The sequence below is a fragment of the Thermobia domestica genome, chromosome 11, assembly GCF_964235325.1.
Source record: "Thermobia domestica chromosome 11, izTheDome1.hap1.1, whole genome shotgun sequence".
Classification (NCBI taxonomy): Eukaryota; Metazoa; Arthropoda; class Insecta; order Zygentoma; family Lepismatidae; genus Thermobia; species Thermobia domestica.
In genome coordinates this window covers 68,908,551-68,976,057 of record NC_137464.1, presented here as the reverse complement: position 1 = coordinate 68,976,057, position 67,507 = coordinate 68,908,551, and the positions used below count along the sequence as shown (strand labels likewise).

The 67,507-nt window shown below is 34.5% G+C and overlaps 1 protein-coding gene across 1 annotated transcript; it reads left to right on the top strand.

The window, feature by feature from the left end:
* The first annotated feature begins 7,528 nt into the window (after positions 1–7,528).
* LOC145664152 (myrosinase 1-like) lies at positions 7,529–65,086 on the top strand. The gene is made up of 11 exons (XM_081730553.1): positions 7,529–7,747; positions 14,722–14,855; positions 15,500–15,634; positions 18,881–19,006; positions 26,568–26,757; positions 38,636–38,730; positions 43,829–43,976; positions 45,310–45,458; positions 51,040–51,174; positions 55,748–55,854; positions 64,885–65,086. The coding sequence occupies exons 1-11, from the start codon at positions 7,600–7,602 to the stop codon at positions 65,006–65,008; spliced, it is 1,491 nt and encodes a 496-aa protein (XP_081586679.1). The 5' UTR covers positions 7,529–7,599; the 3' UTR covers positions 65,009–65,086.
* The last annotated feature ends 2,421 nt before the right edge of the window (positions 65,087–67,507 follow it).

Here is a 67,507-nt window from a genome sequence, read left to right as displayed (position 1 = left end):
TTCAGACAGAAAACTCACTATCCCCAAAACCATGTCCACTAGAAATTCGCTATTCCCACAAGTTACTTTAAGAGACTAAATTATACTTTATTAAGGAAGGCCAAAAAGACTTCTTTCCATATGTTTTCAGTTTATGCTTTGATATATGGAAGTGGTGAGGCTTTGATCGCTCTTTCTCTCTCTATCTCTCTCTTAACGCTACCGGGATTGTAATTATTAATCTCAGCACCATCGAAAACTATGAATTTGACACTAATCGACATCAGAACTGCCAACAATTAACTTAGTGACACTAAAAAATTATGATCGAGACTAATGTCTGTTGATTTCGATATTTTTACATCACCTTCAGAGGTGCAAGTGGGAGTTAAACGGCATCACGTTTGTCACTATTTATCTAAGCGACACCTAAAACTATGGATTCGACACTAATAACGATAATTTTCGATCATTTTTATATTTATCCCTCCTTCCACTCCCCATAGGTGTGCTATGGGGTCTTACACCAACAGTACTCTTTTCCAGACAGTAAGTAATATATATAGAAAGTTTGGTTAAAATTACTCCTGACGTTTCAGAGTTATGAGTTATACTGGAACACACACACACACTTACTCACACACACACATCCATTTATATATAGAAATTATAATAATAAATGTAAGATGGAAGTGGGACTTGGATAATAAACAGAGCCTAAGTCAACGTCACGCGTGAATCTTTTAACTTTAGAAGTCGCAATATTGTGTAATGTTAGGAAACAGAAGACAACAATTGAATATATACATACATACTCAAGCTACAACCTTAATATTTAATGATTAAAGCCCAAAGTATACCATACACCACATTCAGTCTTACTGATGCAAGCAATTGATTATAATTTATTCCAAATCAGGTTACATTGTCATCATGCCTGTAACAATGCATTATGATTCACGCCTATAGCGGCGGGTTAATCAAATTTTAGTTTCTATTCGAAACTAGTTTTCAGATATTTATCAAACTTCGTTTTCTGTTCAAACGGCAGTAACATATTTTTAGCTTCTGCGAAAAACATAAATCAAAGTTAGAAGTTAGAAGAAAAACAGAACAGAAAAAATACGTTATGGAACATTAGTGCAACTCCTTTAGAGAGCTAAGAGCGGTCCGTCAACATTTTGCCCATGGTGAAATTTCCTAAAGGTCATAAATAGATTCAAAATTTTATCAGTAACTATAAAATCTTTAGACGATCCCTTGTAGGGTAGTAGTGGTTCAATGGTAGAGCTAATCTCTGGTGCTATGAGCCATCGGTTCGATTCCTGCTCCTGTCATGTAGATTTTGTGGTGCAGAAACACTGTATGTGTGGGTTTTCTCAAGGTTTTCTTGTTTCCTCCCCTTTGTTTTCTCTTCTTTTTCATAAGAAGAGAAATAAATTTATTTTGTGCCTCATAAGTAAATAATTACAGAAAAGACTACTCAAAAGTTTGGTGTGAAATATTGTACTGTAGAAGGACGAGTATAAAAATAATGGATAGGTGCTGATTGCCACGGGTGCTGACTGCCACAGCCAATTATTGGTGCTGACTGCCACGACTGTCGCTGATTGCAAATATGAAGGTGCTGACTGCCACGAGCCTGGGAGAAACTGTATTTGGAAAGAGAGGAATTAATCCCTCATACTAAATTTATGATTATTAATTAATTTAGTAGAGATTAATTTAGTAATCATCACAGCAAATCTATGTGGCATCCTATAAGTTACAAAGTTGTTCACTAAGTTGCACGACATACACTTGGATATTTATAAAGGGATTGTCTTTTCTGTTATATGTACAATTTGCACATTTCATTGTTTATATTAACTGTTTTATTGTATTATTTAATGGATATGATGGTCTGAAGCCAGCTGACAAGGGAAGTTTAGGAGAAGCACTCGCCTGCAGAGAAATAAGCATGTCATTTGAAGGACCAATTCATGCTGATTACAACAGGTAATAAAACTCCTGTACGTTGAGAACTGTTCGAGATATTCAGCTTGGAAATTTATGAGAAAATGAGTGGATGCACGTTTCAATGCGTCAAGTATTCTCACCCATGGCGAAGCCTGATGGTTTTAACTTGCTATTGCTTGATCACTGGGATCAATTCACAGACAAATTGTCCATTACAAGTTGCATGGCGGATGGCAAAGACCTAATGGTTGAGAAGATACCAAAGAATTGCACACGATTTGTGCAGCCATTTGATGTGTTTTGATTCCGATCAATCGAAGATTATGGCAGGAGATTTGTACATAGTATGAATCTTCTTCATCTGGACGTTATAATGTACCAACGAAACAATCAAATAAAGTTCGTGTCCATACGAATCACTTCCGATCACCGCGATACATTGGATTGTTTCAGTTTGCGTTCTGCAAGGCAGGTTACAAACAAATTATAGGCCTATAACTTTTGAATCACTTGTCGAATTTGCTTTTTGCTTTGGTTCTGCGAACTGTTCTCTTGACGGATGCAACACAATTGCACATATGAAATGCTCATGGTGCAAGGGAGTATTTTGCCTGCGTCATTTCTTCATAAAACAGAAGAACAACACTGATCAATTTTCATCTCTAACCTATGCTTATTGTGAACAATGTAATGACTAATTGTATCTAACAAACCCGTTAGTTATTGCAAAACACTTTTTTTCTGTTACTTCCGATAGCTTTCAATTCGTATGTCAATATTCGTTACTAATTATGTTGTACTTAACGCGTATAAATGCGTATATCCTCATTTTCTCATATAAACTTCCAAGTTGAATATCTCGAACCGTTCTCAACCGTACAGAAATTTTATTAGCTTGTTATAATAAGCATGAATTGGGACTTCAAATGGCATGCTTAGTTTTTCTGCAGGCGAGTGAACTTTTCTTGTGAGGTACAGCCAGCATTGCTTTTTTGATGGAACTTTCAAGAGCTGCTCGAAACAATTTGCACAGCTGTACACAGTTCATGCTGACATAGAGAGTTCAAGTGAGAATACATAAATCGTACCAATATTGTACGCACCGCTCCCTGACAAAACTGAAAGTACACTCATGTCCAAAATTATTGTCGCATATCTATAACTGTCTTCTTGTAAGAATATAATTTGATAATTTTGCAGAGTACTTTTAATACTTATATTATGTGTATAATCAGGAAATTTATATTTGTGATAAATTTCATAGGAAAAGAATTATAAATACGAAAATCATAATGAGTAAAATAAAATGTAACTAAATGGACAAGAAAATTTTATTTTCGTTTTATTGTTCTTATTTACTGCTCTTTTGACATGAAATTTGCCACATACATGTCTTTGCCGATTATACACATACTAACATTATAAGAAATACCGGGCGAATTCGTTATCAAATTATATTACTAGAACAACATATTTATAATCATGTGACAATAATTTTGGACATGAGTGTACATACAGAGACCTATTTACCTTTGTTAGGTGTTGTCTGAACAACAAGGTCCTAAGGATCATGTAGTTTTTTTCATGCTTCTTAGCATCCGGTAATGTTACGTCTAGCAACTTTCTCTCAGGCTCGTGGCAGTCAGCACCTTGATATTGGCAATCAGCGCCAGTCGTGGCAATCAGCACTAATAATTGGCTGTGGCAGTCAGCACCCGTGGCAGTCAGCACCCCACCAAAATAATTGGATACGTTTGAAATGGATGAAAGTAACAGAAATTATTGCAATATATATATATATATATATATATATATATAAAGGTTGGGAAGTGAAGAGCAATAGTGAGAGTAAAAACAGTAAATAATAGAGTAAAAATATTTTTTAAAACAATGCTTTTATAAAATGCAATGAAAAGGATAACGTATTTACTGAAGTAAAATGTAGAAATGTGACTAACGTAAAACCAAAAGCATTGAACACTTATCCTGAGGTTGAGAGCTGAAGTTTTTATGGATAAAACATTACATTATGTCCAATGATTCTAGACTTAAAATCATTCCTTTATTATATCCCTAAAAATTGTTTTCACAGTATTTTATAAAAGCATCGATTTTTAAGATTTTTATTACAATTGGTGTTTATTTTTCAGTCTTTAGATGAAAGACGATAGTTCCTTACTTTTGCGTTAAAGATGTCATATAAAGGCCTATAACCAGTACCAGAATAAACGAAGTTGACATTTCGACTTCCTTCGAGGTATCTGAAATTGCTTCGGAATCTTGACTAATCGTCTGCTTCAGGGTTCTTCACTGGATATACCATTCTGAATTGGGAAAATAGGTTGTCATTATTCTTACAACTTCCATTTACTCTAACCAGGAACTAAATCCTCGGAATACGGACTCTCTCTCCCCTATGAAATTTTCTGTAAAAATTTAGTTAAGTTTTAGGGTAATTTTACAAATTTTAATATAAGTTATCCTCATATTCAATTTGGACTCCACGGAAAGCTTTAGATCTCCTGAAATGAGTTCATGCATACGTCCCTGACTCTAAACATCACTCTACCATTTATTGAACTCATGATTATTTAATTGAAGTTACCTCTCCATACAAGCAATCTAAAAAAAAAAAAAATGTCATAATTAATATTGCACTAAACATAAGTTAGAGCAAATATTTTATGAAAATATTATACAGTTGTCGAGTTTACGTAACTGTATAGAAATTCAGAGCTCCAGCCGAGTCTAGAAGTTCATGGCATTTAATGTGAAAGATTTGATTCTAACACACAAATAAAAAAGTTACCTAATAAAAGATTCATAAAAAGAGTAAGCTAACTAGACAGTGAAGCTAAGGAAACTGATTACTTAGACAATTACTTAAGAAAAAAATTGCTTTAGTAGAGATGCAGAGACAAGGCAGGAAGTAAAAGACAAGGTAATAGCAATCCATGATTATATTAAAGAAAGCAATTTTTGTTTGGAAACAAAGGGATTACTTCAGGACTGCAAAGGTACATAACATTTTCAAACTTGCGGCAAGAGAACTTCTGAAATACGGAAAAGAAATTATCTTTTTTCTTTTTTTTTTTTTTAATATGAGCCGACTTCAAAAAAGACATTAAAAGGCAGAAACTAGTAAAAAGACTAAAAGGAGACAAGTGCTTAAAAGCAGAAAATAGTTCATTACTATTATCTATAATTTAGACATTCCAAGCAGAACAAATTATTGCCTAATATAAACTAATTTCGGTAGTGATTTTATGAGGCATTTATACAGGGTGTCTCAAAAGTCCTCTGACATACGGTAACTCTGTTCTTATTAGAGCTACAGCAAAATATAAGAGTGGAAAAAGTCTCGAAATATGATGTTTTCAATCTAAAGTGAAGGATTTTTTTTAATCGGACGAGCCGTTTGAGCTGTACACTCTTTGTACGCCCCATGTTAAATGAAAATGAAACGTTGTCATTTACCTGGACCCACAACATAAGTGAATGAAGTTATTGTTTGAAATGGGGATTGTCCTCCACACATTGGCGTAAAAAGCAGTAACTTTATTGATTTATATTGTGGGTCCAGGTAAATGATAACGTTGCATTTTCATTTAGCATTGGGCGCCTAAAGAGTGTACAGCCCAAACGGCTCTTGCGATTAAAAAAAAAATCCTTCATTTTAGATTGAAAACATTACATTTGGAGACGGTTTCCCCTCTTACATTTTATTATAATTCTGATAATAACAGAGTTACTCTATGTCAGGGCACTTTTGAGACACCTTGTATGTTTGGTTTGGTACGTCTTCAGAATTTTTTTAAAGATAAGAGTAATAAACTATTTTCTGCTTCTAAGCACTCTATTAATATTGTTGTTTGCTTTTTCTTTTAGCGCTTTTATTAGTTTCTGCCTTGTAGTGTCTCTTTTGAAGTCGGCTAAAATTTTTAAAAAATATTATTTATCTATTTAGGTATTTTTGTTACCTTTTAGTGCATTTTTGAAGTCGGTTATTTTTTCTTTTAAAGATGTTCATATTTTCTACGTTTTAGTGTGATTTTATTCTTCTTTTAAGTTTTAAACTTTTTCCATCTTTTCCGATATCCCAGCAATTAGTTAGATACCTAAACTAAAGGCTGGACATTATTCCCTATAAAATTGGTCTTCCTACGAAACATATACGAAGAAATGCGTAATAAATAATTTTCAAAATCATTGAAATATTTTTATTTTTATACTTAATTTTTTTCCTTAGAAATAACTCATTAAATTAGTGAAAACTTCACCAAAATATCACGTAGACTAAAAAATAGTTAGCCTTTTGCTAACGACATGGTGTAATATCCCTAATCGCAGAGTATACGAGTCGCAGCAGGTCTGACCTAACGTCATTTGACAGTTGGGGCTAGTCTAGTATATTTACGAAAAGTGTTGGAATTCTTGGAATCAGACGTAAGGTATTGCACCGTAATGATGCAACTGCGTCAAACTTTATAATTTTATTTCAATAAAAGCATAAATGCTTCGCAGGCTTGTGAAAAAATATGTACTGTTTATGGGCAAGATATATTATCAAAAGCAACAGTCAAAATATGATTCATTTGCTATTGTTATGTCATTTCGATGTCCCAAATGCTCCTTACTGTGTGTGATCAATAATAAAAAATAGATTATATTCTGGCAAAACCCGAAAAGACTGGCATGCATTGCCGCCCGAAGGGGAGGGCAGAGGGAGACCCGGGCCCCTCTCTGGCTCACAAAAATGTACTAAATTTCTTAAGATTTTCTTAATACAAATAAAAGAATACGAAACGTAATATAGCAACCAGGAGAATGAGCCCCCTCCAGGAAATTTTCTTCGGGCGTACATGCTGACATGTAAGCAGTCATGATATCGACAATAATCTAAACACCCATCACCGAACAGAGCTAAAACATTTGGAGAAACCTGGCTGAAAAGGGGTTCTTAGCACCTTAGTTATACGCAACTTACCTTACTTTGTTGAATTCCTGGTTGCAGCGTATTTTAGGATAAGCTTTCTTCAAATATTGCAGGAATTATTTGTTTTTTTTTAATTAATTAATTATATATTTTTAAAAATATTTTATAGGTCAAAACCATCCTTGAGGACAGGTTATTCAATTAGTGAAAATCCCATTGAAATATGACCAACGAATCTCGATATAATCCTGTACAACCCTACAAACATACATACATACAAAGAGATCAAATTGAGGACTTTTTTTCTATTTAAAGTCGGTTAAAAATATTCATAATGATTTCATTAATTTGGAGTATTGTTTCGGTTTGAAAGTTATATGAGATGTGAAACTTTACAGCTCATGTGATTCCCATAATAAATTGCAGGTTAATGTTTGACATAACCTCGATGCTTAAAATAGATACTAAACACAAATGAAACAAGCAAACAAAAAAGACTGCAGGAAATATTCGTTATCAGATTTGTAAAATTTCAACGAAAAGTGTTTTTGTTCCTCCAAATCAAATCTATTCTTAGCAACAATAACAAAGCAACATTTAGTGTTATCTCTATAGCGCACGTGTGATAACGCTCTTGACACACGTCTCTTTAGATTATTAAAGAACAGTAACTAACAAAATTACTAGCAACTGATATGTAAGTAAGAAAATCTTCAGTTACAATCATGTGGTTGGTAGGCATCATTAGTTTGCTTATAGTAGGGTTAGGTGTGAGTCAAAATGATGATTTTTACTTCGACACTTTTCCTGAGGACTTTATGTTTGGAGCTGGAACCGCTGCTTACCAAATAGAGGGAGCCACCCATGAAGGCGGTAAGTAATATCAATAACCAACTCTATATCCTCAGAAACCTAAAGTTTATCGTTCCAGAAGCAAAAGATCCCTATTGAATCTTATTCCGTACCAAGTCAAGACAATGAGGGTTGCTTGGTCAGCTCGAATTTAATGTCTCTTTTCGGCACCAAGGTTATATGAGACATGAACTTTCAGTTTAAACTGGAATCCGAACCACCATAATGCGATCAAATTTTAATGAAAATGAAATGAAATCTTTGAGTTTTACGTCCCACGTTTATGCCGGTTAGGCTAAAGGAGACGGTGATTATGAGAAATGAATGAAATGGTGGAATGAATAAAGTGGGAGGAAACGGGAGAAGAACGAGAAAACCCACGCACACGGTGTTTGTTCACCACAAAGTTCACTTGGCAGGGGCTGGGATCGAACCCGGGACCCCAAGCACCAGAGGTGAACGCTCTCAAATTTTAATGTTCTCCCACCAGGATGTAACACGGGACCACATTTATTCCAAAGGCGCACTCGCTAGCAAGTATACGAGCGGGGAACGTAAACCAGATTGTTGTTACTCATCTCTGCAATATCGTTATTAACCATACATTATCCTCCAAGGTTATCCAAAGGTACCCTTCATACTGCTAGAATCATATACACCACACATTTTTAAAGTGAGTGGGGCACACAGTTTGCTCAATGGCAGAGCGCCTACATGTAATGTGAGAGATTTCTGCTCAATCTCTGCTTCGCGAGTTTGAGTGAACAACATTGTATCCGAAGGTTTTCTAGAGGTTCTGCCGTTCCCTCTTACACTATCATTCTACCAATTATTACGTAATCACTCATCTTTATGAATTATCCGTCTCATGTAGCCTAAAGAGCCTAATCATCTTACGTAAATCGAAAAATTTCATTTCATTTTCATTTCAATACGAGCAGTCTGATCTATCCATTTATGTTTTATTATTTGTTATTATAATGTCAAACACATAATTTATTAGCTATATCTACCAGGGATAGAGAGTGAATACATATTTTACAATAACAAATCCATCTTGAAAGACTTACGAAACGCCGATGCTAATTGCTATGATCCTTTTGTAATATAGATTGATGTTCCATGATGGTACTCCAACGTCCAGTGAGTCTCCGAAGAGTCAGAATTTGTTTATAACTGCAAGAAAAACACACTGTTAATATTCTAATTTTAGGTGTGAAGAAAAAATTAACTTGTATTGTGTTGGCCTTGATGGACCCTGTTTACTGCAAGTGTTCGGTCTCTGAACTCAGTTTTATTTATTTTTTCAAAAAAAAGTATGAATATAATAGCTATTAAAACTCCAGCTGACCAAAGCAGTATATATATATATATATATATATATATATATATATATATATATATATATATATATATATATATATATATATATATATATATATATATATGTATATATATATATATATATATATATATATATATATATATTAATAGCATATATCTGTGTTAACTTTCGGCTATGTAACATAGCCTTCCTCAGACACATTATCTTTTATTTTCCACATCTTCTTCTATTGGTTCTAACACGTACTCCCTCTTAATGCTTGGAAACATTGCCTTTACATCAACACTGAACAATATGGTTCTTTCTTTTCTGTCTCCCACTTGTTCTAGGGCACGTTTTACCTCCTCTGTGTTTTTCACTCTGCTACCCTCTGTCCTCTTATCTCTTCTGCAATCTGTTTTATTTCTTCTTCCAATTGTTCTAAAACGTTGTTCCTACAATCCATTACTGCTCTTAATTTAATTTCTTTTTTATGTATTTTTGGAAAATGTGTCTGAGGAAGGCTATGTTACATAGTCGAAACTATAACACAGATATATATATATATATACTATTAAAATATATACGTACATACTGCTCTGGTCAGTTGGAGTTTCATTAGCAATCTTACAATGAATAATTCACAAGATGAATATGATATATTTATTCTGATTTTCTAAATTTAATTTTTACCATATCGATCTTCTTGGTTTCTTGATTATACTTGCAGCCAATTACGAGACTAGGTTGGACGGTTGCATTTGAGTTAACGTTCCTTTCAGAAGCGAGTCTATATGAGATATCGACCTACAAGATCGAGATTTAGGCTGGCAGTATATTGACCATTGGACAGAACAACGCTTCGGTACTGTGAGAAATGCCACAAAGTCTCGTACCGTATGATCACTCAAAAATGTGCTAGAGAAAGAACTCTCCAAAATTTCAGTCTAAATTTATAATAGGTCCAAAGAATTTGAAACAAAAGTATTCAAAACATTTGAAAATTTTAAAATTAAAAATTTCAATGTGATTAGCCAATCAAATTGCACCAAGGAAACTTTTCCACTAATGAGTTAGACTATGAGTTGCGACTAAAGTTAAAAGTGTGAAATTGCTATTGTTACATATTAATCAATTTTAATAATTACATATTTGGTTTCAAGTACCATTTTTTTTTTTTTCATCAATGACCTTAGACTTTGAGTCATAGCTACAAATCTTAGGTTCAAAAATTTTCAAAATAAAATGTTCACAATCGTACAGTTTTAAGCAAAAAATTTGAAACGTTTCTTTTTAAAATCAAATAAAGATTTGCAAATGATCAACTAATCAGATTGCATCAAGAATAGTTTTCCGCAAATGACCTCAAGCAATGAGTCAGAAGTACAATACTAATGTTCAAAATTTTTCAAGTCCAAAAGTTTACACAAAACTTTTCAAAAACTTTAAACCAAGATTTGAAAGCATTCACCTAATAAAATTGCGCCAAGAATAACTGTCCATTAATGAGCTTAGAGTATAAGTTGTATCTAAAATACCAGGGATCAAAAAGTTTGAAAATAAAATTTTAAAAATCAGAGATTGAAGAAAAATTTCAAACTGAAAAATTAAACAGAACTGTTCAGTAATGTTTGAAAAATATTAAGCGAAGATTCAAAATGATTAGCCAATCAGATTACATCAAATAACTTTCCACCAATGACTTTAGACTATGAGTTGCTACTAAAGTAAGTGTGAAATTCTTATTGTTTCATTTTAATCGGTTTTAATAACTATCGGTAAAGGTCCAAGTCCCAAGTTTTTACACCAGTGACCTTTATCTATGAGTTTTCCCTTACTTTCAAAGTGTTAAGATAATATATTAGGTTAACATCCTCAAATTTGAATTTTGGCAATTTTTTAAATCCATGAACGGACACAAGTTACACCAGACAAATTTACCCAAGTCCTAGAGAACGAAATCTTATTTTTTGACAATTCCAAAATTTAAGAGTGGGTCAAATGTACTCCTTCCAAACTTAAGAAGAATGTTTCAAGATACTCATTTTTATATAAAAAGTAATAGGTTCTTGTATTCATCCATTTGATTATATGTTACAAAAAAAAAAAAAAAAAAAAAAACTATCTCCGTGAACATTAAGCGTAACATTCAAAATCCACATCTGATGCTAATTCAATTTTCCAGCCGAAATTTAAAATTCCCGACAAACATCAAGTGTTACTTTTGACTATATATACAATTTTGTACCCATAAAACGAGGTAAGCGGAAGAAACCAAATTTACAGAAATATATATTCAAATCCCAGAGAACATTTACCAAAGTTTATTTTTTCACAATTCCCAAATTTAAGGAGTGGCCCAATGTACATCTTCCAAACTTTAAGAGGAGTACATCAATATACCCAATTTCCTATATCCTATGAAAAGATAATTGATTTCTGTAATTAACCATACAATCATATATTGTAGAAAAGCCTCATCTAAGAAGATAAATTAGCTCAATCACTGATCACGTGATGATATGAATAATTTGATAATTTTGACCTATAGAAGGGGATAAGTAGGACCACTCATTTACAAAGTTATATGTTTGAGCAATTTACAGAGTTGTATATTCGAGTTCTAGGGAACATTCATCAAATTTTGTTTTCTCACAGTTCCCAGTTTAAGGAGTAGATCAATGTACCCCTACCAAAAATTAAGACGAGTACAACAATTTACTCGTGTTTATAAGGAAGGAAGCACTTCTATATTTAACCATATAAACATATAATGTGATTAACCTCATCATGGTGATAAATTAGGTTTATAAATTTCATATTTTGAATTTTAGGGAATTTTATACCCATTAAAAGGAACAAGATGGACCACCCAAATTTACACATTTGGATAGGATATTTGAATCGTAGAAAACATTTGCCTAATTTTGTTTTTGACAATTCCCAAATTTAAAGGGTGGTCCTATATTACCCTTCCCAAAACATTGTTAGAACATGAACATACCAATGTGTTATGAAAGGGAATGAACCCCTATACTCATCCATATATATCATATATAATCATAAAGTCTTATCAAAGAGAATAAAATAGGTCAAAATTCTCCGAAATTTACATTTTGAAATATTTTTACTCATGAAAGGGAACGAGATGGACCACCTGAACTTATAGAAATACATACTGCGATTCTATACTATCATACCAAAATTTCGTTTTTGCAATTTCCACAATTTAAAGGGTTTTATCTTATGTACCTTCCCAAAATTTGGAGGTGGGATAAGGCACCCATTCCTGAAATTTAGAGGGGACGTTCCTAGGTCATTTGCGGGCTATAAAAATATGTTTGATGACACAGTAAAGTATTAACTACACGTATTCCTGCAACCATAGCCTTCCAGTTGAGTGCACGAACATTATATGGAATTCATTGTTGAAGCCAGGTCTATTACGGTGCGGTGTTTCTATTGCACGATTACTCCTGGTAACTACTCCTGGTAACTGTTCATTGTCGAGAGTATCATAGGGAGATGCAGCATAGCCGACCAGATTATTCTATGTCTGTTATTGTACTGTAGTGCACCCAAGCGTCTATGGTATTTACCAATCAGTGTCTTATCGATTTCTGTTCGTGTCCGTAGATGTACAGGTTAGCGGGAAAATGCACTGTGTGTTCGAACTTATACAGAACTCACACCTGGCAGTCTGATCTTAGGAGCAATGAATTATACAAATTCAGCTTTGTCCCTGGTCTTCATTCAGGGGAGTATGACTTGTGCGTCGTAATGCGTGATGTTATCAATCCTATTTTCCGACTTTGTTTTGGACATTTTGTGAGACTCCATCTTCCAGAAACATGATGAGTACGTATACCGCCAGGGCAATCGAGAGTGCTGTACTCGGTATAAGATCTACATTTACTTACTAAGTTTTTGATTGATTGATTGTTATCTATCGAGCACATGTAGGGCATGGTTCGATGCCATCTCAACTCCAATAGAATCTTGGAGCCAGTATTGGAAATCGTGTCCCAAGCAGGCATTTAGCATCAATACGATCTATCTTCCTGAATAGCTAATTGTGTGGTCGCTCCTGCTGTTTAGACGTGGTATCATGTGGTGGATATTTTATGGTCTGTGGTGAGTTGACGAGGGGAAATGTTGAGTTTATCCCTGTTCATGTAAGCATGCCTCAACAGGTCCAGCAGTATGATTTAAATCTTAAAAAAATTGCTTTTGCAGCCAGAAACATCTGAACCATGAGATGTTGTAGGTTGTCACTAAAGTGCCACATAATTACCGACAGAAGGTCGTTCTGTAAGCGTAATCACAGGACCAAACTTGATGCCACGATATTGTGGCCCACAGCACGAGGGAGCTTCCGCCATGTTTCAAGGTGGGGGAAGACAGTTCATAGCATAAGCTTGTTTGTACATATACGATAGATAGACATGCATGTTCCTGTTGGAAATAAGGGGAAAGAGGACTCATTGGACCATATTATGTTATCCCAATCCTCTTTGGTCCATTATGAATGTTCTCGGTGCGTTTCTTTTTACTAAAGTATTATTGGCGATGGATACTAACATTTCATCTGAATAATTGTGGAAATTTATTCTAAGTTACAAAATCTTACAGAGATAAAAGTGAGGAGGAAGGTGGTGGGACGTCGTTCTCCCACTTCCAAAAATATCTATGCCGTCCCTCCACTTTCTAAAAATACAATGGGCGAAAATAGGCACAGGAGAATGTGACGTCATGCGCCCCCTACTTTTCAGATCCATTTTTACCCCTGCTTACAACTAAAAATCACCGGAAAATTGAAACAGTGAAATGAAATGTAGTATGTATTTTACTAAGATTGAATGAACATTATCAAAAGTATTACTGAAGCTTCATTTATTAAAGGTAATAAATCGAAAACCGTAAAACTATTTAGGACATATGACTTCTTGAATGAGCATTTAGACTTTTATGAAGACCTCATTATGAGTAAAATGCAACAATCTTAGCCGAAGAAAATTAACTTTCATTTACTTTTCTCAGGCTGATTTTTATTGTTTACCTATTTTGTGGTCGAGAACTCTGCTAACTATGTTTAGATTATGACACTTGCATCGGGCTGTGATTGTTTCAACAGTCCGTTCCAGGTTATGATTGAGTGCCACAGTTGCTTTTGCCCCATTTGTTCGACGCTTCTTGGCTACAATCTTCTTCTACTCGGTGGCTCCTGTCATGAGACTTTTTTCATTCACTATTACTCTTCGCCAATATCGTTTTGATCGAGATCTGGAGGCAGTCATCACCTTAGGCACTGTTCTTCGCGACTCTTCGAACACAGTGATAACCTTACATACCATTGTTCCAAATAAGACTGGACCCTCAATTTGGACTCTTTGTAACTCAGAGAGGTTTACCGTTTTGTATCACTATCATAGTCCCTCTTAAACACATGCCTTTACGTACTACAGGCTATCAGTTAACACACAGCTAACAACAGCCAGACGTTAAATATGTAACATCACTGTTACCACCTTACCCAGCTTAAGTGCTGCGAACTACACGTGTCATTATTACTGTAATAATGATCTATACATTTAATATGAAACATTAAAGAAGTTCTAAACAAACTGATACGCTAAATGTTATTATACTTTTTTTTAAAATTTTTTTTAAGGAAAAGGCGAAAACATTTGGGATTTTGCCATTAAGACAAGGCCCAATTACACAGCCGACGGTCAAACGGCAGACATTTCTTGCGATTCTTATCACCTTTACAAGGAAGATGTGAAGGCCTTAAAGGAAATTGGGGTAAGATAATAGAAAACGAAGAAATAGGTAGATCTGTAGTGTAGTGCTCTTCTAAAAAAAAAAAAAAAAAAAAAAAAAAAAAAATGGTGTTCGATTTTCCTTTTTGAGCGTGACTGTACGTACTTCTATCTTTAATGAGACATCCTGGGAAATAATGTGAATTAAAATAAGATGGTCTTTTAAAAAAACTAGTATGTAAGTAATGTTATCCTTAATGAATATTATTTACCTTCATCAATTCTTGATTTTCTACTAATTTATCCCGTACATTGTAATTTAAGGAAAGATAATATTTCTTATTTTGCTACCTAAGAAAAGGAGTTTTCGATATGAAATGTTTTAATTATCAGAACTTCATCTGGATAATTACGAAAAATTAACCTGATTTATAAAATCTCATAAAATGTCACCAGAAAAAGAGGCAAATATCAATTACAATATATTAATTTTACTAAAATCGGCTGAATATTATCAAGAAAACTACTGAAAAATTCAGTTATTATATGTAGTTAATAGGAAACCATAGAAAAAAAATTAGGATCTATAACTTATTGAACAAGTTTTTAGGTCTTGTTGATGTTCCCATTAAACTACAACAACAAATCGCTACAGAAACTTAATTTTCGTTTATTTATTTTTTTCAGGCTGATTTTTATCGTTTCTCTATCTCGTGGTCGAGAATCCTGCCAACTGGAGACATTACTGTTATTAATCAAGAAGGAATAGATTATTACAATAATCTTATTGATGAACTCCTAAGCAACGGAATTCAAGCTATGGTAAATGATCTCTTTTAATTGATGACTAAAAAGTCAATCTTCCGGTTTTTCAAAATAAAACCCTTTTGTATTAACACGAACGAATAAAGAAGTCCGTCTTTCATTCATTTTCGTGCAAAACCAATGGCACTATAATGATAATCGTATCGATTCAACCGAACTTATCCGATCTGGATCAAACTTGGCGATATGGTAGGCCATGACCTGCTATGTAAGCTTGTGAAATATTGTGGTATGCAACCTTTTAACTCGTGAGTTATGTATCACCAAATTTTGAGTCACGTTTTTTCGAAAAACAAGGAATATCGACCGTACTTTTACGATCTGCATCAAGCTTGGCATAGTGATACACAATAACATGCTAAATAAGCAAATAAAATATTATCTTGTGCAGACGTTTGGTTCCCGAACTATGGACCATTAATGTGTGACTAGAACTTATTGAAATTTTCACTGGAAAAAACTAATTAAGATTTGTTCCAAAAAAAATCCATGAAGGACGACTTTTCTCCGCAAATCAGAGACTTATATTCGTATATATAATTCTTTAAAGAAAGGTCAATCTATATTAAGTTATCCAATGATGGTTGTTAAATCATTTTTAATTGTTTTATTTTTTTACACACTATTACTATATATATTGGCAGCACAAAACTAATTTTTAAAATCTTTCATCACTGTCTGATTTTGAATAGCAGTTAGTTTTCTTGAGCAATGCCGTCCAGTTAGTGACTTTACAGACGTTAGTGTAAACTTATATAACTTAAGACTGCATTATTTAAAAACATGGAAACAAGTACTAGTTTCTTCATCACTTTCTCTTCTTCAATTTTGTCTTTTAACATAAAAAGCTTTAATTGAACCCTAGTATGTGAAAATTTCTCTCTAAGTTTAGTATCGAAATTTAACAACTTTCACTTTTTAGAGCTAAAGCTTATAATGAATAAATAAAATATCAAAGTTGATCGTTTTTTTAAATTATAATTACATATGATACTATACTCACTGTATCATATGTAATTATAACAAGTGCTTCATTATAATAAGTGTATAATATGCAACATTGATAAGTGCATGCTACAATATTTATGACATTTAAAAATTTCAAATTTTGTAATTTTTACAAAGTTTAAGGTCTGAGATCTCTGCTGGGACGTCGAATAAAAAAAAAAAACTATGCTTTTGCAGAATATATATCTAAATAGGGTGTAACTTAATTGATGTAACAAATTTTGAGAAGTGATTTCTGACACCGAGATAAGCAAAAAAGAAAAGAAAAGCCTTATTAACATATAGCATATTAGGCATACTGACAGAGTTAGCGAGTGCCGAAAGTGTGGGAACGGTAGGTTCGGAGCGGTAGATATCGAAAAAATAATAATAATAATAAGCATAGAGATTGCAGACTGTGAAAGGCCAAAGCTGGCGCTGGTGTTCAATTCGTAGTTGCTCGGTTCACACACCCAGGTAGCGCTTGTCTTCAAGGCGCTACAGTACAAGACAGTGCTCATTGTGATACGAATATTGAATTGGACAAGTGACAGTACTCGACTAAAACATGGATGTTATTCAAACCGCGAACAGGACGACATGCGATATTTGTACGGTCATCCAGATGACAATGGACGTGAAGCAGCACGACTCTATCAACAGCGTTTTCCTATCAAACGCCAACCATCACACAGGAAGTTTGGATCAATTTATAGGCGCGTATATGAAACAAAGACCTTATTACGTGCCCATGTGGACGAACACATATTATGGACGAACGTGTATTAGAAGCGTGGTGAATGAGCCAAGTACGAAAGAGTACGAGGGAACTTAGCCGTGAAATGCATGGTAGTCATGACTGTGTGGCATGCACTGACTGAAAATGATTTATACGCTTACTACTTGCAAAGGGTACAAGAACTGTCAGAAGCTAATTTCCTGAAGCACTACAGTAAAAAGTCAGAACGGCTATTGTGGTTTGTTGACGATAGAAAATAAATTGAACTGTGTTGGTCTCCTTTAGGTGGAGCCAACCTTCATGCAGAGTACACTCCCATTTCCACTTAATCCCTGGCGGAATATGTTTCATAAAGTTTTCTGACGTTTTTTAACTTCTCTTGAATGTAGTGTCCTATGAGGCGATGTCTGCGTTTTCAATGCGAGGTTCTTCCGGATGGTGGAAATTTTGCTTTTTGAGATGCCTTGTCATATGGCAAAGTTTCTCTTGGGGGATTGTTGTCTATGTCATTTCGCTCCTAATGGGGCGCACTGTATTGAGAGTTGCTGGTTTGGGTCGTGTTCCCCTCATAATTTCCGCTCCATTACGTACTACAGGAGCCTGTTGACACATCGTTGGATGATAAGACCCTCGCCAGCTCAAACTTCTTTGCACCGTTTCACCATCACTGAGTGGGTATAATGGGCAGCGGAACGTTCATAAATGAACCTTTCACAGAACGCTGCTACTTTTACTTCCATCGTTCCACAGATCGTTCTCAATTGATACTCCTATCAACTACAGGTCTTAGTGTGGCTAGCAATATATCTGGACATAACATCGGTTAAATGTGTCGTTCGAGAGGGGCAGTGAAAGTTTACCATTTTTATCAGGAGCAACCTTCTGTATATACTTATGTAGTAATAAGTAACAAAATATAATAGAAAATTATTATTATTATTATTATTATTATTATTATTATTATTATTATTATTATTATTATTAAGTTAGATATAACTTACTAATTTATTTGCAGCAGAAGAAGCAAAGAACGCACGTGGTATGATAGTCTTATACAGTACAAAACATTTCTAGAATGTAAAACAACAACTTTCAACTTCAAATGAACGTGCCAAATAGGAAAACATGCATAGAAACTTATTTCTTTTATTGTAGAAAAGCATGTACAAATATGTTAACATGAAGGATAATCCAACTTTCAATAGACTCATAGAAAGAACATATAGCTCTAATACAAATATTTATGCTTACTGCATTACAAAATTTGAAAGTTAAATTGTAAATATACCTATAATGAAATTTGAGCATTGTTATTGTGGACAAGACTGTTGTATTATATTTAAATAATAAATAATAACAAATAAACAAGAAATTCGTATTATAATTGAAATGAACCAATACCTTGCTATCCAAAATTGTATTACCTAATTGCAATAATTTTGAAACTTTCATTTAATTTATGAATCACACACAGAATCAAGCGTAATTTTAATTGGAGTTTAAACTTCTGTTTACAGGTGACACTTTACCACTTTGACCTCCCGCAGCCACTTCAGGAGAACTTCGGAGGATGGCCTAATCCTGTCCTAATAGATTACTTTGTAGATTACTCCAGAGTTGTATTTCAGAATTTTGGAGACAGGGTGAGTTCTGTAATGATTAAAAATAAGAATAGCTACTTTTAAGGAAACCGTTACCAGGGATGTCATTTAGGGACAATTGTAATATTATAGAAGCAAAGTAACTCAAGAATTGTTTTAGAAAATTCTAATAAATACGAAATTTTAAGTAGGCCTATTATATTGAATTAACCATTTTTTACTTTCCCGAATGGTTCGAGATATCGAATTGATGTAAATGGCATTATAATCATTATGTCTATTGGAAACCATCGACGTAATTCGATGTAATACTTCTCTAAACAATTCTTTGAAATAGTCCTTACAGAAAGTTAAATTTTCCATTCTTTTTAACTTTGTTTCTACTTGTTTGAAATACGTCATATAATGGCTGTTGTATTCGACAGTAACGTAGTTCGGATGTCTCACTTGCGTTATTACTATCTTACAATTCTCTAAAAAAAATCGATGTTTGTCATACTGTAGCGTCCTAAGTTTGGCGTGTGTAGCATTGTAAGTTTTTGTTTTACATGTAGATATGAAATATGTAATAACTTGATGTAGTGCCATTTGAAAAAATAGTTTTATGTTTGGTTAGCAGCATTGTTAAGCTGATTGTATTTTAGAATATGTCAAACGTTGTCTTCTATCGATGTTTCTATGGAACAAAATTTCAGCGCTTTGTATCTACTAATTTAAAAGTTACAAGGGCATATAAAGATAAGTGGTTCACCACACACACACACACACACACACACATATATATATATATATATATATATATATATATATATATATATATATATATATGGCAACGTTACAGATAAAATACCATAGAGTAGATCTACCAATCCATCAAAAGTCACGTCGTTTTTTCCAAGATGGTAGTTAACACCGACAGGTGTTGACATTAGCACAACTTATTAGCACAACAATTAATGTAACTGCTTGGTGGATTCGAAAGCAATGCTAATGGCTCCAAGTTAATCTACGACCTTGCCATATGTAAGTTCATAGTGAAATTTTTGATTCCCCAAAGCGGCTGAATGAGGCTCCAGAGGATATACGATTATATAATTTCGTTTTATTTTGACCTGAAGAATATCACTCTGTTGTCAGTGGGAGCCATTTGTAGAACACCCGTTCTATCTATCTATCTCTATCTATCTATGTACCTCTCTCTTTCTCTCTCTCTCTCTCTCTCTCTCTCTCTATATATATATATATATATATATATTACTAATGAAGAATTTGAAACTACGTATATACGTATGAAGTCCTTCCAACCTCTTCCACCTTAAGTAAGATCTGAAATATGAGTAAAATACCCAACAATAGTTACCTAGTGCAATTGCTATTATGTAACAACCCTAGACAAGTGCGATCATTTTCTTTCGAGGATGTGGTACACCCTCCTCCTCCTCACGTAGATGCGTTTCCATGTAAAGTCGAAGCGAGTAACTAATTGATTGTTCTGTTCTGTTCTACTTTTGGGAAAACAAAATTTCTTTAAATTCAGGACTATATCAAGATTGCAATCTCGGCACTACGATGGTGTGGCCCTCGAAAGAAGGTGAATAATCGGATGTAGACTGTAAATCTGATGTATACTCTATAAATAGGTAAGAGGTCCTAAATCCAAATAAAGGAACAACTTAAATCTCCAGGTGTAAATAACAGCTTCATTACCCATTTATCTCAAGTAAGTTGTACATACATAGCAGTCTTAAAATATTCAACGAGACCTGGAAATTAATGCAATTAATGATGCATTACAAATGCATATATTATCTCGACAGTTGCAAACCATATTATTTCAGCTTTGCAATTATTAACATTTACTTCCACATGGGACATTTGACAAAACTTCATAAATGCACGGAGAAACAACTACTTCAATTAATCGTCGCATTAGTAACTCAATGTACTATTAAATAACATCACGTAGAGTTCTCTGATAATCAATATCTTAAAAACATTTATAACAGATATCGTAGAATATACACATGCACCTATATTTGTAACAGTCAAATTTAAGTACCATTTACTAATCAAACTTGCAGACTAGATGTTCTATATGACCAATAAAATGAATGTAATTTATCAATTCATATCAATTAACTATGGTTATTACCTTTGCTCCAATCCAATGTTAAAGAAAGAACATAAGATGATCACACTATATTCAGGACTCATTTTGTGCAACAAATATTATGAACAACTTACTTCTTTAATGGCACCGAAAGAGAAATACATCCGATATGTTTTGGTACAGTTAATGTCACATTTAGGATTCCGAGGTAAATATGTTACATTAATGTATAATGTAACATATTGGTATAATGTATCACGGTCCGAGATCTTTTGGACATACTGTGTATATATTCACATTTTTGTTAGTTTAGTAGAGATTTTGGAAATATGTAGAAATTTATTGTGGTACGGTAGAGTTAATTCACAAAATTTTCATTATTTCGTCAAAGGAGTAATATTTAAGTATAGATTCCATAAAAGGAAAAGTATATGTAATAATACAATTTTTAGAATTTTGCTTATTTATCAATAATATTGCATTATTATAGGAAATGAGAGTGTATTTTGTAGTTTTCAGTGGTTTTTAGTTTATTTTCAATGTTATTGTGATGCAGGGAATCTTCTTAAGAAAACCTCAAAATTTCGTTTCGTAATTTCTTCAAAATTTTTAAGTTTAGAAATTCAGCCATAATGTCTTCTTGGCACATCCCCTTGTTTCGGTGAAAATTTTCTGCTATTGGATCATAAAAATTTCTGCTGCGTTTGAGATTAGCGGCGTCTTTTATGTTAAGTGGATAAAACTCTCGTCTTATCGATAAGTCATCAACAACAGCCAATTAGTGCTCTTCTTATTATTATTCATGGTCTTTTATCGAAAACAGCAGTAGAAACCAGACAGCAGTTTTCTCTCATCAATTTCGGAAAGTGTACAATGTGAAAGTGTTATTTATTTTAAAGTGATAAGTTTGGAAAATAATAACATTCTAAATTGGAGTAATTCAGTGAGAAAACTCTTGAGATGGTCAATGGACGATGGTTCTAGAGGCGCAAGCAATTCTAACTACGTCAGAATAAGAGTGGTTGGGGTGTGCCATATTATGTATTTAAAAGTGCATGGTTGTATAGTTAAGGTCATGGAAAATTGTTTTCAAAACACCATTCTAACCTCTCAGGACTGAGAGGTGATGTAAATTTTAAAACTTTGGAGGCCCCATACAACGACTGGAGCTTTAGAGGTAACGAATTTTGACCTTTTCTCCGAGAAGAATGACCAAATAAGTGGTAATGTTAACACTTTTACAGAGATAAAATTCCAGTTTGATATCTAAACTTCAAAATTTATTTTAGTGACAATGACAAGATTGGTGTTTCCTGCACAAGTAGTTGAAGTTACTATAATGTACTAAGTAGTTTTCGGTTTTCCCCAGAAATTGCATATATACATAACTGCGATGTGAATGTTGTAAAAACTCAATGGAGAGGGGGGGGGGCATGTTAGTCGTATCGGTTGTCATAATAATAAGAAATGTATGTGCTACACGTACATACATTTACCCAAAATTTGAACCTTGTTTTTAGGCCATGTAACTTGTAGAAATTGTTGTTTTGGGAGACACAAGTACTGCTCATTTTCTTTTCTTTTTCTTTGCTTGAATTCTGAAAAATACTCATTTGGTAAATATGTTTTGAAACATCTAGAAAATAAAAATCTAAGTGGATTTCCATTGCATTAGTTTTCTACATCACGGAGCAAGTGAATTTTATGGATGCATTTTAACGTACTTGTAAAGTGAGATTTTGGTTAACAGCTCGTGTCTTGACCACTATATTCTGATAACAGCCGTAGTAATTTATATTATTAGTAAAATAACTTGGAATGTTTAAATTGGAAAATTCGTTTGATACAAGAAAACAGCTGATCTGATCACGATACGTTCTTAAGAAAGTGTGGTGGCTAGAAAGTGATTTTTTAAAATTACAATGTCCATGTATGTGCTGTTCCTTAGGTTAAGTTAGTTTAGTTAGTTAGGTTAGGATAGGTTAGGTATTTTAGGTTAGGAATATTTCATGTGATTTTCTTGTGTTTTGTGGTGTCTGATGTGAAAAAGGTTAGTAAAATAGGAAATCTGGTAATCAAAAAGGAACTGTGCTACATGTGTGAGGTCGCTAAAACGCGTAAATCCTCCAGCCGGTTATAACCATGTTAAGCTCACATTGACACAAAGCAAGAGAGATGAAAAGATAAATAAAAGAAACTAGCTTACCACAAAATAAAGTAAACTTATGTGAACTGTATATTTTCATAATGTTGTGCAATCAGTCTGTTTCATTTTCATTATTTCTTTGTTTAAATTTTACTTTGTTAATCTGAAAGATACTGAAAAAATGTCAAGTGAATTAAGTAGCACTTTTTGTTTAATTTGAGATGATGCAAATAGAATTTACATGTTAATAATGATTGGTAAAACTAAAGGAAATACATATTGTAGAATTTGGCTATATCTGATCCAAAGGAGAATATTGTGTTGCCAGAATTTTCATTTTTTAAATATTTTCTTCAGTAAACTTTTATATCAAATTTTAAGCTATTATGTAAATAAAATGTACAAACCGTGAATTGAATATTTTCTTTCAAAGTAGGAAATGGGAAATCCCGCTCTAGTTTTAAGTAGTCGAGAATATGGTGATGTTTACAAAATGTATGGTATACTGATAATGCATATAGCAGTACATGAAAATGTTCTCATTTTCAAAAATGAAGATTACAGCTGTGAAAGATTCAGAAGTTTTTCTGAGTATAGGACCAGAAACTGAAACAACCGAATTCTGAAGAAGAAAATTAATTCTTTCAGTTTTCTCAAAATTCTCAGTTTGGATTTTTTTAAACTTTCCGTTGCGCTAAAATTCTGTTTGAAAGTTATTGTGATTTTTTTTTTTTTTTTTTTTTTTTTTTTTTTGGTAGGGTCATTTCACAAACTTCAGTTTTCAGAGTCCTCACTGTCAACTCAACTCGGAGGTTGACATCCTGATTCGGTAGTTTGTGATTCGCAACCTTTCCCGCGATGGATGCCTGGATGCCGAGCTGCGAGTTGTGATGGAAGAAGCTCTGGAATTATCTTCTTTGGGCAAATTTGAGCTCCATTTTCCGGGGACAACTGGCTTGGCAAATAGATCAATGATTGTTGGTGGCATACCTGCACGGGGCCCAGTAGGTTCGCGACCACCAGTCAGTGATACATTTACACAGTCCATAGTTCTAAGGAAAATGAATATCATCACACTATACACAGTAATTAATCTCACACTACATTTATTTTATTTAATTTTTGTAACAAATATATTTTACAGATACACCATTTTCACGAAAATTCTTATGCCAAAATATTAAATAAGATTAGTTTCAGAGTAATTTGTTGCTACCTCTTGTACGATACAACGACGACACATTTTTTTACATTTTTTTTTAAATCTTAGTTACAATACTTCAAAGATTATTTATATCTGCTAGAAAGTCAACTTACATTCTAGGCGGATAAAGTATATCATAGCCTATTACTAGAGACATTAATAAACAAACTGGAATATGAACTTCATTGCACATGAACACAAGATAATTGACAAACAATAAATTAAAACAAAAACGTAAAAATTGACATAATGTCGGCTTACAACAAACAATAAAATAAACATAATTCAGTCAACGTTTGAAAGTTGAAATAAAAGTGAACATTAGAAAATTAGTTCATGTGGATTATTAGTAGATTATTTTGTAAACGGATCAGCTGAAACGGTCCGTTACAAAGGTTATTTAAAAAATATAAGTTGTGAGAATTGAGACCATCTTGGTAATCACTTTATAAACCTAGATCAAATTGAAGATTAATATCGATGTCAAAATCTAGTCAAAGACTGTTGAGTGAGAAGGCTATGCCAAACTGATACTTAGCCAAAAGGATTTCAACAGCACAATATTTCTCTTCTCCATTTTGCTAACGAAACGAATTGGTGGGTGCATCTTAAAAAACCCACCATTCAGTGGCCAATAGGATCACCAAACGGTTTGCAATGCATCTTAAAGATGCATAAGCAATTTACACAAGTTTATATTATTAATATTGACTTTGAGAACACAAAGAATGAAAAGAATATTTACCAGAATGAAGATTGGTTATTCATCCAAGGCGAACGTTCTGCTAATGGAAAGTTAAAAGTATTCTTAGATTCTTTTGTACACCAATGGCTGGAAAGTGAAGGCATTCCTGTGGATATATGAACAAGACATGCATCGATGAACGATGGCATCGATGAACAAGACATGCGTTGTCATTTTGAAGTTCTTTCCAACTACAAAAATCTTCATGTTTTCCTCTTCCTCTTCGATAATATTGGATCACGCAACATTTTTTTTCTGTTTTATCCAGGAAGTAATTGAGGTAGACATCCATAACGAAAACATAATTACCTTCACTTTTTAAAATTTGATGAATGATGATTCATTATTGACCAAGTCGCGTTTGATGTGTAAATATTCAGTACATGACTATTAAGTACTTGTGGTCATACGACTTGGGTATTCCATGTCATGATGATTAGCAAGTCATCCGTTGAACGCCCTGCCTGAAACAAATGAGACCTACTGTTATATGTTACGGTGATGTTTATTTCGTTTGTTTGTTCATTTGGGTTCTACCGTCTCATTTTAGCACTGAAAGTAGACATGGACCTTTAGTTTAATATGGCATTATAACAACATATATACTCAAAGGAATCGAATCACGGTCTTCCACAAGATAGATAAAAACCAATTATAACAAAGGCGTTCATATTAAAAAACGAAATTGTTTTTGTTTGATGGTAGCATTAAAATTACTTAGTATAGTACATGTTATAAAGACTCTATAATCAAAGCATTTACAGAAATTACTTTTCTAACTTACTGGCACTCGTGTGTATTGACTTTACAAAAGCGCTCGCATGATAGCATTTTTACTAATTGCAACACAATATCAAGAATCAAACAGAAAACGCATATATTTCAACTACACATGTTTAAAACTTTTAGGTATTAAGAACGTATTTTTCTGAGAAGACGGCGTAAACACGACCCATGCAAGCACCTAAAGTTAATTAGTGTAATAAAGCAAATATTTTAGCACTAATTACCCCGATGAACCACTTCCTATAGAACTAATGGAAATCAATTTTTTTCCCACAATGCAACGAAAGTGATTCTGCAACACTACCGGCTAGAGTTGTAACTAACTGCATCGTCTGCTTCTGGCAGTAGCTAAATGTATCATTGGCTAATTCTATCAGACTCAGACGCTCTGAATGATTTGATTCGTTCTTGTTTTTAGAATTTCGTGGTACCCAACTTCCTTGAGTGGTGGCGCCACGGTCCCCACAGTTTCAGAGGGAAGAGCAGCTGAGACCTCTTATATTATATAATTACTCTATGTATTTTAGGAAGTGTGGAGAGAAGCATCCAAAATTAGAGCTTGTTCTTTTTTTTCTTTATTTCTAATTTCATCTTCTGATCTTTCTAATAAAGGTAAAGCTCTGGGTAACATTCAATGAACCAGGCGCTTGGGGACATTGCACAGGAGGTTATGCCAACTCAGCTGGTGTTCCCGGGGTCGATTCCCATGGTATTGGAGAATATTTGTGCGCGCACACTGTTATCAAAGCCCACGCCAAAGTATATCATATGTACAAGGAAGAGTTCAAATCAACACAAAATGGTAAGGATACGGTACATCATCAATTTTTACTTCTATTTAGATTTATAAAAGATAATGGATTGAACAACATTTCGTATTTTAAGTAGTGTGAATGAAAGTATACGTACGAATTAGTGAAACTGTGTCGACTATCGAACAGCATAAAATTCATTTGACATTTCGTATTTGATTTGTTGTTTATCTGAGGAATATCAATGTAAATGAATAAGGAAGGTCAATCTAAATTTTTTTTTTTTTTTTTCATTTGCGCTACTTCGAATTCTCATATTTCAGAAATGTTTGTTTAATAGTGATAGATATACATAACACCCTTTCACCAAAAAAATCTATTTCTAGATAAAAAAAAAATTCTCATTCTTAGAGATTTGATAACTGAATTCAAATATATGTTTAGTTTTTCTCTAAATTAAGAATAATTTAAGAGCAATCAGATTTTTATATAATATTTCATTGAAATATTTTCATATAATTCTAGACATTGTTCATATAATCCAGTGTTGGGAAGTAACGTAACGCAAGTAACGCGTTACTTGTAACGCGTTACTTTCTAAGTAACGTTTCCTAGTAACGCGTTACATTTTTTCCAAAGTAACTGTAACGGTAACGCGTTACAAATTTTTAAGTAACGTACGTAGTTTGCGTTACTTTTTTCGCGTTACATTTCGGATGAGTAACTACAATATATGTATATTTTTTTTTCGGAAACAAATGTTTGTTTCCTGTAAGTGAATTTCTCAGAATAAAACAATCGAGCATGAACTACGTATGTCAGTGACCGACAGTCACAGATACACAGAGAAACAGATAAGTACGTAGTGCCACTTGCTGTTTTTTGAAGATGAGGACAACCTTAGGGAAATCATGTGTACTGATAGCAAGCACCTGGAAGATTTGGTCGTAGATTTTGACAGCTCCAAATCAATACATTCAGTGAGTGAACTAGGAGTACAATGATACCGGTAGTCTATTTTACTTTGATTGGTGTTGTTTTTATAAAGATGGAGAATGAAAATATTTTACCGTTCGAACATTTGAAAGAATACTTTTTTCTTAAGAGCTGAGGATGATGGTGGATAGAATTTAAAAGTAAAGTGTCCGGCACGAGTCAAGCTAAAACTCGACTCGACTCGAATTCAAGTCGAGTTTCGAGTCAAGTCAAGGATAATATCCTCGAGTCGAGTTCCGAGCCGATTTAGTTTTTCGCGTCGAGTTTCGAGTCCAGTCGAGTTTGATAAATGACTCGTTCGTTTTAAGTCGTCTTGAAACCATGGCCTGATTACACTGGAAAACGAAAGCCATGAGAAATGTAAGCTAAACAGTAATATGGAATACTTTTAGTGTTGCTCACGAGAGGGGACACTGCTCGCATCTCATCTCGTCTCGATAGCGAGACCACAAGAGACTTTTCTATAACAAGCTCATCTCGGCTCGGCTCAACTGAGAAGATGGCTCGAGCAGGCTCACTTGGGGTGAACCATCGGCTCGAGCTGGCTTGGTAGGGATGAGCCATTTGCTCGGTTCGGCTCAACCGAGCCGAGGGCTCTAGCCGAGTCGGTTGGGTGAGCTGTTGGCTCGGCTCACTTCTTGGTTCGGGTCGATAGTGAATGAGCTGTGAGCTGAGCTGCTCGAGTCGTTGACAATTCTAAACCCGAGCCGAGCAGTTTTGAAGATATTTGGCCAGTGCCCTCTATCTTTTAACAGTGTTTGGCTCGACCCGAATACTCAACCTAGACCCTCAACCCAAATTCAGAAGCTCGTGAACAATGTCTTTGACTCCTAGACTTCACGACTACCGAGGTTGGTAATCAACTAGTTTTTTAGTATTCAAATACAAACCGCCTATCTTTCTTTTTATATACATTGTTGTTATAATAATAATAAAAATAAAAATAAAAAAATAATATAAGTTGTAGTAATAGTACTGTCATTGATAATAATTATACTGTTTATGTAATATACTTGAAGAATATACTCGAAACTACACACCGGATTTGGCTCGAGTCGACTAGAAACTCGACCCCAATTCGAGTCGAGTTGCAGGAAATTTTTTCGAATCGAGTTCTCGGGTCGAACTCAAAGATGTCTGTTTCTAGTCGAATCGAGTGTTAAAGAAAACTCGCTCGTGTCCATCCCTACGAGTAACGCAGTATGGCATTTTATCAATGTTACATTATATGAAAATGTTCATATATCAAGTAAAAACTTGTTCTTGCATTTACATAAAGCGATTCAGAACGTGCAATAATAATAATAATAAAAATAAAAATTAATAATAATAATAATAATAATAATAATAATAATAATAATAATAATAATAATAATAATAATAATAATAATAATAATAATAATAATAGCGGTAGTAATAGTAGTACGGAAAATTGAAGTCATAATTTTTTTCACAATTTTAAAGTTTCGGACCTAAAAGTAACGCGTTAGTAACGCGTTACTTTCGAAGTAAAGTAACAGTTACTTTTTGGGAGCAAGTAACGCGTTACTAACGCGTTACATTTTTAGAGAAAGTAAAGTAACTTGTAACGCGTTACATTTTTACAAGTAACTTACCCAACACTGATATAATCATAGATATGCTGACTGAACTTAAAGAAAAAGGATATTCCGTTTAGAAGGTAACAGAGAGAAATATTTGAAACAATGTTCACACAGTTTTTAGCAGATATTCTAAAGGAACATTTTCAAAGAATAGGCAAAATTTGGGGTTAAGTTCCAAAGTTGGTCGTCCGTTTCTAGCAAAATTTTGAAAATTTACCACTAAGAAATGGATAATTTGCTCGTTTGTGTGCTTAATAATATGTAAGGAAAGAGAAAGTTGTGTTTATTTTTCTTTATAAGTGGGTATAGCATGAAACCATTTGGAATATGAGGGAACTACTTCGCACAAGGTTACTGCATGGTTGGATTGTGGGAAAGTAACTAGCATTTGTATTCTGAACATGGCTGTAGGTGTACAGAGACGCGCCAGTTGGCATCCTTAAGCAGAAACGAGAAATTACAATCTATTAATTTTAACAAAATAGGTCTTAACTTACCTAAACCTAAGCTAACCGGACCCTGCCGTACCCTACATACCCTTACTTTACTCTATCCTACCCTATTCTATTGTACTCTTTCAAAGCGGTCCTAAAATTGATGGTTTTTTGAATTTTCGTAGCTGTTATTATGCTTTCTGTCGAAAACCAAGCAGACGATCAACTTCGGAATAAATGCGAATAAGTGTCAAAATTTGAACAAAATGTCTTATTTGTTCTTTCATATCGAGTGTCCTTCTCCGGAATTAAAAGTTCAGGAAAAATCTGCTAACATTATTTGCATGAATATCCCTTCATATTGTTTCTTCAGGGTAGTTGTGTGTTAATGAAATATTTGCCCGTGATCGTCCGATATATCACTGCAATTTCCTGGAAGGAAGTCCAGATTTTAATTCCTGAAATATACTTTCAAGGACATGTTACATCACAAATCTTTGATCATGTGATTTCACAAATTCCTTGTATTTGGAGTCACTTCTGTTTCTTAAGGAAGTTTTGTCTTACTTTATTGCAACATATCCATACTTCTCTTTTCCTTGTCTGCTAGGTACGCTTCACACCTTCAATCTTGTTGAAGTCAAATCTGAGGACCTCAAGTAAACCATATTTAATTTTAGCACCTGATACACGAGGAAATTTGTCAACAAGATGTGCAAACACTCTACTTGTTGGATTCAGAGCCTTTTTATATATTTAATTAGTAGACATCGGATTTTTATACACTTAAAATTCATGAAATATGCATGCAACTATAGTGTTAAATATGTTAAAATATGCACTTAATATGCACTAAAAATGCAATGAAAGAGCATTTTCAAATATAGAGCAAAGTTGTGACAAAGTTTTGTAGGTAAAATATAACTAAAACCCGGAATTAATGGCAAAATACCATAAGTGCCATTATTGCAATTTTCGTGATATTTTCACTAAAAGTGCAATTTCACAATTTAGAAGCAATTTGTTGCCATTGTCACAGGTTTTCTCTTCCACTACTATTTATTTATTTATGAATGACAGCATACCACAGATCTGAGTCGTTCTTATCTGGCCAAGCGATCTCGGTGTCTGATAATAACTTGTCTATTCCCGTTGAAATGTGACAAGTGGAGGGGCGGGGATGCTAGTGCGTATTCAGTTCTTGGAATTTTGAAGCAGTGTTCGGTTCTTGGAATGACAAACGAGGATGCTTACTTTCAAGAAGTAGCCAGGTGGAAAGTTATTGTGAATCCTAGTCGTGCGTGATACAGAACTGGTATTTATGTACGTTTCAGTATTTCAAGATGCCGAAAGTTGGTCTTTCTAGATAACAGAAGTTGGAAAAAATTGTGAGTGAGTTCGGGCGTACTGTGTTTTCTACAGACGGTTCTGTACTGTTTTGTAAGTTATGTGAAACCGTGGTTTCCGCTGTAAAGCGTTATTTTGTAACACCATATAAGCACTGTAAAACACAATTCTGCAAGGACACGCAAATCAGCTGGTGAAAAAGTTCAAAATCTTCTTGGAACAGTCACGAATCCCGCTTCGCGCACTAACAGTTTTGCGAGTGATCTGTGTGAAGCTCTAATTAACGCGGACATTCCTTTATGGAAGTTAGAAAATGTTTCCTTTAGAAACTTTCTCGAGAAATACATAAAACAAAAAGTCCCTAGTGAATCATCTTCGAGAAAGATTTACGTTGATAGCGCGTACAGCAGAACTATTGACTACATTCGTAGAAGTGTTGCTGACAAAAATATATGGATTTCAATTGATGAAACTTGCGATATCCTAGGACGTTCCATTGCCAACGTTGGAATTGGAATTTTGGGAGGGCAAGAAAGCACACAAACATTTTTGATTGCATAAGAAGTTCTGGAAAATTTAATGGCACTGCAATTGCACGGGATTTTATAAAATCGCTGAGTATTCTGTGGCCAGAATGTGTAAAATACGATAAGGTCCTTCTTTTTGTCATAGACGGAGCTGCATACATGAAAAGTGCAGCAAAAGCCCTTAAGGTCCTATTCCCACATATGCTTCTTCTCACCTGTCTGACACACGCGCTGCATAGAATTACAAAGGAAGTTCGTTTTCATTCAGAAAGGCAGTGGCGGCGATTGCAGGTTGAAAGTGGGGGGGCAAGACACGAATATTTGTATATCAATGTTAGTTTTCCTGGTTGTTTCTAACACTTTGTTTGACGAAAGGTTGTATAACTAATAGGATACTATCTTTTTCAGTTAAAATACCGTATATCGTATTTCATATTTTATTAAGTAAATTAACAAGAGCAACGCAAGTAGATACTAGCCCTTTGTATTCTTCAACAACGAAGGTGCAAGAAGAGATTTGATTCCTTGCTCATGAACATCTTAAAATTCTATCTGGAAAATTGTGTGATAGATTATTTAATAACAAATTGCAAAATAAATAAATAGAAAGGATAATATTAATAATAGTAATGAATAATGAGGCCTGTTTTGCAAAATTATATTTAAACTAGGGACTAATGAACAACTTACATCTTTAATTCCACACATGCTATTAAATGTATATTATTACTCTTAGAAAGACAGTAAATGCTACAAGCATACGCTACGACATTTAAAGAAATATTTTTGCAGCTTCCCGAAACATGTTCGTTGCCATTAGGTGCAGTTTTCACTTTCTTGAAATACATCAAAACTTAACAAAACTTAGAATGACTCCACACTCCAGTTTTACAAAATAATCCTAAAACTTAGAATTATGTCGAATTTAATAAATTTAATTGTATATACACTCGTACACCCCTTAACACGCAACTTCACTCGTATATTACACTACAAAACAATGGAAAAGGTAGAAGTTGTTTCTTATTACTCTCTTTTTAATCATTTGGCTTGGGATACCTGGGTTCGATTTACGGTGAGAGCTCATGTGGTTTGGAGGTCCCGTTTTATACAGCTTCACTACTACTTAAACTCAAAATCAACTCTTTTTTTAAATCAATATTCCATACTATTAGAAAGAAGAAAAGACATTTTAGGAACTATCGGTTTTTGTGTAATTAAATAATAACTTCTGAAAAACTTTTTTTTTTTTTTTTTTTTTTGCGAAATGTTCTCTTTTAATTAGTTTCAAAGAGCCTGATTAACATATCGAATCTTTGTAAGAAGAAATGAAAGTACACTGGAATTGTTGCGTCCAATAGGTTAATTTTTGGACCGTTTTCTGTGGCAATTGAAACGCAATTCCTGTAGCTTTCTTAAGTCCACCGGAAGAACCAATACGAACTCACGTAACGGCAAATATTATATGAATTTTTTTTTTCTATGAACCAGTAATACATACAAAAATTTTACATTTCCAAATGAAACTATATTCATTAGTGAGTCACTTCAAAAAAGTGGGGGGGCAACTGCCCCCCTTTGCCCCCCCTAATCGCCGCCCATGCAGAAAGGTATTTCTGAAAGCTCCTCGCGAACAAGTGCGTATCGCGAATTAACCCCTGAACTTCCGCTTCCACCACAGCCTGTCTTAATGATATGGGGTACATGGATTACAGCTGTTCTCTATTAAGCTAATAACTTTGAACCCATCAAAAGAATCATTGATACTTTTGATGAGGATGATGTGTCTTCAAAGGTTGTTCAAAGTTTGCTTAAGAAGAATTCCTTGAAAAAGGATTTATTCATTGCAATGTGTCATTATAGTTAAGGTTATTAAATTTTGGGTTTGGGGGACCCAATACTTTTCGAACTTACCGCGTACTGTAAATTCTTCAACACATAATTTTCGGTCTGTGTATTAAATTCATTTGTTCTTTTATTCAAACCAAAATTAATGTGTGAGCTTCGGAATAATCTAGGGAGAATTATATTTCGGGGAATAATTGCTTTATTTATATGTTATTTCACTGTAAACTCTGTATATGGGCAGAGCAGTGACCACTACATCAGAATTGCGTGTGAGAAAGGGTATTGGGTGAAAATGATGGATTATTTTCATTTCGTGGTTGGGCATTCACTAGTAACTGTACATACTAGCTGTTTATTCTGATCGGATGACATAAGTAGTGTTCATGTGGCAAATAATTTCGAATAATTTCGATGTAGCTACAGAACAGAATGACCGTTTCTCCACTTAGTACAGTTTAGATATACGTGTTCAGTTTTACATTTGTAATACTACTGTGCAACTTTGATTTTTTCACGTCACCTTACTAAGCCGAGTTAATTACTGTGCGCCGAGGTGACGAAGTGGATAGGATTGAATAACATAATAAACTTATTACAGTAGAATCTTGTTATACCGTACCAGAGCGTCCAAAATCCCAGTAGCCATAAATTTTCATTTTTTATTTTGAAGATATAGTGTTCGAAATTAGTTGACGCTTCAAGGTTAGCGCCCTTGCGGACTGGTAGTGACAAGTAAGATTTTGGCAAACAATTTACTAATACAAAATTTATTTTATTTATTTTTTTTATTTTGGCAAATCCCTGTAATAATTTTTTTTATATTTATTGACTTTATTCTAGTTTCCATACTTTGCTCGGAACTCTCTGTTCCTGAGGGGTCGGATGATTTTTTATTTAGAAATTCTAAATTAGAGACCACACTGATCTTCCGGTAGGACTAGAGTTTCGAAGGTCTCGGCAGGATACGGCGCGAAGTAGGACTTTCATAAAGCCTCTGTCCTTGTGGAAATCCCGCTGAGGACACAGACAAGTTCGTGGGCTTGGATATATATATATAGGCCACGCATTAAGTGGGACATCTGTTTTGGCATATAAAAGTATATTTGGCTGTGGATTGTTGTATGTCTAAATTTGACTACTTATCTTTGTAGGTTTAGTGTCCTAGCTTATTCGTTTGGCGCGCCGCTGTTTTGCAAAGTTACCAGATGCTATTGCCAAGCTTGAAAAAATGAACAGACTTTCGCTAGTTCTCTGAAAATTTTCAATGATACTCTCAACGATCTGAGTGTTGCACATGGTGACAAGAGCGAGTACATTCGGCGTAAGTGTGATGGTGTTGTAACTGCTAATCCAGATTTGAGAAAATTGAAGGACATCGGTAGTGTTATGGAAGGTGATGCTGATACAACTGTTGACAGTGACATGGATCCTTCCCAAATTACATGTTTCAAGTATGCTCTAGTGACATATGTAGATGTGGAAAGATCATTTTCACATCTAAAGCGAATTCTTTCTGACAGGAGACAAAGTCTTTCCTTTGAAAATCTTAAAAAGATGTTAATAATTTCAGAGAAAAAATATGAAAAACCTTTCGTAAGTGAAAATGAACTGCTAGTGTAGTGTAAAATGACTTCACTTTAGTATTTCTTGTGCTTTGAATGATTGTGCTAATGTAACCGCGTGTGAATAAAATGTGATAGTGTTTTAAGTTATTGTTTCATTGTTACTACTGAAGAATGGCGAATGAATTGTTAGATTTTGTCCCTTCACAGGTTGCGCAAGTTTCCAGAATGTTAAATGGTAAGTACAAAGTGCAAAATGAAACTTTTATTCGATTAGTAAACGAATTATAGTCTATTATAGCTTTTACATATTTTAGTATCTATTTTTTCCACAAAGTTTGTGATTACTTGTTTATGTTATTTTGCCATTTTATCTGCCATTTTTGGGTGTTTATTTTGTAATTTTGCCAGCCATTTTCGGGCCTTTGTTTCGCCATTAATTCCGTGCTTTAAATATAACATCTAAAGTGTACTTTACCTTTCAGGGACTTCTCTTCAAAATTTAGTTTTATGGCAGTTACAGTTTATATATTCTCCTAACCTTTTAAAAAACACACAAAAATTATGAAATTAAAATTAACACAATATGAGAACACGATCTCTATTTTTTTTCCCACATTTGTATTTTAGAGTGCATTTACTTTATACGAAACTAGCAGCGTTCACCCCGCTTCGCTGCGGTCACCCCGGAACGCAATAAACGTTGTTACTTAGATAATTTTTACTTTTTCGCTTTCAAGTGATATGATAAAAACCATAGAAGATTGCAGTAAATGTTAACATTATATCGCCTGTCATTTATGTTAACCCGCCCCGCTTCGCTGCGGTCACCCCGGAACGCAATAAACTTTGTTACTTAGATAATTTTTACTTTTTCGCTTTCAAGTGATATGATAAAAACCATAGTAGATTGCAATAAATGTTAACATTATATCGCCTGTCATTTATGTTAACCCGCCGAGTGACACGGTCATGCGGGTTGCATATAAATACGTTTATTTTTATACCTATGATGAACTAACAAAGGATTTGTACGTTATGGACACTTGAATGGTCAATTATCTCAAGACACTGGTAATTAAAAATTAAAGTGATATGATAAAAACCATCTAGGGTCCAAATCCTAATAACCCCCCAAAAATGAAAGAAATTGGTTCAGCCGTATTAGCGTGATGAGCTAACAAAGGATTTGTGCGTTCTCTTTTATATAATAGATAATACGATTCCCACTTTTCTACACATTTCCACTCTACAAAAAAATCGTTTTTAACGATTTACTCCTTCCCGTAATTAGCTTTACAGTTTATCACAAGATGCCTCTCTTTATGTTTTGGTGTCAGTTTGTGACTCTTGTAGCCAGAAAATGACCTGTCAACGTGAATAAATGTTACTGAACAAACTTTCTAGAGAGAAGCAAGTTTAGTATGTATATTTTGTGGCAAGTTGAAATTTAACCCTATTTTCCCATGTCTTCAGTTGTTTTGTAGTCGGAGTTTCTGGCAATAATATCCGTCAATTTCTTTTCTACACAGCGCCTGAATTTACCAGACACTGACTGGAGCTCGTTCCGAACTTCTTCAATTATAGCTAAGCATTCACTGAGAAACATTTGTCCCATCTCTTGTTTCTGAATTGATGTCGACACGATATTACAATGTAGCTACTTATCATTATCAGATTTCTCTTGGCAATTGTAAGTGAATTTGCTCTGCTGATTGTTGGTTTGCTAATATTATTAGTTCTCCATAAACTAGACATTCTTCCATCCTCTCATGCAAAAAACCGTTCCGTTGCATAGACACATAATTGCATTGAAAATGCAAACTGAAACTGGATTTACTCCATAGTATAAGCATACATATCTAATTAAAAAACGCATAGAATATGCTGAATATGCTCTTAAGCGCTAATATGCTCTAACTTTTGAAATATACATTTATATGTACTACAAAACTTCAAATTTGAGATGTATTATTGCTGTTAGAAACCCGTACCAAATTTACCAGAGATGCATATAAGCAAACATAAGATGCATTTGCATAAAAATCCTATGTCTATTAATTATGCACAATTTCTAGTTAAAGATGCAAGAAGTATATAATCTCGAAATACAAAATTTTCCCGCTGCACTTGATACTAAGCTGAATTTAAAAAAGCTGAATATAAACACGGGAAAGAGAATTCATAAAATACTATGGATATGTATTTACACTCACTTTGTACCTCCATATAATCATAATAAAGCAATTTACGTTGGTAGTCACATTTCTCATTGTGACCTCGAGTTAATATCTGAACAGAACAGTAATTATCAATATCCGAAAACGTCAGAAATTCAAAAGTAACGTTGCTAACTATTTACACAAGTTTACTATATTTGTTCCAATTTTATATTATTTATATGTTCAAATTGCTGAAAACTTTATCACTGACAACGAAATTCTGATTTCAAATTTGAATGGCCTATGTTTAGTTAATGAAATCCAGCCTTATTTTCGAAAATAAAGATGATAAAATTTCGCCTATTTCTGTTAATAAAAGTTTAGCTTAGTTTAGGTTGGGTTGGGTTAGTTTAGTTTGCGTTAGGTTAGGTATAGTTAAGTTACATTATAGCTAACTACTTGCATATTTGTATTCATATTCCCTTATGTGCGCTTCCGGTAAGTACATAGACTATAGTCTCTACTGAATTTTGCATTTCTCATTTCTACAACATGTAGTACGATTTTATTCTTAAGTGACAAAAAAAAAATCAATTACAATTCCGTTACTTCAATTCATTTCTCCTGTAAATATATTTTTTTACGTACTTAGCCCATTTGAATTTACCGGTGTAAATTCCTTTAGAATTACAGTAGAGCGTCCGATTATCCGAAGTAATTGCGGGACATGGGTGTTCGGAAAACTGGTTTGTTCGGATAATCGAACTGTACATGTTTATTTGCCAAAAAGAAGTACTGTACAGTAAATTTATTCATAAAAACAGGCATCTCTTTAAGTATTACAAAGTAACGTACAAAGGCAACTTTAGTAGGAATATATAGTATGTGGTACAGTTTATTAAACAAAAATATGTACATATTACATACGCATTTTGCATGAACAATACACACAGTACACAAAATTAACGTTTGTGTATATTAGTTGTGCACTAACATACAACTGTGCGCGCGAGTACACAGTTCGGTTAAGCGGTCGTTCGGTTGACCGACGTTCGGATAATCGACGCTCTACTGTACTAATTTTCATACCGCAAATAGAACTTTTATAACAAAAGGAGTCACAAAACAATATATGCTATAATTAAATTTTAAAGTACCTCGAAGTTACACTTTTACAGAGACTCCTTTTCTTAAAATAACTCATTGAATCATCCCAAAATAACCAAATTTCTTTAGCGAACCATATTTTACCATCTAAATATTGTTGTAACGAACTATCCAGAATATTCTACGTTAAAATATTTTATTTTGAAACTAATTAATACCTCTACGTTAAAGATTAGAGTAAACCTCGTTGGAAAATTATTACTTAAATCTGAGATGTTTATCTCACTATTTCGTTTATGAAAATAATTTTATTTCTAAAGTCGTTTGTTTGTTTTTCGTAGGTAAATTGGGTATAACTCTTGACTGTGGCTGGTTCATACCCAAGACGAATTCATCAGGAGACATCCAAGCAGTTGAAAATGCTCTTCAATTTAGGGTAATTATCATAGTATTAATGCTATATCCTATGTTAGTCGCAGTGTAGACCTCCTTGATATTGTAGTCTTGTGCAACTGTGTGCATACTTCGAAATCCCACACAGGTCTAGGATCTACGTGCTTTTGTCCCTACATAGTACTTATATAAAATAATTAGCCCTATTTGTGAGTGATATTTGTTGAATTTCAAACCTGAGGGAAAGATTTTCCAAGGGTGTCGATTAAATTCTTCAAATAATAATAGTGATTTAATAGTAAAGGTATCGAAAGGTGAAGTGTATACTAATCGGCAGGTCTTATCGAGCTGAACAAAATGATATGGAAGAGTGAAAATCCTCATGAGTAGTTTTCGAAAAAAATGAGGAAAAGTCATCTTTTTTGTAAATCTAAAATATAATACTGTGCGATAGTCACGCCCCCTATCAAAACGAAACTGATATTGAAAGATATCCTCTCCAAGCTGTTCGTTATGGCACTAACGAGCAGAGCCGTAACTAGAAATCTCAGACAACAATATTGATTTAATAGGGTGCCAATACCTTTTTGGGGCGACGCGTCGTTTACTCGTTTCTAACACCTTTTCTTTCTTCTTGCTAGTTCGGCGCCCTCTTGCTATCAGCGCCCGAAGCCACAGCCCCACTCGCCCCCTATCTACAATTCTGCTAACAAGGGTGACAGTGAACAGTATGATTAAAGAGAGATAGTCAAAAAAGTATGATTAATGTTCACATGGACAAATTAATTTGGCTGTTGATTTTTCCTTATACATTACGTAGGTAATGCAAATAATACATAATAATACTGTTTTGTGTGCGTTTTTCTTTTCTTTCTTTTTTTTATTTGAGAGGTATCAAGTTACAAGATTGACGTCATTTAGCATCATAGTGGTACACTAGTAAAACAAAGTTGAGGTACTAATCTCAGCAGAAATCATGCGATATGCAAGATTGTGAAGCAATTACAGTATTTTGTGATGTTAGACGGAAGAAAAATGGATTTGATGCACGCTTTACTTTGTTCTTCTCCATGTGTTCAGTGACGCTGTTGTTCAGATTTTTGCCACTATACGTAGAAACAGTGTGGTAAAAAAAAAAAAACGTTCTACTTTTGATGGTAGCAGTGTGCACTGTGCGCTAATGCACACATTTTAAGACGATTGTTATTTGTTCTTATAGCTATTGATTCATTCACTATAATACCCATTTGACAACAAAAAGCAATTTAACCCTCGCACTACCTAGGTATTTTTTGTAACCCAGACTACCAAATGGGGTCATTTTGTTTCCACCTGTTGAGATTAAATATATCTCGCAAAAGGAAAAATTAGATAGTCTCACAAAAATCTACAATGACGGAAGTGAACAGCACACAGGATAAGACTAACAGCTATTTATTATAGTCTACTGCCATCTAGGAATGACTAACTAACTAACTCTATGGCCTATGGAACCCGGAGGTTCAATGCCGCGTTCACAAAAGCTCTCCACTGACTTCTATCCTTAGCTAACTGCATCCAGTTTCTACTTTGTATTCCAACCTCTGCGAGATCCATCTTAATATTGTCCTCCCATCTGCGCCTAGGTCTTCCTAATGGTCGTTTTCCGATTGGTATTCTAGCCAAGACTTTGAAAGCGTTTCTACTTTCTTCCATTCTAGCTACATGACCCGCCCACCTAAGCCTCCTAGACTTGACGACCCTAACAATGTTGGGTAGACCATATAAATTATGTAGTTCCTCGTTATGAAGTTTACGCCATTCCCCATTCCCGTTCCTCTTGGGTCCGAATATTCGTCTCAGGATCTTGTTCTCAAATACTTTCAGTCTATGTTCTTCCCTCAGAGTAAGTGACCATGCTTCGCAGCCATACAGAACAACAGGCATAATTATCGTTTTATATATTTTAAGCTTCAAATTCCTCGACAGAATTCGCGACGATAAGAGATTTTGAACTGAATAATAACAGGAATACCCTGTTTTTAGTCGACATTTAATTTCTTCGTGAATATGATTTTCGTCTGTTAATATTGATCCTAGGTATTTGAAAGTATCCACTTTATCAGAAGTATTATTTAATATTTTAACGCATCCATAATTTGCTGTATTCCGGTCCCGACGCACTTCCATGTATTTAGTTTTCTCTTCATTTACTTCTAAACCCATGTCCCTGCAAGCGTTTAATAAGATCTCTGCATTTCTTTCTATTGTTCTCCTATCATCCCCTATTAAATTTACATCATCAGCATATGCCATAACCTGGTGAATACCGTTCAACTCTAGGCCCTGGTTGCTATCTTTGATTCTCCTTATAGCGTATTCCAGAACGAAGTTAAATAATAATGGCGACAACGCATCTCGTTGTTTCAGGCCATTTTCGACGTGAAAGCTCGTGGACAAAAATTTTTCTACCCGGACTTTACTTTGGGATTCATTTAAACGTATCTTAATTAATCTAATTAGCTTTCTAGGAGTGACACTTCTAAATATCAGTCACATTTCCTAACAACGTGAGAGGGGGTACTTTGTGCCCACCAACTTAAAATGGTAAATTTATGAGACACACTAACGCTCAATTTGCATCATCCTAAGATAGACGCTTTAGCTAAACATCTTGAACAATTACACATTTTTTTTTTTACAATTTTAAACAAACGATTACAAGAGTAATTACAAAAACATACTGTGGTAGATACAAAGTAACCCCTCTCCCGTTGGTAGTGCGAGGGTTAAGATAAACTTCTAAAAACTTTAAATTGTTTAACGATAATAATGTCCAACAAATGAGACTTGTACAGAGTATTGATCGATAGATCATAACGAGCTAAATAAAATGATATGTTTGAGGGTAAATTCCCATGCGCAGTTTCTGAGAAAATCCAGAAAAAAATGTTTTTAAGGCGCCAATAGCACTTGCTATCTTTTATTCTACCTTGGAACAAATAGTTTTTTATTTGTCCTTGTTATGGATATGTTTCTCTGTTCTGTATGGTTACGAAACATGGTCGGTTACTCTCAGTTAAGAACATAGACTGAGTTGAGAACAAGATCCTGAGACGAATACTCGGACCAGAACCGGATTAACCCATCTGGAGGCCCCGGGGCAAGAAAAAATATGTGACCCTGCTCACTTCGCCTAATACATTTCTGTGAAAGTACAGTAGGAAAGTTAAGGGAATATGTTTAATATTTTTGGTCATATTTTATTTTATAATGATTGTATCTTCATGATTCTTTTGAGACAGCCAGCTGAGATTTTGATAAGAGTGGAGGCCCCAGTCCACCTGGAGGCCCGGGACTACAGCCCCCCCAAGCCCCACCCATAATCCGGCCCTGCCTCGGGCCCAAGAGGAACGGGAATGGTGAATGGCAGAAACTTCATAACGAGGAACTCTATAATTTATACCGTTTACCAAACATTGTTAGGGTCATCAAATCTAGGAGTCTCAGGTGGGCAGGTCATGTAGCCAGGATGGGAGAAAGTAGAAACGCGTTCAAAGTCTTAACAGGAAATCCAATCGGAAAACGACCATTACGAGGATCTAGGCGCAGATGGGAAGTCAATATTAAGATGGTCTCTCAGAAATAGGAATACAAAGTAGAAACTGGATTTAGTTGGCTAAGGATAGAAGTCGAAGGAGAGCTTTTGTGAATACGGCATTGAACCTCCGGGTTCCATAAGCCATAGAGTTAGTTATGGCCAAGGGCGCCCATGTTGTAGTTTCTAAGGGGGGCAAGTATAAGCGTGGTTTCAAATATAATTTCAAATTTTGCTGTAACTAATGTAAAAATTCTATTGGTTTTCGATATACCCAAGTACAATTTTCTCTTAGGGGGGGCGAGCGCCCCACCTTGCCCTCCCTGATGGGTCCCCTTGGTTATGGCTATATTAAGCAACAGATTGTATCTACTGTTGCCTTCTTTTAACAGTTACCCATATACTTCTGACACTGACACACGTAGTCCTAACAATGACACAATGGAACTTTTAAAATAAATATTTTCTTCCTTGTATAATTATATTGTCCTTCGAACATTTTTCAATGTATGTTAGTCCGAGGGAAATTAAAACATCTAGTGAGATGATGTATATGTAGTTTGTATTACAACTTCTTTAATTTTATTTAAAAATATTTGTTATGTTGAATTTCCTGTTGGCTAACTAGTTAGCACTCACAACTTTGAAAGTGAAGATTTAGGTCCAATACCCAATGGGAGCCCATATGGATCAAATTCAACTTGAAGCTGCAAATCCACTCTTTATATATATTGTCATGTCCTGCATGATTGCATTTACAAACATCCTACATATGCTTCTATTTACAAACTTCAACCATGTGTATCTTAACTACGGTTAACTGCGGCTGCAGACGACAGAGACAACTTCCACACCACTGGTCACCTGACAACGAGGGAACAACAGCGCCACTGCATCACCTGGAGCACCGATATAACCGACGTGATTTCATAAATAGACATCAGTTTCGACTGGTCGAATTCCTTTTCTCGGCTTGCAGTGGAGCCTAGGAAGTACCTCTCCTAAATCCAAAGCCTCTAGTTTGCAGTGGAGCTACTGGTTTCCTTTTCCTTCGGGCTTGCAGTCGAGTCTTGTGGGAACCTTTACCTCTCTCTGTGCTTGCAGTTGAGCATAGAGAGATTCCTCTTTCACAAAACTCCGACCGAGCTTGCAGAGGAGCTTTGTCGGGACTCCATAGCCCCTCTCTGCTTGCAGTGAAGCAGCTAGTATCCTACCCCTGTTCACATAACTTGCTTCGTGAAAATTCCTTCCTGAGACCGTTAGGCTCAAGGAGCATTTACTTAACCCAAACATTAATACAATTTTGTATCTATTTTTGTATTATAGTAGAATTTTGTAATAAAAAGCGGTAGTGGGAGAAATGTACTGTAATTTGCTTTAACTATGCTCTACCAACACCTGCCCAAGCAGAACTTAAAAATATTATTTCTCTGCAGAAAAAGAAGAAGTAACTAAAGACAAACTAAGTCTAAACCAAAATTATTAACTCCTTGAAGTTAATACTGTGTAAAACATATCTTGCTACTTTGAATTCCAATACAACAAGATTTGTATTCTGTTGCAGATTGGTTGGTTTGCACATCCTATCTTCAGCGCAGAAGGTGATTATCCACCGCTCATGAGGAGACTTGTCGATCAGTATAGCAAAGAAGAAGGTAGACCTCGTTCAAGGCTGCCTAATTTTACGGCTGAAGAAGTGGAGTACATCCGAGGTACGTGATCAAATTATTTTATATTTAAAACTTACGGTAACTTACTTAAAGAAGCTGACTAACAAAAGAAGTTTTTCAAGATATCCAAAGACTGTAAAAATGAAAATTGAAATGGAAATCAGGACATCCAAAGATTGTAACAATGAAACTCGGAAGATCAGGGTATCCAAAGATTGTAACAATGAAAATCTGGAAATCTTGAAGTGCAATAGGAAGTTTCTGCGGTATAAAGTGCATTTTCGAGTATCTTTAGATCTCTTGCATATATATGAAATCGTAATCAGGTTTGGATGCAATAAACTGACATCTCGCTGCAACGTAAACTAGAACAAAGTATAGCAAAGATGTCCAAAATAAATCTTGCTGATGACAGCAGCATGTGGGACAAAGGAGTTGAAGAGGTCAACAGTGTTCTTTTATCCTTGATTATCTTTAAGTTTCTCAGTAACTTGCCAGTGAAACATCGGTATAGGAAAAGGGGTTCCTGTAAACAAGCAATGTTTCTTTTAGACATACTTCTAGGGAGGCATTGCCCCACCGGAATCGGACAACCAACCCTGCCCTGGATCTAAAGTAAATTAATTCACGATTGCATGTTACATTTTTGTGCATAGCATGTCCTTAGCACAAAGTGTCTCAGTGCATTTTGATTTTTTTTTTCACTTCTGGGAGAAAAGCTTCTGTAAGAGAACATGAGTAGAAGTACGGTGTTTTCATTTCTTGGATCTCAACGAACCCCGCCATTGTACGAAATACGACTTTTCACCCTGTAAAATTTCAGACATCTTGATAAATTACTACTACTACTACTACTACTACTACTACTACTACTACTACTACTACTACTACTACTACTAATAATAATAATAATAATAATAATAATAATAATAATAATAATAATAATAATAACAACAACAACAACAACAATAACAATAATAATAAACTGTGAAACATTTCCAGGTAACGAGGTAACCCAGGTAAGGGGATACAAACAACCCGTCTAAAAGTCTGCCCTTTTACGAAAAAAAAAAAAAAAAAAACAAGATCTATTGGAAACATCACAACTTTACAAAGATTCAGTACTTTTTTTTAAATGTTTGCAATGATTCTATTAAAGTGGTTTTATACAAAACCTGAACACGTCTATACCAAATAATCCGAAACACTTTACCGTTTACATTAATTTGTTTTTGTGTTTTTATTACGATTGTTATTTCTTTTTTCACATTTCAGCACAATGTTCTATTTTTTCAAGGAAAGCCTGTTTTAAAAATATCAATTTTTGTTTTATCTTATTTAGTTGATATTCATAATTGTAATTTCTTGTTCATAGGTACTGCCGACTTTCTAGGGCTTAATCATTATACGACGAGCATAACAGAGGAAGGACAAGATGGACCTAAACCTTCGCTTCAGAGTGATCAGTCAAATATACAAAGCGCTGATCCTTCATGGCCATCTTCATCTATATCGTGGTTGAAGGTTAGTGATGTTTCACATTGCATGGAGAAACACGAGATGTTACGTTTTGGAGAATAGAACTATCTTTTCTTTAGTACTTTAACAACAATATCAAAATTTTAGTTCATTCATATATAAAGAAAATTTTATGCATTGAGATATATTTTTCTTATTTAATGGTTCTATAGCAATAATTCTAGTCTTAAAAATATCAGAAATTTTATATTTTATGCTCTCTTATTTGCATTATCGATGGAGTACTTTTTAACAAGTTTGATTTACCAAAATCTCCTTTGTATATTTACTCTGTCCGTCCGTGTTCATCCGGGAGGCACAAAGTCTCAGAAACTAGTTAGTTGGTAGATCACTATTAATTTTGGCCAGTGTGTATAGCAGGCCTTCGATTCACTCCGAAAAATAACGAGAATATAATATATTCCACAAAATCTCATGGCTTAAACCAGTTATAATTTTCTGTCTTGTTGGAAGATTTAGAAAGTGTATGTTCTGGGGTTCCCTTTTACATGCAGAAGCACACTGAGCATTCTGTTGTACGGTTCTCGAAAGGTTCTGGATCTTGAGCGATGAAATTCACAACTTTTCTTTTTTTGGAAATCAAAGAACAAAATACCAGTTTACTGCCGGATTCTTTGTGATTACTAGATCTTTCAGATTTGAATATGAAATTAAAGTGAAAAGATATAATTATTACAAACATGAATAATTAGGTAAAAATATTCGAATGCCAGTTACTGCTTTGGAAGAAACAGTTAACCAAAACCAATACCATGACACACTTCTTAGCTGGTGCAATCTACAAAACAAGTTCAATGGAGCCTGTTTTATATAAAACGTTTGTCGAGAAACTTTAGCTTTAGAAGATTAAATTCAAAGAGATGTTCTGCGATATTAGATCTAGCGAAGATGAGCTCTTTCTAATTTCTGCCATTGTTTTCAACCAACATTCAAAAACTGCCAGGATGTAATTAATAGAAATTCAGTGCAACTTAACTCTAAAGTAAAAACTCAGTAAAATATTTATCCCCAAATTTTACAAACATTTGTCTACGCATATCCCAGAAGGCTATACATTTGTATAGTATGTGATTTTCATTTCGAGTAGTCCGTATCAGGGAACAACTGTTTTCATTTTTGAAAACGAACAAGCCTGAAATTCAGGCCAACATTCTCTGATTTCTGTTCTTAAAATATCTAGTGCGACCACCTTGCCTTCAGATAATCAAAACCTGATTGTAGAAGAAAGTCAGATGACTGGAAATAAGCAATAGGCATTCATCCACTGCCTTAATTTCCGTATGATCTTTCTATTTCTTTCTTAATAACTACAGTATTAGGTAAAATTTTATGTAGAGGATTGGAACTTTAATAGTGGCAACCATTTATTTAAAACTGATAAAAAATTGTACATGTTACAAAGGTTTACAGTCCTTCAATTTATTTTGTGTAACCCGTTGCCAAAGTCGTGGAAGTCGATAGATATTTGTAGCAGTATCTATTGTGTTGATAGTTCTAATGGACTGGTCTACTGAGCAGTTCTGAAACGAATGCCACGAAGAGATTCCTTCATCTTAGGAATGAAGACAAAATCACAAGGGCTTAAGTCGGGAGGGTAGGGTGAATGATACAGCAGCTCTCACCCCCATCGATCGAAGAAATCAGTCACACTTTGCGCTGTATGCTCCCGACCGTTGTTCAACGAAATGGTGAGTGGGTTCTGGAAAAAGGTCCCCGCTTCCTTCTCAAGACTGGTTCTAAGCTGTGTTCCAGAAAGAAACAAAAATACTGTGCATTGACAGTCTGATGTTTGGAAGCGGTACCATCCCAATCGTACATGATAATCATCATAAGTTTTACATTGCTGGGGTTTTGACGAACTTTCGATTTGGTGACCCATAATGATGTTATTCGTTTGATTGGTGTTTCATTTGTAACAGGTATAATTTGTCCCATGTTTCATCCAGTATAATGATAAAGCGTAAGAAAGCCTCTCCTTCCCGCTTGTAGCGTTCCAAGTGGCTACAAACAGCATCGTATCGTAGACATTTCTGCATTCCCATCAACGTATGCGGAACCCATCATGATGCAATTTTTCTGATGCCCAAATGTTTCTTCAGAATATGGAGAACAATTGTATGCGCTAATCCTGTCTTGGGCTAGCTCACGAATAGTATGACATCGTTCAGTGTCCAGTAATTCGATAAAAGCATCCACGTCTTCTTCACTGACACAGGGACTACCAGGCTGTTGCATACCATCCTTCCTTGAAGATTTCTACCCACATTGCCACTGTTTTGTAAGGGAATGCATATTCTCAGCAAGCCTCTTGAAAACTTTGATGACATCCTCGTAGCCCTACTGTGCGGGCTCTGGCACATAATTTTTTGTACAACCCCGGTGTACTTGTTTCGAAAACATCGTGAAAACAATCACCTTGCCTTACACTGTCTGTGTACGTGTATGTGTGTGTGTGCGTGTGTGTGTGTGTTTGTGTAACATAGACCAGCTACTACACGAGACTCTGTTCTTCACGTTTCTTGCCCTTGCGTATGACGTCGAAAGGAAGGGAAGGTATGTAACTAACATGCGGCACGACACGAAAGACATTATTTGATTTCGTTGCGTAGGATCTCTTAAGCAGTGTTGCCAAGTTCCAATCCTCGTGTTTACTTATGTTTTAAATACATCATCATTAAGTAGGAAAATTGACATTTTTTCCTTACTGCCCACACTCCTATGTTCTGATGATTATTTAGCCCACTTTAGATTTGGGGTTTGACACGGCTGGTGTAGAGGATCGAAAGTCGGAAAGTCGAAGATCGAGTTCGTTGATGGAGGTGATCCGTTCATCGGAACTGACATTACTCAATCATTTCCGAGTTTAACATTGATCATTGTAGAGCAAAAGTAGGAAAATACAGGCTGGCCCAGAAGTAGGTATACAGTTCTACGAAGTATGACATATTAGTTAATTAAGGTAATTAGTTTGTTTGCCTCTGTTTGTTCTAGGCATAATGTATGAGTGAAAAGAGATTAAAAACAATTAATAAAGAAACTGTACGTCACTGCTTGCATGGATAACAATAAGTAAATTATATAAAATGCCATTAGATGGTCAGTACGGGACTATATACCTACTTTTGGGCCACCCTGTACAGTGAGAAGCGGTTTTCTGTAATCAATTACACATTCCAAGAATACATTCTATCTTCTCTCTAGTCCAGCGTTTCCCAACCGGTGTGCCGCGGCACACTGGTGTGCCGCGAATGGGCCTCTGGTGTGCCGCGAGGATATCAAAGCAAAATTATTAATTCTATAGCAATAAATTACAAGACATAGGGAAAAATTGTATATTTGTTATTTCACATTACTATGAACCTCTACTATGGATCTACAATTGTAAGTTTCATACTGTGTTACTTTTCTGTACATGTTTAATGTGGACAAACGTATTTGTTATCATTGTTATGATCATTATTGCTTTTTTATTGTTGCAGACTATTTCGTAACTTAAAATTTTTAAAAAAAATCATTCAATCCTCTCGACAAAGCAAACGTGCATACAAATTACCTACTGTGTTTTAAAAGTAAAAGAGATTTGTTTGTTCGTTCGTTCTTGAGTGATCTTCCTTCTTAGTGAAAAATCGGATACAGCTTCCGAAACAGAAATTGTACTTTTTAAAAAATCTGAGTCCTATATTTCATTGCAATTGTTTTGAAGTTTTAAATTGAAATGAAAAATAAGCATAATGATTTCTACGGGGAAAAACAGTGATCGAGCTTTCTTCTCTATGAGAAAGTCAGTAATCACAGAAAAAATACCACGGTACTTTATATTTACAAGTAATAATAATAATAATAATAATAATAATAATAATAATAATAATAATAATAATAATATCTATGAGTGTGCCGCGAGAATTCAAGCTACCCCGAAGTGTGCCGCAAGTTGAAAAAGGTTGGGAAACGCTGCTCTAGTCTCTCTACTAAAACTGAAAGTGATAGAAATCTACTACCATTTCCGGTTTTAAAATTAATTGAGAAAAATAATACCAATCAACAACTCCTTCACATGGTGTACACGTAACACTGCTACTTGTTCACCTACATGTCAGTGTCAGGTTACATGTCAGTGACATGTAAGTGATTGTAGAATGCCTATGACAAGATTGTTGGAATTAGGAAAAATACAGAAAAAGATTGTCTGAGCTCGCTATTAGGAAGTATACTCTACATATACGCTAAATGAGGTAGTGTAGTTAATTTGAGTTGTGAAGACCACCTAGTATTGCCATTATATATTTAATATTATAATCAATTATACAGGGTGGCCCGAAAAAAGTAGATATACAGTCACGTGACCGGTCATGGCATTTTATATAATTTACTTATTGTTATCCATACAAGCAGTGACTTACAGTCTCTTTACTATTTGCTTTTAATCTCTTTTCACTCATACTTTAAACTTGGGATAAAAAGAAGCAAATAAACTAATTAGCTTAATAAACTAAAATGTCATACTTTGTAGGACTGTATGCCTACTTTTGGGCCACCTTGTACTATCTATTCAAGTTAATCGTAACCTGCTAAACACACAGCAACAAAAATAAAATATTCCACTCTGGAACAATATTGTAAGGTTTCATTCCCGGACGCATTGTAACGACATGTCTTTACTACGAACACATATTTTTACGTTCATAAAGAAACAATAATAAGCGTGGTAAGAGAAACCACACCTCGAGGAAGATACGAAGAGAATTCGGAAAACTACAAAGAAGGCCGACCTTCCCTTCATGAATCCTTCCTTCAAGAAGTTGCCTATAAAAAGAAAACCTTAAGAAGAGGAAACTATCAGTTTATTGCTGATCACTCACCCATCAATACCTTCTCCTGTGACTGCTATAGGCTATAGAGAATTCCTTTGAAACCATCTCCCGGGGCTGCTATGAGCTACGGAGAATTCCTTTAACTATCTCCAGAGGCTGCTGTGAGCAAAGGAGAAATCCTTTAACTATCTCCAAACCTTAAGAAGAGGAAACTATCAGTTTATTGCTGATCACTCACCCATCAATACCTTCTCCTGGGACTGCTATAGGCTATAGAGAATTCCTTTGAAACCATCTCCCGGGGCTGCTATGAGCTACGGAGAATTCCTTTAACTATCTCCAGAGGCTGCTGTGAGCAAAGGAGAAATCCTTTAACTATCTCCAGTGAGTGCTGTGAGCAAAGGAGAAATCCTTTAACTACCTACTCCTGAAGCTGCTATTCGGAAGGAGTTATCCTCGATACCTGTCTAAGTCCATTACAAACAATTGAGACTTTATTTCGAAGCCACTTTCATGTGGCGAGGATCTTATTGAACTCTGAAAACATTTAGAGATTTACAAAAAAAATTGTAAAAACTTTTATAAAACTTTATCTTTTATAATAAATGGTGATGGGTTTCAACCCCGAGTCTGTTACTTAAGACTCTACGAAACAGAACAAGAGTATGAAATATATACATATATAACATGATATTACGTAAACAACATAAACAATATTAAGTTAAATATTGGTTCTTTTTTCGCTTTTTCTCCAGGTTGTGCCATGGGGGTTTCGTCAATTATTGATATGGATTAAGAATGAATATAATAACGTTCCAGTTTTTGTCACTGAAAATGGCTATGCTGACAGAGGAGGCTTAAATGATACAGAAAGAGTTGACTACTATAGGGTAAGTGTTTGACACTTGGTAATACCAATTCTAAAGCCTATTTCGTAAGTCAAAGAAGAACTAACTTAAAAAAGTGAACATTGCAAAGTGATGGAGCATGTTGAATTCTTATGTTTGTAATATATTTTAGTTACAAGTTTTCCATATATAGATACTCTGTTTCAAATATATTCTTAAAAGAGGGTCAAGCTAGCACTGGTAATATTTTTTCTTTTACCTAAGCAGTACAACGAAATAACTTAAAACAATGCCTCAATCTATTCGTACATTGCTTAGGTAGAATAAACCTCCTCAACTCCACTTCCTCAACACGACTATATTTCAACTATTCAATTAGAGGCTTTTACTTTAATCCCTTATGGATTACATTTAAATAACATTAGCAATGCTTCAAAACTCAGAAGACCATTAGCTAAAGTTTACTTATTCCAATCTCTTGCGACGTAAATTATACAGATGCAGACCATAAATGCATGTCACCTCTATTCTTTACAATTGTCTTGAATTATTTAGTAGGTTATAATAAATTGTGCATAATGACGATGGGTTCATATTTAATTTGCGATAATTATCCATACTAATTTTTCTCTCAGGTTTTATACGTAACGAAATTGTACACTGGAGCTCCCTCGTGGGTAAGAAGTTAATGTAAGCGACTTTGGCGTGGGAGGTCCGGGTTCGGTTCCCGGCGGGAGCTCATGTGGTTTGGACCCCGCGTTAAGCTGTAGGTCGATGTCTCATATAGCCTCTCTGTTGAACAGGAACCTAAACTAAAAATCATATCAAGTAAAATTGTTTCTCCTTGAATACCAAATATAATTTGTTCTACCGTCGTAAGTAATTAGTGATAACATAAATATTAATCGTTACATTACGAATATTAGTGTAGACTATGTTTGTAATTGATATAGACACCTCTGGTGCGAGGGTTCCCTGGTTCGATCCCAGCTCAAGCCAAGTGAACTTTGTGATGGACCAACACCTTGTGTTTGGGTTTTCTCGGGGTTCTCCTGTTTCCTCCCATTTTCTTCTTTCCACCATTTCATTCATTTCTCATCATCAACGACTCCTTTAGCCTAGCCAGCATAACCATGGGCGTAAAACCCAAAGATTTCATTTCATTTTTTAATTGATGTAGAGTAAGTAATATTTTAAAGTATTAAAATTACATGCATTAAAGTGTCTTTCTTGTATCCATGTTTAGAATGTTCTGGGCGTTTCGGTGTATAATTTTTTTCTTTGTCAGTAGGAATATCTTGATTTATACTTCCACAGTAGTTAAGTAGTTGATTGGTATCGTAAATTCTGTTTTGATTTCTTATTTATAGTTATTACTTCAGTCACTAAATTTACTATAAAAATACATGCAAATATCAAAAAATGTCGTTCACTCAGACTCACAAACACACCATCTACTAATACGATGCCATATTTCTAGCTAAAATTTACTAGACAATTAACAACAATATGATTACAATACAATTGCATATTTATAAGGAACTTTTCTGCCTAATTAGATCTTCTTCGATTCCCTTTTAAACAAAATGTTTTCTTCATTAAACATAAAGTCTTTGACTTCTTTTAAGAAAAGCTCATGAACTCCAAAAAGACTAAAACTTAGACCATAAGTTAAACATGGTAACTGTACAAAAAAATTACTGACAATCGACTAGACCTCTTCTCATTTTCCGTCATATTCTCTAAATGTTGTCTCTATTGGCTACATTATACAGAAATTAGCTTCTGACAATTAAGCTACATCGAAAGAAAACAAATAAAGGAGAATAAAAAGAAATATGTACAAAAAGTACTTTCGACGTTCTGAAGATTTTATTTAAAGGAAAGTAATTGGATGCATTAAATTAATATTCAGGGATTACTTTGTTTAGATAGGAAACTGATATTTGAAATTGACATATATTAAGATAGAAATTCATTAAAAATACTATATATAATTCCAAGCACAGACTGTACATAATAATTTACATATTAATGTTAATGTAGACGTGTATATACATGTAGTTTTCAAAACTCTTGACTTTGAATCAATTAAGTATACCCATTGAAAAGCACAGCATGAAATGTAGGAGATTTGTGAATATCGTTTATTTTCTCTTATGCTCATTATGTATTGTCAGATTAGCTAAACAAATAAACAATAACTTACGCTTATGTGCTAGTAAAGAGTTATAATAATAATAATAATAATAATAATAATAATAATAATAATAATAATAATAATAATAATAATAATAATAATAATAATAATAATAATAATAATTATTATTATTATTATTATTATTATTATTATTATTATTATTATTATTATTATTATTATTATTATTATTATTATTTAAAACAAACCTTTAAATTATCTCCCTGTTGAAAACTTTTTATATCCAGTTAATTTGCTTGCATGAGTATTGAATTTTGTTTTCTAAATTATAATCATTTCATATGATTTTAAGATGGTACTCACAACTTTTAACATAGAGAATCACTCCATTACACAGAAGAACTAGCCATGGACACTCTTCTGTGCCAAACCAAGTCATGATAGAGTTCGGATATTTGGTGCTTCATCAAATCATAGAATTCGGAAAGGATTGCTGTAAGAATATTTGGAAGTTAGCACATAACTTTCGATGTTCTAAATTGACATTTATGCCCAACAAATTCTACAAAAAACTTTTTCTACCAAATCAAGAAGTTCTCACGAAATTTTAATTTTTCATTCGTTATCTGTACATATTGTACCGATGTAGGTCTCATTTCTTTTTCTTTCCCTCCAGCATTAACATTGATTTATTGCACCAGTCTGCAATAATGCATGTAATTTTGTTTAAATATATATCAAATATAGTGGAAACAAGTTTAGAGGGACATTAAGTGGAGCAATGAAAAAGTTTGTGGTTTCTCTTAGATTTCGTAGAATGAAAATACCAATGCAACAATATAAAAAACATGCTAGAACTATGAAATTTTGTTAATCCTGTCTAAACGAGTAAAATAACGAATTATCTTTGGTAAAACAAAAGAATGTGAGTCAATGTTACGAAAAGTCTCTTCCACAGCAAATGTTGCGATGGAAAACCTTTTTTTCTTTACAGCTGCAAAAGCTGGTCGAAGCTATGTACTCATGTTTTATTTTAATTTTCCCTTCCTTGTAATTTTTACACACACACACACATACTTTTTAATATCCCTTACACAGGTATGTATATTAGGCTGGGTCTTGGGTGTCTGATCTCCCCCTCCCCGAAATCTATACTTTTCTGTAAATTTAGCATAATTTTAGGGATGATTTTAAAATTTTATTATAATTTGTCCTCGTATTGAATTTGGACTATCCTATAAACTTTGGACCCCTTCCCGAAATAAATTCCTGCGTACGTGCCTGTCCTTACATTTTCCACTTATATTTCTAGATCCAGTATAAAATTTATTCGCATAAATAGCGATATGCTCTTTTAGTGTCTGTAGACGTAGAACGCTCTTTCTCGAATTATAGAGCACTTCTGACAAACATCTAGACATTGTAAAGTTGTAACATTTTCTAGAATTGTCAAATTCAATTCATTTCTACTTCACTCTCCCACTCTTTGAAATATTAACAAATCGAATGTCGAATTGTAGTATTTATTTACATTTTTTGATGTTCACTTAGAACGTTATTTTTCAAGTGACAAAATATCTAGACGTGTAGAATTTGATACAAAAATATTAGGATTGTACTTCCGATATTGTACAATTATTAATTAAGATAGTGTTCATTTCTGCAAAAAAGATATTTTTTCTGCCAACCAATTTCAGTATTTTTTTTTTCACTAAAATCTCTAGCCGTAATCATGACTGCCGTTCTTTTCCTTCCAGTCCTACATTCTTCTCGCGCCACCAAAAAGGTTTTTCTCCTAAGTTTGCTATTTACAACCTTATACAGGGTGTCCAAGAAGTCCTCGTACCCGTAGATTTGGTTATCACAGAGAGGCTTCCTTCACAGTTTCGTGCGATTTTTCATCTGTTCTGTGCCGACGATGAGAAACTTTAATTTAGGCTACGTGGGGGGGGGGGGAATTCAATGGGAATAGAAAGATTGAGAACCATGTCCAATTCAGCGGGCGGGAAATTTTTCATTAAGTAAATCAAACGCTTTAAGAGCAAAATGGGCTGGGACCCCTTCCTACTGTACTCATACAGGGTCCATGATTCCTTTCTCTTGTAGTTGAGGTATTACAACAACATTTGCAACTACTATAAATACGAATCTTTACTTGCATTCTTCTCTGTGATACAAAAACTTAGACAACAGTGACTTCTTGGACACTTTGAACGTTTTGCTTATTTCCCATTCAAGTAAGATATCCAGGCATCAATAGTGACAATACAAAAGCAAATAGCCAGTTTACAGAAAATCATATAAATATTATTGGGAGCATAAGCAAGATCTTGTTCCACCTTCACTTTTTCTAAAAGACGAGAAATTCTGAATTGGTTTCTTCAGGTTAAACCAATCTTTAATTCAATTGTCCTGAGTTAAAATGCAGTTTTTTTTTTATATATATATCTCTTACAGAGTTATATCAACGAAATGTTGAAGGCAGTGAAACTTGACAATTGCAACGTTCAAGGCTACGCAGCTTGGAGTATCATTGACAACTTTGAATGGCAGACCAGTTATACGTTAGTAGAATTCATTTTACGTATTGTAGAACTCTATTTAATAACACAGTAAAACTATTTACAGTTATATATTATTATAGTTATACAAAATAATAATAATAATAATAATAATTTTGCATTGTCTTCACTCATCGAATGCTTGATTAAAATCAATGAAATAGGAGATAAATACTCAAGATCTGTTTGCATACATCATTAAGTACATGATTAAATACCCGAAAATTGAGATAGAGAATATCTAAACTGAAATTTCTTTTGAGTTAGTAGTTCTTCAACTAAGTAGAATAGACTAGTCTCCATTGATACATACGTATGTGTAAAAATGTTTTTCTACTTGAAGTCATTTTACATTTCTGATAGAGGTGATTTCTTCTTCACGTTTCTTTAACCCTCTCTACTTCCGTAAAACTGTATTTATATTACAACCACAATACTACTTACAAATATAATTTATACATATTAACTTTATTAAGGTGTTAATAGCTTAACACACTCTTATTACGATTAGTCCAGTGCAATTACGGCAAAAATTGACCAAACCTAAACATTGAAAATGAAAAGATGAAACTTGTTGGAATATGTTCTACGTACGCCTTATTACCCTGCAAAAAGTAAAAAAAAAAAAATTATAGACAATGTAGCAAGTAATTTTAGGATAAAGTGAAAAATTGGGATCGAGATCTTTTCATTGCCTCATACAACTTAGAGTAGAAATATGAAAAAAAAATCTCGAATAAAAGTTGTTGGAAATTTCATAAGCTTTAAAACGATAAATATATTGTCACTATATACAATGTCAGAGATGCGCAATAAAATTTCAAACGTCATCGGACTGCGCACAATTTCTGCAGAAACATATGAATGAATCATTTAACATACAGAAAAAGATATTTAATGATTTGAGACGGCTTTTCCTTGCAATTTCCGGTAAGTATCAATGGTTTTGTTAATAAGTCCGGCTAAAAGTTTAATAAATAGTTCGTAAACAGTGGTGTCACCAGGGGGTGCGCAAGAATCCTGAAAGTAGACTTTCGCACTATCTTTCCGTATGTAGGCCTATGTGTCAGTTAAAATTAGAATTTGAGGTAAACGCTTTAAAAAGAATGTGAAATCTATTGAAATATGTTTTACTGATGTTGTTATCCCGCAAAAAATTCAGTTGCGGGTTTTCCACCTTTTTGATTAAATATCCTAGTCCAGTGCAATTACAACAAAAATCGATCAAACTTAAAGATTTTTTAAAAAAAAGATTCAACCTGTTAGAATATGTTCTATGTATTGATATTATACTAAAACAGCCCTTAAAGTCTAGTTGTCTGTTTTCCGCGATTTGTAAGGCAATTATATGAGCAATATGTGAGATATATCACAAAACACTATGGTAAATAATGTGTTGTATTTGATGGTTATGATGGTGGACCAAGCGTAAGGATATAGAACACTGGACATGAACGAAGAAACCATGAATACGCGTAATCGTTGAAGATAACATTCCATTTATCTCCACAGGAATTTCTTTCTAACACGATAAACAAATCCGAATTGATAACTCTTCTGACGAAATATCTCGAGAAATCTTGTTGTATCGTACCTCAATCACCTGGAGGTGCAAACACATTAGTCGTCTTAATCACAAAAACCTTGCAAAATCTGGTTCGTCAGTAATAATTGAAGAAGATTCAGATATTTTGGTTGTGACGGTAGCACTCGCAGATTTGAGACTTACATATTTATTTCTGGCTCGAAGCCAACACATAAGATATACAGCAGTACCAAACTCCCGAGAGCATTGGGAGACATGGTGAACGACATTTTATTTCTGCATGCTTTCACTAGTTGTGATACAACTCTAGCTCTACACAGTAAAGGAAAGAAAGTTGTGTAGGTGATGAGATTGCAGCTGATGAGGTGGCAGCTGCTGGAAAAAAGAATGTTTTTAGCGTTATGTAGATGTGCAGAGAAAGGAAATATGGATTGTGCAAGATTCTACATGTACAAAAAAAACTGTATTTAAGCTAAGCATTAGTGACGCTTTCAACTTAGCAGTACTACATCAACAATAGCTGTTGCAAATCAGCATAATCTCCGTGTGTTCTATCAAGTTCAGCAGTGAAAAAATTAAAAGATGGCTCCAACTGAATGGGGCTGGAGAATTTGTGGTAATTGCCTTCTTCCTGTAACAACATTTGAACAACCTGCTCCAGAAGATTTGTTCAAGTTTATAGCATGCAACTGCCAGACGAACGACGGAAATAATGGTGGGTGCAAAAGAAGAGGGCTAGATTGTACATTACTTTGTGGGCAGTGTAGTGGACTGGCAGTGTACGGATGTGGTAATAGCACTACTTTAATTGACAATGCAGATGAAGAAAGTGATGATAAAGCTGTCACCAAACCAATTTCTTTGAGAAGGAAGTTAACGAAAACTGTGGACATTCAACTGCAGAACTCCATCGAAAAAATAGTAAGTCTCGAAGTACACTGGTATATTTAGAACTTATGTTTATGTTCATTTATCATCGGAAGGCTGTTTACGGTGCCATATATACCGATCAGCAGTTGAATTAGAGACAGAAACCGCACTGCAGAGGCTCTATCAGTGCACGTGAATGAAACGCATCGCGAGGGTACTGCTGCCGTGTACTTCCTCTCTGGGTGTCCGTATCAATGCAGTGTGTGATGGGCAAGATGAAGGATCTGAGTGCACTTGACCATGGTCAAATCGTAGGGGCCAGACGACTGGGTGGCTCGATTTCTGAAATGGCTGCGGCACTCAGATATTTAAAGGCAACTTGTGTCAAGGATGTACCGTGAGTAAATGGTTTCCGAAAAAACCGCACCCACACGGGCAAACTACCGCGGTCAGGGGCGTGTCTACGACAGTGGTAGACACAGAGTGACTTGCATCGTAACATCCACTAGACGGGTCACACTGTGTCAAAGTGCAGAGAGATTCAATTTAAGATAACAATACAGCATCAGCAACCACACAATTCGCAACCATCTGCTCGCCATGGAGTACAGAAGCTATCGGCCAACGCAAGTATCTCTTATAACAGCACAACACAGGAAACAACGTGTAGCATAGGCAAACGAACTCCGTCACTGGACCGTGGAAATGTGGAGAAAGTTTGCCTGGACATATGACTCACGTTTCACATTGGTACTTGACGATGGACCGTTAAGGGTGCGTCGCCAACCGCACTAGACAATGGATCCATCGTGACAGCACGTAAGTGTGCAAGTCGGTGGTAGTGATATTCTTATCTGGGACATGTCTACGTGGTCTGAAATGGGTCCCCTAACACGCGTAAGACACTCCCTCACAGGCAAACGCTACCACGATCTTCTGAACAACCATGTCATGTCATGTGCTTGGTCGCTACATCCAGGTGGTGACCTCATCTTGCAGCAGGACAATGTGTCGACCCACTGTTCAAGGATGGCAGCAAACTTGTTTGATGTGCACTCCTCTTATCTAAAAGACTTCCTGGCACACATGGTCACCGGACCTCAATCCGATCTAACACATCTGGGACGCCATGGAATGATGCCTTCAGCTGTGGACCCTCTTTCGACTAACCTGCAGGCTCTGTGGGGGACTTTGCAGCACATATGGATTGAGATGCCACAGCAACACTTCAGGTTCCTCGTGAAGTCCATGTCGCGGCAGGTGGCCGCCGTTATCAAAGGGAAAGGTGGTGCTACACGGTATTAGGGAGGTGTCTATAATTCAACTGGTGATCAGTGTATATTGTTTTCCTATTTAAAACTACAATTCTTTGAAGTTTAGTAGTTTAGGAGATGCGCAGAAGAATCTAAGTACAATTATAAAAGCTACTACGTATGGGCGGCTACTTAGTAAAATAGTGAAAATAATGAAACAGGATATCAAGGTATTTGCTGTAAATCGGATACAAAATGCATCTCAAATAATTCCGGTAAGTATATTTTCCTTCATTTTTAATAATTAATCTCTTGTTTAAATCGCCATTTTTATATTTCCTAAAATTATATTTTCAAGCACAATGCACCAATAATTTACCGCGTTATATTTTCACGAACCTGACATGCTAAAAATAAGATAAAATTTACCATTTTTGTTTTGCTTGTTTTCCATAAGTGAAAGGAGATAATGAAATGGAACTTAACACAATCATAGATAATGTTATTCTGCAATAGAAAATATAAAGAATTTTTAGTGTTGTCATCCATAGATATGACAGTGTTGCCAGAATAGCATTTCCCCCAAAATCTAAGTTAAGGCAGCGACTAGAGGAACGAACTCAACTGCATCTGATTACGTATCACTATGTCTTGGAATCCTGTGAACTACTTTTTAAATAATAGTTGTATTTAGTTTGTAATAAACATAAAGTTATTAAAATTGAGTAATAATGTTATTTAGAGAGTAGTTCACAGGATTCTAAAACAACATGATATGTAATCAAATGCAGTTGAGTTCGTTCCGCTAGTCGCTGTCTTAACTTGGATTTTGGGGGAAATGTTATTCTGGCAACACTGTAATTTCTATGGATGGCAACACTGAAAATTCTTCAGGTTCATATTTCCTGTTGTAGAATAACATTCTCTATGATTGTAGTAAATTGCATTTCATTATCTCCTTTCACTTATGAAAAACAAGCGAAAGAAAAATCTTAAATTTTGTATTACTTTTAGTATGTCAGGTTCTTCAGATTCTAAAACACGTAAATATATTTATTAATATGTCATGTCATACGGCTTCAACTAAGAATTTTCACGATATTAATTCTTCATACTATTTAATAACAATAGTTGAAAACTACTATAGTTCCTCTTTATTTAGTCATTTTTGCGGAAGGCATGAACCTCGTTTCTGATTAAAGTATTGGTTCACATCTCACATGTTCTGAAGGTCCATGTCACGTATGTCTCTTGCAGTGGTTATAAAAATAATAACTTTAAACAATAACTAAACAAAATGTCTTTTGGTAACAGTTTCAACTTAAAATATCTTAAGAACACGCCTGTGATATGTTTAAAGTATGGTTCAAAACACCTTGTCTAGATTTAATTTATTTTTTTGATAATCATTTTTCATACGATTGTACGTACCAAACGCTCTTTTTCTTTAATAAAAAGTCACTCTTGATCACTTCAATCTTCGTGGTACGTGGTTACCATCGATCTTCTAGTATTTCAGAGATATCCTTGCCAGCACAAACTCTTTAATTTCCACGTACGATATGTTACTCATGTTAGAATTTTCGATATACATGAGTTGTAATGTAAAGATTAATGTTCTTCACCCACCACATAACTGAGTAGAACTCTTTTTAGGATTTGAAATCATGATGGTCTGTTCAAAATCTTTTGGAATATTTCCAGTCACGTATGTTTCGTTGATTAGATTATGTAAACTTGTTTTGCATTTTTCTCCCGTTACTTGCAGTAATTCTACTGATATTGAATCTAGTCCCAGCACCGAAGGCTTCAACTCTTTAAGAGTTTATTCTAGGTTTGGTTATAAATAGACCTATTTCATCTCCCCCGAAATCTTTCTTTTTATATTGTAGAATGTCATTGCTCAGTTCTTTATTATTCTGTATTTTCCCCTCCACAATGCTATTCTTTTTTCATTATTTGTTACTGCTTCATTTTTACTTTCCAAAATAACAATAACTTTTCCTATTTCCAAACTGCTTCCGGATTTGTGCATAAGCTCTCTCGTTGTTTCCTTTAGCCAGGTTTTATTATATTTCTTTGAATTTTTATTCAAACTCTTCTTCTTTTAATTTCTTTCCATATCTATATACTAATTTTGTTTCTTATTCTTCTGAAGTTCTTTACATCATTCCTACTTCTACATGTTTGCACTCTTCTATTAGATACATCACTTCTTTCGTAATCCATGGTTTGTAAATGGACTTCTCTGCTTTTCGTATGCAGTTGTCAGCTGTTGTATTTAGCTCTGTCTTTAGATGTCCCATTTATGTTATATGGTTCCAGTAATCAGTTCACACCCTAATTTACTTTCTGTGATCTCTGAATTTTAACATAACTTTCATTACAGCAATGTTTTATTTCGGCGCTCTTTTATACTTATCACTCCTTTCCACAACTGCAATTGGTTTTTAATAAATACCAAATTGTAATTTGCATTAAATCTTCTCCGGGCTAATTTTAGTTTCTCACCATAATAAATCAAGTTAGCATCTTTCACCTTTTCCAGGCATCGTCCATTTGTACCTCCTTCTTTTCGGTTGTTCAAATAGGAGGTTTGTCAAGACTAAGTTATGGCTTTTATAGAATTCAATAATCCTGCTTCCTCTTTTGTTTCTAATTGTACAACAAACTTCCCAACTATATTATCAACTCCTACTACTGTATTCTAGTCTCCGCATATTATAAACTTTCCTCTCGCATCCACTTTCATCAAATCTCATCTAGTTCTTCGTATACTTCTTCTAATTCTCTTTCTGAACTTTAGAACGTGGGCATACAGCCTTGTAATAACACTGTATCTCTCGGGCCACTCATGACCTTTACCATGATGATTCGTTCATTATATCCCCATATATTTTCAATTATAAGACCAAATTTCTTCTTTAAGACGAATCTAACACGTCCATATCTAGAATGACACCTAAAGTTTATTATTTTGAATTCTCAGTTCCAAAATTCTCCGTTATCATCTCAGTGCCAAAAGTCCCCACTTCACCTCGTTCATTCTTAATGTGTCTATTTCAAGCCCCTCCATTTCTTCCTTTACATTCCCCGAACTCCCTATTTGCTAATTGATTCTACATTTCACGTTTCTATCTTTAGAGTATTTTTTCCCTCCGAAGATCCGAGGTGAGAACTATTTTATCTCTAGATAATTTAACTCGAAAAGACGTCTTCATATTTTTTAAGCAACGGATGCCTAAGGCTGTGCCTTTGTCCCCTTGCCTTCCGCATCGCAGTACTAAAGCTGTATTCACTGCTGCAGTTGCGCCCTTAGTTGTCTCATCTTGAGCCATTCTCGCACTATTTGCATTCAGCCTCAATTCATTCCTAACATTACTGCTTCCAAGGTCAAATACGTGTTTCATCTTCTTACACGGGAGGGTCACACAAGTGTTCGCTAAAATCTGATTGCCGCATAGCACATCTGATAAAGCATCATAAGAAACAAAAATGAGCAAAGTTTAAGGAACTATGGACCAGAAGGATAGGAGCTACGGGGCTTCAAAATTTGAATATCCAAAAAATTATATCATGAAATTAAGTACGTTTAAAGTAAATATCTTCAAAGCAGTTAAAGCAATCAAAACAGAAGTTAAACAATATAATGAGAACAAAATGCCCTATCGAAAACCACAAACAATGTTGCCATGGGCGAAGCAGTGTTGCCAACTCAGCATAAAATATTTTATTTGAAATAGCACCATATACAAGTGTGCACAGGTTTAAAATGCACTATAATCACTAAACATAACAGTGGAATGTAGAGGTACAGTGTTGCACACTATTGGAGCTACATGTACTGAAAATGTACAATAGAGACGTCTGATATGTGGTAAAAGAAAAAAGGGGGTAATGAAGGAATGCGTTAGAAGTGGGATTTTGCATTCTGTAGCCCCGATGAATAAGCAGACAACTCGCGAAAACAAAATAATACACGCGAGGAAAGAAATGCATGTTTTCTAATTCTGTAAACTGGTTCTCGATTATCTTATCAATATTTGGAAGAGTTATTTCTTGGTTTCTGTCTTTCGTGTTGAGTGACATATCCTTAACTTTCCTCTCGTACATACCATATGATTATGTTTGTATGCTATAATATTATCATATTCACATTGGAAATATTTTATTACTACCTCATTTCGTTTTAAGTCGGCCAGGATAGCCGTGTGGTCTAGAAGCCTAGACAACCAACATATTAGGCATCGCGGGTTCCAATCTCGCCTCGGGACATGTTTTTGTTGTACTTTTCACCTTATATTTCATTATAATCTTTTTCTTTCATAGTGATTTGGGTTGAGTTGATTTTAGTTTAGCGTCCCTTTCAGCAGCGAGGCTATATGAGACGTGGACCTACTGATTAACGTGGAATCCGAACCACATGAGCTCCCGCCGGGAATCGAACCCGGGTCTCCCACGCCAAAGGCGCGTACGCTAACCGCTTAGCCACGCAGGAGCTCTCATAGTGATTTGGATCCCACTTTACACTCCTATATAGCTTCGAACCTGACACAGGACGTAAAAATGACATCACTTAATTTCTTTTTCAAATACATCAATATTTTATGACACTGGTGACATTTGCTATATTATACTATATGTGTTATGCATTTGAACTAAATGCATAGTATGAGACCCAGATTCTTTTATCACCATCCGTTGCCACATATCAGACTTCTCCATTGTACATTTTCAGCACACGTAGCTCCAATAGTGTGCAACACTGTACCACTACACTTCACTGTTATATTTAGTGATAATAGTGCATTTTAAATCTGTGCACACTTGTATATGGTGCTATTTCAAATGAAATATTTTTATGCTGAGTTGGCAACACTGTTTCGCCAATGACAACACTGTTTGTGGTTTTCGGTAGGGCATTTTGTTCTCATTATATTGTTTAACTTCTGTTTTGATTCCTTTAACTGTTTTCAAGATATTTACTTTAAACGTACTTAATTTCATGATATAATTTTTTGGATATTCAAATTTTGAAGCCCCGTAGCTTCTATCCTTCTGGTCCATAGCACCTTAAATTTTGCTCATTTTCATCTCTTATAATGCTCTATCAGATGTGCTATGTGGCAATCAGATTTTAGCAACAACTTGTGGGACTCTCCCGTCTCAGAGAAGACCCGCCATGTTCTGCGCACAGGAACACCTAGTGTAGGATGTGTCTGTTTACCACACAGGAATGGTCTTGGATGAAGAAGGAGACAAATATAAAACAAGCATCAATTTATTGAGTTTATATAAATATATTCTCCGCTGTATGAATACATATGTCACAATTGCCTTATTGCTTACTCATATCTTTTTCAGGCAAAAGTTTGGATTATATGCTGTGGACTTCGATGATCCTGCAAGGCCACGCACACCTAAAGAATCGTCTCGTGTTTACAGTCAAATTATCCAAGATCATGGATTCCCACAACCTACCAAGTAAACTAGTTGAGTACTTACATTGTGTAAAAGCTAAATAATTTGTATAATACGAGTATTCACAAAATAAAGCATTAAATTATACAGAAAAGTGCTCTCTACTTATTTCATAGAATACTCTCTTCCCTCTTAGGGTACCCATTTTAATGAAAGTAACCCGGCCCAGCAAAGCGGCAGGGTTCAAAAATTCATTTTCCAGAGTTCAGCCGTGTTCTCGTGATGATGAGGCAGCCAATGTTAATTTGACTGTGGAGAAAAAGTATAGCAAGATCTTCCTCCTTAAAGATGGAATTGCGAAAAATGCTGGGACACTTTTCCTCTTACTTTAAATGAGCAGTTTATATACCGAATTTCATCTCCTTAACTTTAGAGGTTCTTACATACTCTATTTTTGGCACAAAGTTTGAACCCAGCTCTCTCACTTAGTAACAACATTTAATAAAAACGAGAAGACAGAAACCTAGTTGGAGATCGGTAATAATAAATACGTTCATTTGAAACGGATTAATCCTTTTTCATTTATGATTTAACAGTCAAGATCGTATTCACTTTCACAATATAGTGAAATGCGTCTTTACACTTCAGGATAGAACAAAAAGAAGTAAAACAGGTCGATAATTTCAAGTATCTGGGAAGTATTTTGACAAAAGAGGCTTATTGTACCAAAGTGATTAGGTCAAAAATTGCCATAATTAAGGAACATCCAATAAGAAAAGATCACTCTTAACTAGCAAGCTTAATATTGAACTAAGGAAGAAGTTGGTCAAGTGCTACATATGGAGTGTTGGACTGTATGTTTCAGAGACTTGGACATTACGAAAGTTAGAAATATTTAAAGAGTTTCGAAATGTGGTGTTGGAGGAAAATGGAGAAAATAAAAATGGACAGAGAGAGCAAGAAACGAAGATATTTTGAAACGGATAGAAGAGAAGAGGAAGCTTTTAGCCAGCATCCTTCGTAGGAAAGTCAATTGGATTGGACACATCTTCCGAAGAAATTGTTTTCTTCATACTGCCATAAAAGGAAAGATGGAAGGAAAGCGAGGAATAGGAAGAATAAGAACATAACTGATCAATGATTTGAAAAACAGAAGAAAATATTGAGAGTTAAAAGAGGAAGCTGAAAATCAAGAAACATGGAAGAAACATTTCCAAGACCAAACCTAAAATCAAAATAAATAAATAAATAAAACCCTATTAGTGCTAGGACCTGCCAAAAGGCAGAATACTTAATAATAATAATACTTAATAATAATAATAATAATAATAATAATAATAATAATAATAATAATAATAATAATAATAATAATAATAATATATTAAACTTATTCCTTGTTATTTTTATTGAATTTTGAGAAGTAACAATGAAAGAGGAAATACGTTATTTTGTATTTAAAAAAATAACATTTAACGTTAAACATGAAGGAATGAAGCCGATTTATGTCTAATATTGACTTTTAAATTGATTAGTATTAAACCATTCTAATATCTATTGTGCATGCATTGAAATATTTCGTTACAAATCTAGATTTTGTACTCAAATATACTAAATTCATAATTAGCGCACTTAATTATGTGTAATTGTCAGTTGAAAATGACTAATTTTATTCAATTTAACGGTAGTATCGATTTCTTTATGGATTCTTTATTTGACATTATTTCATTGAATTGCACAATTGTAGAATTCATTATTGCAAGATTGTACTTTTACAAAATGTGGGAATATTTTGCGAATAATAATTATTTATAATAAAGAAAATTATTTTGATCAATCAACATGCTATTTAATTGTTCAGTATTATTTCATAAGTTGTTGCTTTTTATTTTATTGGACGTTTCGAATGGAATCAGTTTTGGGAAATAATTGAAAGAAAACAAACGGTAAAATACAAACGCATTTTACCTTATAGCAGTTTATCGTTAACTGTTTGTTTGAGTACCAGATAATGTACGTATCTGAATAACTTCCAACTAAGGCTCAGAATATAATCCTGTTACTACTTCATACACAAAGCTTAGCCTTATGATCAACTTTGTGAAAGCATTGGATTGGGCAAGGACAGTGACACATTCAAATATACCTAGAACAAATCTCCCAAAAGTCAATACTTACAATTACTATTCTACTACTATTAAAAATAATAATATTTTAATAATAATAATAAAATAACAACAATAAAAATATTATCATAATACAAGGGTTGACAATAAAATTCCGGGCATGATGCTGGTACTTGCAACAAGCAGACTTCGCTAAATAATACTCAAAGTAATCTTCCCTTTTTTCAATCTACAAACCTTCCCGTTTCATGAGTCTCTAAAACTGTTTTTAAATCATCCTCTGAAATGCGGTTGAGTTGTGCCATCACAGATGTCTGGATATTGCAAATAGTCGTAAGATGTTTTCTCTCCAGGGCCAATTTGAGTTTGAGAACGAAGCACAAACGTTGCACAAATATCTCTTTGTCTCATATCTTTTTTCAGGAACTGTCAAATCGTTTCGT

What these genes read in the sequence shown, in the direction of transcription:
- LOC145664152 (XM_081730553.1), top strand. Translation starts at nt 7,600, where the DNA reads ATGTGGTTGGTAGGCATCATTAGTTTGCTTATAGTAGGGTTAGGTGTG. An exon ending in AGGCCTTAAAGGAAATTGGG is followed by an intron (nt 14,856 to 15,499) that starts GTAAGATAATAG and finishes TATTTTTTTCAG; the next exon opens with GCTGATTTTTATCGTTTCTC. An exon ending in TTCAGAATTTTGGAGACAGG is followed by an intron (nt 19,007 to 26,567) that starts GTGAGTTCTGTA and finishes TTTCTAATAAAG; the next exon opens with GTAAAGCTCTGGGTAACATT.